This window comes from Peromyscus eremicus, chromosome 4 (genome assembly GCF_949786415.1).
Source record: "Peromyscus eremicus chromosome 4, PerEre_H2_v1, whole genome shotgun sequence".
NCBI classification, from domain to species: domain Eukaryota; kingdom Metazoa; phylum Chordata; class Mammalia; order Rodentia; family Cricetidae; genus Peromyscus; species Peromyscus eremicus.
Genome location: NC_081419.1, coordinates 96,473,592 through 96,545,680, shown reverse-complemented (window position 1 = coordinate 96,545,680; position 72,089 = coordinate 96,473,592). Strand labels below are relative to the sequence as shown.

Sequence of the window (72,089 nt, the reverse complement as noted above, 5' to 3'; positions counted from 1 at the left end):
AAGAGGGCATCAGATCCCCTAGAACTGGAGTTACAGACAGTTGTGAGCTGCCACATAGGTACTGACAATCAAACCTGGGTCCTCTGGAAGAGCAGCCAGTGCTGGTAACCACTCAGATATCTCTCCAGCCCCAAGATCCCTGAACTGTGTCCATTGCAATGGATGTGCAAGTAGGTGCATTGTTTTAATTTGTAGCTCTCCAATCAGAACATCTACATGGGCGTCATTTACCATCAATCTGTCCGTTTAGAACTTTTTCTCATTTTTAATCAGGTTGTGTCCTTTGATGTTGTTGTTGTTGTTGTTGTGTGTAATTTGTTTGTTTGTTTGTTTGTTGAGAAGGGGTTCTCTGTGTAGCCTGTCCTAGGAATCATTCTGTAAACCATGCTGGCCTCAAACTTAGAGATCCACCTGTGTCTGCCTTCTGAGTACTGGGATTAAAGGCATGCTCCACCACTGTCTGTCCAGGTTGTATTCTTGTTTTGATGGTTTTTTAAAGTGTTTTCTATATTTTTCACAATAGTCCTTTGTCTACAATGTGTCTTCAAATACTTTTCACTAATTCCCTTTCCCATCCCATTTATGTAACTTTTAAGGGAAAGTTTAAAGGGATCCTATGATTGTACCTTCGTGAAAACAGGGAAGATTCTCAAATCTGCCACAAAAGTTTGGGCATCATATTTAGGGGAAACATTTTGAAGTATGCAGCAGTGGAAACAACAAGGGACTTAATGTCAAAGACCTACTTCAAGCCTGGTTTAAATAATCTTGGTTATATCGAAATTGTAGCAGGGGTTGAAAATAGAGCAGTCCAAACTCACCTGCACAAAACTAGGAATTTGTTGATCCGCTGTACTTGATGTGGCTTCAAGGATTCGAGTCTAAGCATTCTCTCGCATAAAATCTGGAATCCCTTCCCATCTGTCTTTGCAGTCTCTAGTCTGCCCTCCATTCTGTGGGCTTCACTGAAGCAGCTCTCACAGTAAAGCAGGAAATTTTCCCACATTTTCATGTCCTTGCAGCTTCCAAGAAAAACCAACTCATTCTTAATGGTCAACTACATTTTAAAATATTACTCAAATTGGATCCAATACTTACCCCTATACCAATCTGATGCTTATCTCTATACCAACAAGGAGAATATATATACAAGACCCTAACAGGCCAATGTGGAACCATATAACAGGGGAAGGTTGAAATCTTTCATTGACATTTCTCCCAGGAGTTTATGAAAGAAGTTGCACTGTGGAGGGGAGTCATTGTTATTTGTTCCTTAAAGGAATGTCAGAGTCCTAATATCAAAAGGGAAGAATTGCTTTAAACAAAACAATAGGTTTCCATTTTATCAGTTGTGAGATCTTAATCAGGTCACTTATTCTCTATGAGCTCCTCCCCCATTTTTAAAGAGTTTATTTAATGTTTAATTATGAGGGAGCATGTGTACATGAGTACTGGCACCCAGGAGGCCAAGGTGTTACACTCCCCTGGAGCTGGAGTTCTAGGCAGTTGTGAGCCTGGATGTGAATGCTGGGAACTGAAATCAAATCCTCTAGAAAGAAGCACTCTTAAACACAGGGCCAAATTTAAAATCTCCAAGCTCCAGAGCCATTTTAAAAATCAGTAAATAACCCCCTCCCCTGGGCTCCATATTCTGGCCCAAAACTCTGGCTGCTTTACCAGAGGTCAGGCTGGTCCTATGGACATGCCCAGCTAACACTCACTAAAGCTGGCCCAACAGCCCCCAACTGCATTCTATCCCGAGCCCCATATCCCAGCCCACAACTATAGCAGAAAACTTCTGCTTTACTGGAAGCCACCCCATTCTAGAAATCCTAGCGATAAAGCAGGTACTCAGAACCCCAGAGGCCATACAGGTACTTGGAACTGCAGAGACAAAGTTGGCATCCAAAACTCCAGAGGTCTTGCAGGGCACAAAAATTCCAGTAGAAACATCTCACAGGACCTGAAGACTCAATAGTCACCAGAACCCTTGGCCACTTAGGCCAGAAGACCAGAGAGGAAACGGAAACTAAGGAACGAAACACCCACATAACAAAGATAAACACAGGAATCAACACCTAGACCTACAATCATCCCAAATTCAGATGCCTAAACCTTGATGTAAGAACACAATCAATAATAGACAGGGCAATATGGCACCACTAGAGCCCAGCTATCCTATGACAGCAAGATCTGAATATTCCAATGCAGCTGAAGCACAAGAAAACAACCTTAAAACCAACTTTGTGAAGATGATAAAGGTTCTTAAAAAGGCAATGAAAAATCCCTTAAAGAAATCGAGGGAAAGACAAACAAAATATTAGAGGAAATAAATAAATACTTAAAGAGAGCCAAGAAATCCAAGAAAAAAACAAGTGAAGGAAACTATTCAAGCCTGGAAAATGGAAAAGCAACAAAGAAAACACAAATGGAGGGAATTCTGGAGGTGAAAAATCTGGGTAAGAAAACAGGAATTACAGATGTAAGCATCATCAACAGAATACAAAAGATGGAAGAGAGAATCTTAGGCATTGAAGATACAACAGAAGAAATCGATTCATTGGTCAAAGAAAATGTTAAATCTAAAACATTCCTAACACAAAACATCCAGGAAATCGGGAACACTATGAAAAGAACAAACCTAAGAATAATGGGAGTATCCTAGGTCTCTGGGCCATGCAGCCTCTTGGTCCTAGCACTCCAGTGTCAGGAGTGGGCTCACTCTCTTGGCATGGGTCTCAGGCTGGACCAGTCATTGGTTGGCCACTCCCACAATCTCTGTGCTACCCTTACCCCAGCACTTCCCATAGACAGGACAGGCTGTAGGTCAAAGGTCATGTGACTAGTTGGGGTCCCAACCCCTACATTAGAAGTCTTGCATGGTCACAGTACATGGCCAGTTCAGGCTATGTATCCACTGTTGCTAGGAGTCTTAGCTGGGGTCATTCTTGTAGATTTCTGCACATTTCCCTTGCACCAGGTTTCTATCTGACCCCAAAATGCTCCCCCAGAACCAAACATTTCACACAACAACAACAAAATAACAGGAATTAACAGCCATCAGTTATTAATATCTCTCAATATCAATAGACTCAATTCCCCAATAAAAAGACACAGGCTAAAAAAAAATGGATATGAAAACAGGATCCATCCTTCTGCTGCATACAGGAAATACACCTCAATGCCATGATAGACATTACCTCAGAGTAAAAGGTTGGAAAAAGATTATCCAAGCAAATGGACCTAAGAAACAAGCTGGTGTAGCTATTCTGGTATCAAACAAAACAGACATCCAAACAAGATTAATCAAAAAAGATGGAGAAGGAAATTTCATACTCATCAAAGGAAAAATCCACCAAGAGGACATTGAAATTCTTAACATCTATGCCCCAAATGCAAGGGGACATACATTTGTAAAAGAAACCTTACTAAAATTTAAATCATACATCAAACTTCACACATTAGTTGTGGAAGATTTCAATACCCTACTCTCACCAATGGACAGTCCTCCAGATAAAAATTAAACATAGAAATAATGGAGCTAACAGAGAGTATGACTCAAATGAACCTAACAGTTATCTACAGAACATTTCACCCAAACACAAAAGAATATACCTTGTTCTCAGTACCTCACAGAACATCCTCCAAAACTGACCATATACTCAGTCACAAAGCAAGTCTCAATAGATACAAGAAAACTGAAATAAGCCCCTGTACCTTATCAGACCATCATGGATTAAAGCTGGACTTCAACAATGGAAACAACAGAAAGCCTACAAATTAATGAAATTTGAACAACTCTCTACCGAATTGCCGCTGGGTCAAAGAAGAAATAAAGAAATTAAAGACTTCCTGGGATTCAATGAAAATGAATGCACAGCAAATCTAAACTTATGGGGCACAGTGAAAGTGATGCTAAGAGGAAAGTTCATAGCACTAGGTGCCTTTGTAAAGAAATTAGAGAGATCTCATACTAGCAACTTAACAGCATACCTGAAAGCCCTAGAACAAAAAGAAGCAAACATACCCAAGAGGAGTAGAAGGCAGAAAATAATCAAACTGAGGGCTGAAATCAATAAAATAGATACAGAGAACAATACAAAGAATCAATGAAACATAGTTAGTTCTTTGAGAAAATCAACAAGATAGACAAACCTCTATCCAAATTAACTAAAAGGCAGAGGGAGAATATCCAAATTAGCAAAATCAGAAACAAAAAGGGGATATACCAAGAAACACTGAGGCAATCTAAAGAATCATTAGGTCATACTTCAAAAGCCTGCACTCCACAAAATTGGAAAACCTAAAAGAAATGAACAATTTTCTTGATAGATACCACTTATCAAAGTTAAAACAGGATCAGATAAACAACTTAAATAGACCTATAGTCCCTAAAGAAATAGAAGCAGTCATTAAAAGTTTTCCAACAAAAAAAAGCCCAGGGTCAGATAGTTTTAGCATAGAATTCTATTATACCTTCAAAGAAGAGCTATTACCAATACTCCTCAAATTATTCCACAAAATAGAAACAGGGTGGAACATTGACAAATTCATTTTATGAGGCCACAGTTACCCTGGTACCCAAAGCACACAAAGATTCAACAAAGAGAACTACAGACCAATTTCCCTCATGAGCATTGATGCAAAAATACTCCATAAAATATTTTAAAACCATATCCAAGAACACATCATAAAGACCATCCACCATGATCAAGGGGTCTTTATCCCAGAGTTGTAGGGATGGTTCAACATATGAAAATATGTCAATGTAATCCACCATATAAACAAATTGAAAGAAAAAAACCATATGATTATCTCATTAGATGCTGAAAAAGCCTTTACAAAAATCTAATACCCCTTCATGATAAAAAGTCTTGAAGTGATCAGGGATACAAGGAACATATCTAAACATAATAAAGGCAATATTCAGCAAGCCTACAGCCAACATCAAATTAAATGGAGAGAAACAAAGCAATTCCACTAAAATCAGAAACAAGACAAGGCTGCCCACTCTCTCCATATCTATTCAATATAGTACTTAAAGTTCTAGCTAGAGCAATAAGACAACAAAAGGAGATCAAGGGGATACAAACTGGAAAGGAAGAAGTCAAACTTTAACTATTTGCAGATGATGGTATACATAAGTGACCCCAAAAAATTCTACCAGGGAATTCCTACAGCTGACAAACACCTTCAGTAATATGGCAAGACACAAGATTATCTCAAAACTATCAGTAGCCCTCCTATATACAAGTGATAAATAGGCTGAGAAGGAAATCAGAGGAACACCACCCTTTACAATAGCCACAAACAACATAAAATGTCTTGGGATAACTCTAACCAAACCAGAGAAAGACCTGCATGACAAGAACTTTAAGTCTTTACAGAAAGAAATTAAAGAAGATATCAGAAAATGGAAAGATTCCCATGCTCTGGGATAGGTAGGAGCAACATAGTAAAAATGGCAATCTTACAAAAAGCAATCTACAGATTCAATGTAATTCCCATCAAAATCCCAACACCATTCTTCAGAGACCTGGAAAGAATAATATTCAACTTCATATGGAAAAACAAAAAATCCAGGGTAGCTAAAACAATCCTGTACAATAAAGTAATTTCCAGAGGCATCACCATCCCTGACCTCAAGCTCTACTATAGAGCTATAGTAAAGAAAACAGCTTGGTACTGGCATAAAAACGTACACATAGATCAATGGAATTGAATTGAAGTCCCTGACATTAATCCAAACACCTATGGTCAACTGATTTTTGACAAAGAAACTAAAGTTATACAATGGAAAAGAGAAAGCATCTTCAACAAATGGTGCTTGTATAACTGGATATCGACATGTAGAAGATTTCAAATAGATTCTTATCTATCACCCTGCACAAAACTCAAGTCCAAATGGATCAAAGACTGCAACATAAAACCAGATACACTGAACCTGATAGAAGAGAAAATGGGAAGTAGCCTTGAACGCATTGGCACAGGAGACCACTTCCTAAATATAATACCAGTAGCACAGACACTGAGAGCAACAATTAATAAGTGGAACCTCCTGAAACTGAGAAGCTTCTGTAAGGCAAAGGACACCGTAAATAAGACAAAACAGCAGCCTACAGAATGAGAAAAGATCTTCACCAACCCCACATCTGACAGAGGGCTGATCTCCAAAATATATAAAGAAGTCAAGAAACTCAAATAATCCAATTAAAAATGGGGTACAGAGATAAACAGAAGAATCTCAAATAACCAAAAGACATTTAAGGAATTGTTCAACATCCTTAGCCATCAGGAAAATGCAAATCAAAATAACTCTGAGATACCATCTTATACCTGTCAGAATGACTAAGATCAAAAACGCTGATGACAGCTTATGTTGAAGAGGATGTGGAGTAAGGGGAAAACTCCTCCACTGCTGGTGGGAGTACAAACTTTGGAAATCAGCATGGTGGTTTATCAGAAAATTGGGAATAAACCTACCTCAAGACCCAGCAATACCACTACTGGACATATGCCCAAAAGATGCTTAATTATACCAAAAGGTCACTTGCTCAACCATGTTCATAGCAGTATTATTCATAATAGCTAGAACCTGGAAACAACCTAGCTGCCCCTCAACAGAAGAATGGATAAGAAAAATGTGGTATGTTTCTTTACACAATGGAGTATTACTCAGTGGTAAAAAAAAACAATAACATCATGAAATTTTTAGGCAAATGAATGGAACTAGAAAGAACCATCCTGAGTGAGGTAACCCAGACCCAGAAAGACAAACATGGTATGTACTCACTCTTAAATGGATACTAGACACAAAGCAAAGGATAACCAGGCTACAGTCCACAACCCCAGAGAAGCTAGGTAAAAAGGGGGACCCTAAGAGGGACACACATGGAGGGCCCCAGGAAGAGAAAATAGTTAAAATCTTTTGGATACTGATACTTCTTAACCAAACTTATAAAAACTGAATTTTACATTTTCAGCATTGTATGTATTTTATGCAGTCATCTACCACCAAAATAAAAACAATCCATGACAGAATTAAAATCAGAAAGACAGCCGGGCGGTGGTGGCACACGCCTTTAATCCCAGCACTTGGGAGGCAGAGCCAGGCAGATCTCTGTGAGTTTGAGGCCAGCCTGGGCTACCAAGTGAATTCCAGGAAAAGGCGCAAAGCTACACAGAGAAACCCTGTCTTGAAAAACCAAAAAAAAAAAAAAATCAGAAAGACAGAGGGCAGGTAGAAGGGAAGGGATGGAGGATGGGAGCGGGGGGGGGGGGCGGTGCTGAGATTGTTGAGTGGAGGGAGGAACAGAGAGGGAAAGCAATGAAATAGTTATCTTGGTAGAGGGAACCATGGTGCTAGGGAAACCTGGTACTAGGGAAATCTCCAGGAATACTCCTAGCAATAATGGATAGGGTGCCTGAACTTACCTTCCCCTAAAATCAGATTAGTAATTACCTTAATTGTCGTCATAGAACCTACATCCAGTAAGTGATGAAAGCAGATGCAGTGATCCACAACCAAGCACTTGGCTGAACTCCTAGACTTCAGTTGAAGAAAGGGAGGAGAGATCACTAGAGCAAGTGAGGTCAAGATCATGATGGAGAAAACCACAGAGACAGCTGACCCAAGCTGGTGGGAGCTCATGGACTCCAGCCTGTCAGCTGGGGAACTTGCATGGGACTGAACAAGACCCTCTGAATATGGGTGACAGCTATGTAGCTACATCTGTTTGGGGAGGCCCTGGCAGTGGGACAAGGACTTATCCCAGGTGCATAAAATGGCTTTTTGGAACATATTCCCTAGGGTGGGATATCTTGCTCAGACTTGACACAGGGGAGAGGGTCTTGGTCCTGCCTCAAGTATTCAAGGAAATATATAAACTATTGGAAAGACTTATTTTTCACTGTGGAAAAATTGAACATTATTAATATCAAAATGGAAAGTTTGGATTTGGGGTGATTTGAGGAAGTATTTCCAGAAATCAAGGATAAGCATGGAAAGAAATAGAATCTTGACAACAATGGTCCCTAGATTATTGGTTTTGTTCTGTCTCAAACCAGTCAGCTCTTTGAACATGAGACAGAATCTCTTAATTTTTCTTTCAGCAATATGCTTGGGTTTAGAGAAGGAGAGAGACACATTCCAACTCCAAAGACAGCTTGATTTATAATTGAATCAGGACCACAACTATTCTAGAGTTAAAGAGATATTGATGTTAGGTAGTGAGATATTATCCTGTAAAGTATATTGGTACCAATATGTCCTTCCTTTATGCAGTAGACGTCTAGATGACCAAGGCCTTATGATTTCTTAAAGATGGATATTTCTATTATCCTGTAAAGACAAAAAACAGAACCCTGCCTGACCCTTGTTTGTTGAGTTTTTCTTACAACTTGTAGAGTTGTCACATTGGTGGATGAGCTATTACTTCTCCTCATCAAGGAGTTTCTCCTGTCTGCAGCAAATTCTTATTAATTTTGTTGGTATTCATAGCATTTCTTCTCCTGCAGAAACAAAAGCAAAACCCCTTCCCCAAAGTAAGACGTATCCTGGTTTCCATTCTGAGGTCAACACATCTTTGAAGTAAACTGGCTGGTTTAGCTCAGAAGTTTTTTCTGTTGTCCAGTGTCTCTCTGAGTCTGTTGTCCCTTTCTCACCAGCATTGGAAAAATTCAAGATTAATAAAGCATTATGCAATCTATTGCTAGGGGTCATTGTTACCTCTTTATGTTTGTTTAGCATATCCTTTAAAGTTCGATTGGATCATTCTATGGCTGCTTGGCCTGTGGGATTTTGTGGTAACATGCTTTATATTGTAATAAGCAAAAAATTGTCCCATTTTATTTGACAATTGCTGGAGCATTGTCAGTCTTAACTTGTACAGGCATTTTCATAATGGCCATAACTTCTAATAGGTGTGTAATCACAGAATTAGACTTTTCAGAACTCATAGAAGTTGCCCATTGAAATCCTGAATAGGTATCATTGGTATGGTGCATATATTTTATTCTTCCAAATTCTGTGAAATGAAACACATCCATCTGCCAAATTTCTTTGTATACCTTTTGGACTGCAGGTAATGGAGTTTGGTTATAGAAGACACAAGTAGGATTTTTTTTTTACAATTTCCTTGGCTTGTTACCAAGTGATGGAAAAGTCCTTTTTGAAACCCTTGCTGTTTACATGAAGTTTCTTATGAAATTCTGAGGCTTCTAGCACATTACCTATTAATAACTGACCAGTCTCATCATTACCTTGTGCTAGAGGACCTGGCAGACCTATATGGGATCTGATATGTGTTATATAGGATGTTCCCTGTTTCTGATGATTTCCTGTAATTGTATAAATAGTGAAGTTAATTCTGTGTTATCAGGAATAAATTCAGCAGTTTCAATATGTAAAACAACTCTCTCTGCATATTGAGAGTCAGTAACTATATTGAGAGTTTCTGTGAAGTCCATTAGTATCATAAGAATGGCATACAGTTATGCCTTTGTACAGAATTGTAGGGGCTTTGAACCACTTTACTTAAGTCTTCTGATTTATATCCTGCCTTTCATGATTTATTTGCATCAGTATAGAATGTGGGGACTCCAGAGATTGGTTTTTGCCATACAATGTGAGGAAGGATCCATTCAATTCTTTTTATGAATTCTATTCTCTTGCTTTTGGGATAACAATTGTTAATTTCTCCAAAAAAAGTTACTGCAGGCTCTTCACCAGTATTCATTTTTTTCCATAAAGAGTAAATTTCCTCATTAGCTAAAGGTACTATAATTTCTGCTGGGTCCATTCCTGTCAACTGATAAAGTCTTAATTTTCCTTTTAGAATCAAATCAGGGATCTTTTCTACATAAGTCTTTAGTTTCTTACTTGGTTTACATGGTAGAAATATCCATTCCAATATAATATCTTTCTTATGCATCAAAATCCCTGTGGGGGAGTGTCTAGAGGGATGTATGATCAGAATGCAGTTAAGTTCTAGATTCACATGATACACGTGTGCCTCTTGTATTTTCTTTTCTACTAGAGTCAATTCCTTCTCAGCTTCAGCTAATAATTCTCTTGTACTGTGTAAGTCTTTGTCCCCTTTTAGAGTATTGGCCTAATTTACTAGTCCATCTTTAGGTATTCCAATGATGGTCTGTAATGTTGGAAATGCTTCCTAACAATTTTTAAAAATCATTGAGAGTCTGCAATTGCTCTCTCCCAAGTTGTGCCTTTTAGGGTCTAATTTTTTGTAGCTCTATCTTATATACTAAGTAATTAATAGAATTTCCTCTTTGTATTTTTTCACAAGCAATTTGTAATCCCCAATGAGGCAAAACTTTCTTTACTTCTTCAAACATGTTTTCTAAGGTACCTAACTTTGGATGAACTAATAAGATATCATCCATATAATGGTAGATTACAGATTGTAGAAATTTTGCATGAATTATTTCCAATGGTTTTTGCACAAAATATTGGCACAGGGTAGGGCTATTTAATATTCCCTGTAGTCAGACCTTTCATTGACATCTCTTGACTAGCTGGGAATTACTATAATTAGGTACTGTGGAGGCGAATTTTTCTCTATCCTTTTCTTGTAAAGGTATGGTAAAGAAACAGTCTTTTACATCAACAACTATAATAGGTCATTCTTTAGGTAACAAAGAGGGCAAGAGCATCCCATTCTGTAGGGAGCCCATAGGCTAAATTACTTTATTTATGGCTCTCATATCTGTCAGCATTCTCCATTTACCAGATTTCTTTTTAATAACAAATACAGGAGAATTCCAAGAGCTGGTAGATACTTCAATGTGTTGAGCATTTAACTGCTCCTGAACTGGCTGTTCAAAAGCTTGTAGTTTCTCTTATGTCATAGACCATTGTCCAACCCAGACAGGTTTATCAGTTAGACATTTTAAAGGTAAGACCATTGATACTTCTGAGAGTTCCACAGCAGTTGTGCTCTGTTTATGTACAGCCTGAATGGTTGGTGGCTGTTTTTTATAGTATCTTATAATATTATTCCCAGAAACATGAATCAGTCTATATTCTACTTTTGAGATTGGAGGAGTTTTAATCTGGGTATTCCATTGCTCTAACAGATCTCGGCCCCAATGATTTACTGCTACAATTGCCACATATGGCTTCAGCCTTGCTCTTTGTCCTTCTGGCCCTATGCATTTAACCCATCTCAAACTTTGTTTTACCTGAGATGGAGTTCCAATCTCTAGAAATCGGACATTTACCTCTTGAAGAGGCCAATTTGGATGCCATGATTTTGGTGCAATTATAGTAACATCCACACCTGTGTCTACCAGTCCTTTCAGGACAATGTTGTTAATTCACACTCTAAGCTTTGATCTTTGTTCATTTATGGAAGTCTGCCAAAATATTCATTTTATGTTTTTGGAATTTTTGATCCATCTATCAAAGTTGTTCTATCATCCAGTGCAGTATCGTTCTTTACATTAGGCACTGGGTTATTTAATTGTCCTGGGGAGGAATTTCCTCTACAGTGACTGGAAACATTTGGACCACGTTCAATTTGGGGGCCTGCAAAAGGCCCCTGAGGTGTTTCCCACCAGTAAAGGGTTGCCTCGTATATCTATTGCTGATCTACATTCATTGGTGAAATGTTGACCTTTGCTACATATTCTGCATAATCCAGAAGGTTGGGGTCTCCTGTTTGGGTTATTTCTAGAAGAAGAATTGCTTCTAGGAGCACCCTGCATACAATTTCTTCTTATATGACCTGGTTACCACAGTTAAAACACTTGTTACCTTGATGCCTCCTTCCACCTTTGGAAATCGCCTCTCCTATCCAAGCCTCATTACCATGGCTAAGAGACTCAACACCATTTATATATTGAATCCATTCCTCCAAAGGTGCTGACTTGACTTTTAAAGGTATAAGTATTATTTTTTCATTCTGTATTAGCATTATCAAAAGCCAAAGATTGAGTTAATAATTGTCTTAATTCTTGGTCTGACATTGTTTTGTTTATACCCTTGGTCAGTCTTTGTAAAAAATCAGTAAACAGTTCTTTTGACCCTTGGAAAACTTCTTATATAGCTCAGTTTGTTTCCCTGGTTCTGGAAATTTTTTCCCAAGCATTTAAAGCTGCTATACAGCATAGGGATAATGTATGCTCATGAAAGGTAGCATACATTTTATATATATATATAAAATTGGGGGCCTGCAAAAGTCCCCTGAGGTGTTTTCCACCAAACGACCCTCACTAAGAATTTGATCTTGGGAGATCTCAAAAACTTCTGATCCTACTTTGTTGTTCAAGGACTTTAGCCTCTTCTCTCAATCAGCTTTTCCATTGTAACTGCTGGCTGTATCCTAATACAGCTGAGATTGACTGATTCCAGTCACCTGGTATAATTCTATTTCTAGAAGGCCATGTATTTAACATCTGTTTTACATATGTTGAATATATTCCATAGGTGACTACCGCTTCCTTTTTAAAATCTTTCATATGAATAGGTTGCCAGATATATTCTACATATTCTTCAGGATGTGTGTCATCTGTTGGCTTCTCATGGATGGTGACAGGATCAGCCATTTTATAACAGCCACCTGGCGATGTTATTACTTGTATGACTTTTCCCTTCTGCTTATTATTTTCTTTATTGTCCTTTCTGAGAGAATCCTCCAGAGCTTGAAATCAATTAACTACCACCTGTTACAGCATTTGAACCTCCTCTGTTGTAAAGGATTCTAGAGATTTCATGGACTCATACAATTTTTATCTTCATTAGAAACAGATGATTCCAAAGATTTTATTCTATCAATTAGCAATGATCATTCCTCCTTAGAAATTATCTGAATAGCATTAAGATTGCTCTGAAGATTTATTGTTTTGTCTATTAAGTATTCATATTTATTATCAATAGAATTAAATTTGGTTGTTCAGTTATTATTAGCAGACTGAAGTTCTTGTGGTAAATTAACAGATTCCAAAGAAAGAATCTGTCTTTTTAAGTTCTTATTACCATCTGCAAAGCCTGAAGTTCTTGTGGTAAATTAGTAGATTCCATAGAAAGAATCCTTCCATTTAAGTCCTCATTACCACTTTGTAAAGCCTGTATTTGTCCCATTAATGTGTCATTTTTGCTGTTATTATTAAGCCAATTTTTCCAATGATATAAGATGAATCACTATGCTAATTGCTATTCCGACAAACATTGTATATGTCCCAGGAAGGCTGTCTATGTCCTGTAAAATTTTGTTCATAGTACAAACAAAAGTTTTTAAACTCCTGAGTGGTGATATTGTCTGCCATTTTTGAGAAATATTCAAAATTTGTAAAGAAAAAATTTATTCATTTGTTTATTTATTAATCATTTTAGGGTGTAAAATTATTGAGTAATTTTACCTCAGATGAAATCCTTGAGAGGATTGTCCTAACAGTCCTAGGTGTTCCAGATGTTCCAGGTCTCGCGATGGTTTGGGGGAGTGTAGTAGCGATGTTTGACCAGCAGGTGTCGCAGGTGTACGTACAAGCCAGGTCTGGTGTGAGCGGACTCAGCTCCCCAATGAGCTCTGTGAATCAAACACTAACCCAGGCAACTCCTACCGGTGAGCACTGGGCAGAGCTGCCCGGATCACAAATGATGGAATACACCGAGCAATGATGGTGGCTGTGCATGGAATGGTGATGGCAGCAGCGGGGGTGGTGGCAGGGAGCCGGGCTGCTGGGCGGGCGGCCCGGGGTGTCCCGGAATTGGCAGCAGCTACACCGAACAGTTTTTAAAGTCTGCTAGTAGTCTCTAACCAGGCAGGGGGCTGTGACCTGATTCAGCCGCCAGAAGCACAACTAGAAAGGCGCCTAGCCAAGCTTTTGGGAGCCCGGTGACTGTGGTGTGACGCCTTGCACAGCCTTGGTACAGTGGGGAGGGGCTTGGACCTGCCTAGGCTCAGTGTGCCGGGCTCTGCTGACTCCCCATGGGAGACCTCGATTTGGGAGATGGGGGGTGGCTAGGGAGGGAGGGCTGAAGGGTGGGCGGAAGGAGGAGGCGGGAATCTGTGGGTGGTATGCGGAGTGAGTAGAAAACTTCTTAGTAAAGAAAAATGGAAAAAGAAAAAGAAAGGCGTCTAGCCCTAGCACCTTTCTCTCACAGAATGTGCGTAGTTACAAGAACTGCTACTGCTTGAGCCACCTGGCCTACAGGCTCCCCACACAGCCACTGTATGCAGGCGGTCACCTGAGCAGGGGTCAGGCAGGTCCTTGGGGATTTGGGCTTCACGTGGGCTCTACAGAGCAGAGAAATTCACCAGCAGCCACCCGCCCTGTACAGCCCACCACGTGCAGCCTCAGATCCACGTGGTGGGGCACCATATAAAGCGATAAATTCATGAGAGTCTGCTTAAGGAGTATTAGGGACATTTATTAGGGTAAATTGAGGAAATAAACTCATGAATACAGCCCGGAGTAGACAGCTGAAGTCATCCTCTGATCTGACCAGGAGCGAATTTACCTGGCAGTTTGATCACACCAGGAACCAGGGGCAGGGAAGAGGGGCTTGTGACCCTTCTCCCTTTCCTTTTAAGAGGTCACATACAACGGCAAGAAGCATCGCTACTTCGGGCCATATAGCCCAAGGCAGAGCAAATACACTACATAGCGTAGCATCAACCCTTTCACATGAGAGAACTTATCTTTTTTTTTTTCTTCTTTCCTTTTGGCAGAATAAGTCTAAGTGAAAAATGCTGTAGTGGTTAGGGGGGCCTTTACTGACCATTCCTCTTCAACCTTGTGCTGAGACAGTGTTGCCACTTAACAACACCATTTTTGTCGTGGAACTGTAGCTGTTTTCAGCCCACTTGTTCAAAATTAAACCCAGAGGGCTCTTGCTGGAGCCTGATGACATGTTTCCCATCATGCATCAACAGAAACAATGGCAGAGCAGAGACCAGCAACAAACAGAAACCGGAACAGGCCAAGCCCTCGCTCTATTCCTTTCCCACGAGGAAAAGAGAAAGAGAGCCCAGAAGGAGGTGAGGGGAGTCTTTGAGTATGCACATCCAGGTGACTGACCCAACTCCAGAGACAACCAGTTGGCTTTCCTGGGCCATTGCTTCACTCCATCACAGTGTGAAAGGCATCCAACTTCAAGGAGTGGAGGGTAAGACTAAGGAAACACAGCAGCCGTGGGGACTAATGGGCATGTTTTCCAGTCTAAGGCTGGCCAGACAAATTTGTAATCATGAGAAGTCTACTCTTTTGCCAACCAGTGACAACTCGAGACAAGGTGCTGGAGAAGAACCAGTTTTGTTGGCAACAAGCAAGTAGGTACAAAGTAGAAGATCTGCACCCCAACACCATCTTGCCAGTGATTTATAGGGCAAAAGCCTGATACCCAGGGGAGTCTAATTGTAGCAATAGCCACGTGGGTGTGGCAAAGGTCATTAAGTCTAGTAATAATTCTCTTGGCATGTTTCAGTATCTTCAGGTCACCAAGTTCCAGACCTTTCTGATCTAAAAGAAAATACTGATTGGGAGGCCCCACGGCTGGCATTCTGAGATTTGTTCTTTGATGTTTTCTCATATTCTTTTGGGGGAAAGGCTGACTGTATTGGTTAATTATTTAGAGAATGAGGCAAAACAAAAGGAAACTCAAACTTGCTAGTGCTGGGAACAAGATGAACTTATTCATGGTCTTCCAAAACTCAATGTCTTTTTTAGAGATTTATCTACATTTTATTTTACATGTAAGTGTGTGTGCCTGAGTGTGTTCACCACCTACATGCAGGTGCCCACAGAGGCCAGAAAGCACATCAGATTCACTGGAACTAGAGTTACAGATGGTGATGAGACCTTATGTGTCTGCAAGAGCAGCAAGTGCTCATAACCACTGAGCCATCTCTCCAGCCCCTCACTTTCTTTCTAACATGATGAGATCAGTAATCTTGAGAGTTCAGGGTCTCCAGTTCCTTTTTTGTTTAAAATAATTCAGTGAATCAAATAACTTGGAAATTATTGCCCTAGTCCTTGGCCTTCCTCTGAGTTTCTTGTCAGCATCTTTCGCTCTATTTTATGAAAGTGCTGTCTTTAAAATGAGCTATCCACCTCCCTTCATCTTAGAGTGCTTTTTCTAGACCACTTATTAAATTTGCTAAATGAAAGGGCATGGTCACAGGCATTAGCTTCATGACAGCTAAAGATTTCAGAATGTCATATTTCCTTGTAAGATTTCAGAAAAGTCGCTTACATGTGCCAAGGATGAGGGGGTGAACTGTATTGATTCACTGCAGGGCTGAGCACAGTCTGTCCTATCTCGTGAGGAACTTGGTAGAATCAACAACTACTGAAGGGTACTGTCAGTCCTGGCTGCCCTCTGTGCCGTCTTCACCTCCCCCTGCTCTGCTATCTCTGAGAACACAGGACCTGCTATCTCTGAGAACAGAGGACCTGCTATCTCCGGGAGCAGGAATGTTCTACATTCCCAGCGTTAACTGATTTCCAGAGGGATTTCGTCAGGGGAAAGACTGGTGGAGACAGAAGGATGGGAGATTGGAAAGAAGGCATAAATGGGAAACCAGGACATCTCTTCCGTTTGCCTCATGAGGTAGCTAGAGTGGTGAGTAGATTTGCATCCTGCCTCAAGCCCCCATGGAGAGTCCAATCATATTTCCGGCTATAAGTGCATCAGCCAGGTCCCAGTCAGGAGAGAAAACACCTACAGTTATTTGAAAGTAGAAAGTATAATATGAAGAATTACTTACTACACCAGACAAGGAGATAACACAGGATTATCCAGTTAGGAGTAAAGAGACCTCTCACTGCAAGTATTGCTGATATAAGAAACAGCCTCAACCACTGGCTGAGACACGACCTCCAACAAGATCCTGCACCATCCCACCAAGGCTAAGATGGAGGTCTTGTTGGAAATTAAATAACAATGGCTCACTGAACAAAAGTTTTCTGAGGTGCCATGCCAGAGGAGCTTCCAGGATACTAAGGAAAATCACCTACAAGGAAGTGCCACACCTCGTAGTGACTCATTAAAAAGCTTCGCTAAGGAAGGCATTGAGAAACTGCCCTCGAGGCGGTAGCATGTCCTACAGCCTAGGGAATATAGCTGTATGCATTCAGAAGCTGAATGCTGCAGAAGCCAGGCAAGTTACAGAGTTAAGCATCACAGATCTTCCCAAGCAAATCAGAGAGCCAGAGGAGAAAAAAAAAAAAACCTCTTCCTCCTGCAGTGTTTCTCCAGCGCCCTCTGCTGACAAGGTTTAGCATGCAGGTATTTTAAACAATTGCACTGGTAGAATGCTGCCTGCTACCAAAGAGATCCTTATAGCTAGTTTGCCCAAGAGCTGCTAATATAGCGTAAGACCAACTGTCCTAGATAGAATTCCCTTGGAAACAGATTCTGAGGCCAGGATTCCAAGCAGGTTCATTGACATGTTTCCAGGAAAATACCTGTAAGGGAGTGAAGGAATAGGGCTTGGTCATAGAGTTGAGTTGGTTAGGAGTTGTGTAAGAGACATTGGCTGGTCCGGAGGAAAGTCCTAGAGCTGTAAATATTCTTCACATTGTCTCAAATAAATGCAAAGATCCAGCCTGTGTAAGCCTGCACCCATTCAGAAAGGATCTCAGAATCTGGGTCAGCAGTAGGCAGGCGGGGCAGCTACAGAAGTCAGTACCTCTGTGCCAACGGATAGCTCCTAGCAGCACACCTCAGCACACGGTGGACGGTTGCTACTCATCCTGAGATTCTAGCTCCATCAGTAAACGGAGTCTCTGAGAGAGAGAAAAAAACACACCAAAACTATCCAAAAAGTGCCAAAGATCATAGATGCTTGGAGGATTTGCTTCTAAAACAAACCCTAGGAAAAGGGCCAGCGAGGCCTGAAAGAATAATCTTGGCATTAGCTGGAAGTAAACTGAGGTCATTTATGCCTTCCCTGGCTCCCCTTGGTCTCTCTCCACCTGTGTCATCAAGTCCAGGTATCCTTCAAACCCCTTTCCTGTGGGTGCCACCTCCTCACATCCCTGAAGAGGTCAGCAGTATCTCCTCCTTGGCCCTCGTTCACTCTGCACTTCCTTACTTACTTACTGCACTTTGGATCTGCATGATGCACAGACCTACATCTTCAGCTCTCACCTCCTTCCCGACTCAGAATCACTTCCTGCCATCTCCTGACAGTCTCTCCCATAAACACCCCAAATTCAACTTACCCAAAGCCAGGTTCCGTGGGCCAGATTCAAGGACCATCAGACTCTTACCCCTACTTAACAGGACTTGCCTTTCTCTGCACTCACATTCTGCCCTTTGTGCTGGTCGTTCTCTGGCTGTACCATGTCCTTCTATGGCTTTGTGCCTTCACATATTCTGTTCTGTCTGGAATGCATTTATTTATTCTCTTCTGATTATCAGAATCAATTCATTGTCTGAATCCCTTACCACCTTATTTAGACATTCTTTCCTAGAACCACAATCAAAATGAATTGCTTCCTTCTCCAATCTCTTTCTCCAGGCTTTGTTTTATCTGAAATAAAACCACTACCCAGATCCACTCTGAACCGTAATTACCGAGTGTGTATCAGTCTCTCCTAGTACATTATGAATTCCCTCAGGACTTTAACTAAGCTGTTTCGCCTATCACCCCTACCACCATCACCATATTTGTTATTATTATGATGGTGGTCGTGGTGGTGGTGGTGGTGGTGGTGGTGGTGTGATGATGTGGTGATGGTTATCTGAGCAAAGACCAAGTTAATAGCAGCTCAAACAAACTAGAAATCTTGGCCTCTACACAGAGACATGGGCTCCTCGTGACTTGTACTCTGTCATCCCTCAGGTGTTGGACTTGGGTGTTTGGGTCTGAGAGGGACCCAGCGTGTCCATATATCCAACATGATAGAAGAGAAGGGATGGAGGAGGGGACAACCGTCCATGCGGTAGCCTGGAGGTGCATAAGCACCACCACTCAAATCCTACTTCCCAGAACTTAGTCCCATGTCGCACACAGCTGCAGGAGAAGCCAGGAAATGCAGCCTTTCAAAGATGGTCATGCGCACAGGCCAAGCACTGGGAAGGAGGAAAGCAATTAGCAGTCTGGGGAAGTGGGGAGAAAAGGAAGAATTTAGGGAAGCCAACAGTCCTCCCTGCTTAGACTGTATTTTTGACACTGACTAAATTTTGAGGTTAGACTTCTTTCGTGGGACCAGGGGATACTCCAGTGTCACTTCCCATGACTTATTCTCTCTGTGTCTCTCTCTTCACTTTAGCTTTGGGGTAAATAAGTTGGCAGCCTAATTGTTATAAAAGTTAAATATATTTCATAAACAGACACACTTCAGAACAACTGAATTAGCAACCGAGAAGACAACAAAAAGACAAACTGAGTCTGCTCACACCGTATTGAGAGGGTCAATTACTGATACACAGAACACGGACCATTTTCAAATTTATGATAATTTGTTTTGTTATGCTTCCATTTACAAGACGGTCTGGACCTGGCAAGACCCATCTATAGCAATAGAAAGCAGGTCAGTTCTTACCTGGGCTAGGGAGGAAGTAGACTGACCTATCCAAGGTACATGGAAACATTTTAGTTTTATGTTTTTATTGTGCTGAAATACACATAAAATTTACCATGTTAGCCATTTTTAAGTGTAACCATTTGGTCCAGGCAAGGTACTGACCTGCTTTCTATCTATCTAATCTTTTACCATTTATATCCTACATCCATTCCACACACCATCTCTGAATTATTTCCTCATCTTCAAGAATGCTTGCATTTTTTACCTAGTTGATTTAACCCGAAACGTTCTTCCATCCACTAGGATCCTTCTGAACCTTCAGCTTCCAGCGGAAGAGCTCGGGACAGCTTTCTTTGTGGGAGCCCGTTTTTGGGTTCCTCGTGGCTTTACCCAGCAGGTCCGCATAGAGGATGATTAGGACCACGGGCCTGAGTGCAGGTGTCTGAGATGGTCTGCACTTGGCTGTGCTGGGGGAGGAGGTCATTTGCTCCACCCCTTGGCATCTCTATAAAAACCCTGGGGCAGAGACAGTTGGCCCGTTGGAAAAGGTTCCAGGCCCTCTTGAGGCTATCCTTTATTTTCTGTTTATCTCTGCAATATTCTCCGCAATAAATCCTTCTATCTAATATTTCCTGCTGCTCACACTCAAGAAAACTCTGGGGAACTGTGGGGTTGGTGGGTAAACACCCCACATTTCTTAACTCTGCCAATCTATATACACTGTTCCTGTCTGTGTTTTGTTCCACCCCCTTGTTACATTCTGTCCCCAGATCTAGAAGTCAAAGTCTTCAGATAAAGAATTTAATCTGTTTATCTGCAAGCACCGCCTGCCAATCCTCTACATAAATATTTGATGGATGAATAACTTGGTCTTCAGAAGAACCTTTGTAGAAAACAGAATAAGCCTTGGAGAAAAGTGTATCCCTTCAGTGAGTCTGTGCACAGGGCTGTAGCGGGTGGAGAAAGCCCAAGGAAGTCATGTTAGGTGCAGCTGCCCAGGTATGTCCGTGAAGAGAAACTGGGAGGCGCCAGTAGGACATGCATTAGTTCTAGGTTGTAGAGATAAAAGAATAAGAATGGTTGATATCCCAGGAGACTAAGGAGACACTGACAGGTATGACCACACAGTTTTGAACTTTGAATAGTGGTGGGTTTCAGTTCTACCCTCCCCTCCTCCAGCTCTCACATCCTTTACATGTTCTCAGTTTGTTATTGTTTCCATCTTAATTTTTTTTCTTCATCATACCGGTCAGCTTTTCTCATCGCTGTAACAAAATGCCCAACAGCAGAGTCAAAGGGCTGATTCTGGCTCATGGTTTCAGAAATGTTAGTCCATCACTATGGGGCAGACAAGGTAGAACGGCTCTGAAGCATTGCAAGTGTGTGCTGAAATAGAAGCAGAAAACAGAACGGGAAGTAGAGCCAGATCCTACTCCTCAAAGACCCACCCCTAAAAATCCATCCCTCCCAGCCACGCCTCACTTCCCCACCGGTTACATAACTTCCCATCACAATGCCACCAGCCGGGGTTCAAGCTCGTGTTCACACACATGATTCTGTGGGGTTGGGGTCGAGTATGCAGGTGGGAAGTCTCAGGGGGGAGAGCTCCACAATCCACAGCCATGGGGTATCATCATCCATGCTGAGAACAGACCTTCCAGAGCGGATGCTCTAAGGCTTCTAATGCTCCTGCTATAACCCCCGCAGCCTAGCAAACTCATCGGCTTCCCACCATGGGAAGAGGGAGCAGACATGCGTCTCCCTCTGTGGAGGAATTCTAGCAACAGAGCCATTTGCACGCAGTGTGTCTCCCAGGAACTTGCTTTTGTTTCTGATTCCCTGACTGAACTCTAGCATGATTGGGATTGGGCTTTGTGAGGTCTGCACAGAGCCGTAAAGAGCTTGGGGCCACAAAGGGAGTCTAGAACTTCCGGTTAATTCCACAGTTGCCCACGACAAGCATTATCTGGAGTGGGGAAAAGACAGAGAGTTCAGTGTAAAGGTGGGAAAACTGGTTGTACCACAAACTCGACTGTCCTTTGGCATCTGCAGGTATTGGCAGGGGTGGGGTGGGGTGGGGTGAGGAAGAGGCAGCCACTTCAGCTTCTGCAGATTGCATCACAGAAAGTTATTCTTCAGAAAGCCCAACTGTATTTTGGTTTCTTTCTGTATTTCTGTTCTTTCGTATAACCAGAGAAGTAAATGTGTATCTTCACAACCAGTGCTTCCAGATTCATCTGCAAAGTCAAACACAACAAATAAATAGCAGTGCAGAAAAGGAACAAACTTCCTTTTCTGTCAGGAATATTTCCCTAATACGAATAATTTTGGCAAGTTTTACAGAAACTCACAAGTATTCTATATATTTTAATTACTCAAAGCAAAAATAAAATTTGGAGATGGAATAAGTAGGATTTTTGCATGGATATACACAATTCAGATGTAAAATGATGACACTGTGTATGAGCATAGAAAGAAGAAAACAGAGAGATGGCTCTGTGGCTAAGGAGCATCTGCTGATCTTGCAGAGGATCCAGGTTCGATTCTCAGCACCTCCATGGTGGCTTACAACTGTCTGTACTTCCAGTTCTAGAGGATCTGACACCCTCTTCTGACCTCAGGGTACACTTACATATGTGAAGACAAAACACCCATACACACAAAATAGGGATTAAAATATTTTAGAAAAAAGATTGAAATGTTTGGGACAGGGCAAGTGTGTGAATGGTTACCTAGCTGCATGATATTTTTACTTTAAGTTCCTTAAAATAAAGGTTTTTTTTTTAAGTAAAGAAAGAAAGAAGAAAATGACCCTTGACTCTGGTATAGCCATCAAGGAATAATAAAAAGATAATTATATAGAAATGACAAAAACCAGAAGTAGACAGAAAAAAAATCTGATACCCATAACCACACAGGTTAATCAACTAGATAAGAAACATAAACAACAGGTTAGAATTTTCCACATGAAAACAGAAATTGAAATGTAAGAATGTTTTTTTGGTAATAATAATTCTGAAGAACTAGTACACAAAACGCATGGATGATTGTCAAAATATGCTGCGTGAAAGACCAAGTGAATGCTGTGCCATTACTTTTATGTAGAGTTCTAGAAGAATTAAGGCTAACCTACAGGGAAAACTCATCAAAATATGCTGGGGGATGGAGTGAGGGGCGGCTGGAATAGGCAGGAAGAAAGCTTCTAAATCAGCCATTACTCACCAGGAAAACACAAATCAGAGCCTCGGTGAATCACTCTATAAAAGCTGTGCTCAAGGATAGGTATACAGAGTAATGTGAAATGATGGAAAACCTAAAAATAAATCCATACTTTTTGTGGTCAGTTGATCTTCCACAAGATAATTGCAAAGATGATTCAGTGATGATACACCTTTCCAGCAGTGTTCAAACACTTAGACACCCCTGTGCAGAAAAATGAGTGTGGCTCATTACCTCACTCAGTACTCAAAATTAACTCAAAGGAGTTCATTGTCCAGAACCTAGAAACTGAAGTTATAAAACTCTGGAAAGAAAATATAGATATTTGTGACTATGATTAAGAAATGATTTCTAAGATACAATGCCCAGAACACAAGCAACAAAAGACAGACAGCAGATAAACAGAACTTCATCAAAATTAAACAGTTTTTCTGGAAGTAATATGCCTTCTCAGTGAGAAATCATTCCACATACTTAGAGATTAATAAAGTAAATATCCCTTTAATGTAGCACATGTTCATCTCTGGCTAATGCCCAAAGAAAAGCCAGTCACAAATAGAAGGTTTTATTAACTTAGACACACCTCAGGCATTTCACATTGTAATTGGACTTTCTTTTGGGACCACCAGCCCCTAAAGAATGACATAGAGACTTATTATTAATTATGAAAGCTTGGCCTTTAGCTTAGGCTTGTCCCATTAGCTCTCATAACTTAAATTAACCTGTTTGTATTAATCTACGTTCTGCCACATGTCTTGTTACCTATCCTCCATTCTGTATGTCTGACTTCCTCCATGTCTCACTGACATTTCCCCTGTGCCTAGCTAGATTCATCCTGCTGAGTTCCTTTTTCTGCTGGGAAGTCCCGCCTAACCTCTCCTGCCTAGCTATTGGCCATTCAGCTTTTTATTAAACCAATCACAATGACCTATCTTTACACAGTGTATAAATATCTCACAACATCACATACACTGCCATCCTTAAATCTCCTTCAAGTCCAGCCACTTGGGCAGATGGGAGATTTATACAGTGGAGACATTGCCAGAACTATTCCTTATGTACATCAATGTTGTTCTTTTCCACTAGTAGTTACCCAGTTGTCCATTTTCCCTACCCGACAGAAGTATGCTTTTCCTGATAGTTAATGGCAGGCCAGTACTCACTAGGGATTGTTAGTGTATGTATGTATGTGTGTATATATATATATATATATATATATATATATATGTATATGTATATGTATATGTATATGTATATAATTTTATTTTAATTTTTTTCATTTTTACATACCAAACACAGTTCTTCTCTCCCCTCCTCCCGCTCTCCTCCCACCTCTCCCCCCACCCTACATCCACTCCTCAGAGAGGGTAAGGTCTCCCAAGAGGAGTCAATAAGGTCTGGTACATCAAGTCAAGGCAGGCCCAAGTCCCTTACCCGCCGCATCAAGGCTGAACAGGGTATCCCACCATAGGCAGTGGGCACCAAAAAGCCAGTTTATGCACCAGGGATAAATCCAAGCCCCACAAGCAGACCAAGCCACGCAACTGTCACCCACATTCAGAGGGCCTCATTCGGTTCCCTGCAGGCTCCCCAGCTGACCATCCAGAGTCCATGAGCTCCCACTAGATCAGGTCAGCTGTCTGCGTGCATTTCCCCATCGTGGTCTTGACTCCCCTGCTTGTACAATCCCTCCTCCCTCTCTCTGGACTCGAGGTGCTCGGCCCCGTGTGGATCTCTACATCTGCTTCCACCAGTCACTGGATGAAGGCTCTATGATGACAATTGGGGTAGTCACCAATCTGAATACAGGGGAAGGTCCATTCAGGCACCCTCTCCACTATTTCTAGGGAGTCTTAGCTGGGATCATCCTTGTAGATCCCTGGGAATTTCCCTAGCACTGGGTTTCTCCCTAACTGCATAAGGGCTCTTTCTATCAAGATATCTTATAGATGAACGGTCTTGTTAAATAAGAAACACAGAGCCAATGCGGAGATGAAAGCCCAAGAGGTCAGAGCTAAGAGCCTTACCTTTCACTGCTGCAGCTAGCCTCTTCAGCAAGAGACCTACTTCCTGTCTGTCTTTTTTATAGACTTTCTATTCTGCCTTCTCATTGGTTGTAAACCCAACCACATGACCTCCTTGTCACTGCCTGTCTGTACAGACCTCCAGGTCTTCTATAGTTGGTATTGAGATTAAAGGTGTGTGTCTCCATGCTGGCTGTATCCTTGAACACACAGAGATCTGCCTAGCTCTGCCTACCAAGACATACACCACCACCACCCAGCTTCTGCTATAGCTTGCTATTAGCTCTGACCCCCAAACAACTTTATTAATATATGAATAAAATCACATTTCAGTACAAATAAAATATCACCATAATATCTCTTTCATTGCTCTCATTCTCCATCCCTCTCCCCACTCAACCATCCCATTCTCTCATGTTCTCACCCCCATCTCCTCCCCTCTCCCCTGCCCCCTCCCAATTTACCTAGGAGATCTCATCTATCTCCCCCCTCCCAGGGTGTTTCATGTGTGTTACTCTTAGGGTCCTCCTTGTTACCTAGTTTCTCTGGGGTTGTGGATTATAGCCTGGTTATTCTTTGTTTTACATCTAATATCCACTTATGAGTGAGTACATTCCATGTTTGTCTTTCTGAGTCTGGGTTACCTCACTCAAGATGATTTTTTCTAGTTCCATCCATTTGCCTGCAAATTTCATGATGTCATTTTTTTTAGCCACTAAGTAATACTCCATTGTGTATATGTACCACATTTTCTTTATCCAGTCTTCAGTTGAGGGGCATCTAGGTTGTTTGAAGGTTTTGGCTATTACAAACAATGCTGCTACGAACATAGTTGAACAAGTGTCCTTGCGGTATGATTGAGCATCCTTTGGGTATATGCCCAGGAGTGGTATAGCTGGATCTTGAGGTAAATGGATTCCCAATTTTCTGAGAAGTCACCATACTGATTTCCAAAGTAGCTGTACGAGTTTGCACTCCCACCAGCAGTGGGGGAATGCTCCCCTTACTCCACATCCTCTCCAACATCAGTAATCATCAGTGTTTTTAATCTTAGCCATTCTGACAGGTGTAAGATGGTATCTCAGAGTTGAACCCCTTGAGATGCTCTTTAGAGACCTGTTCTTTGATATGGAGATGACCAAACCGCACTTGAGTCAGGGTTGTCTCCTTTTGTTATGAGAATGGAGTTTAACTGGAGGTCAGTCATGGTGAGTAAACATTAGCAGAAACTTTCTCAGCAGCCTAAACTTCAATTTGCTACAAACTTTTCTTTCCTGCAGTTTCTGACAAGGGAGGTTAGTCCACTACTTATCATCCAGTCATATTGGAGGCTGTGCTCCTTCAGCTAGATTCTACCATGTGTAACTTAGTATATCCTAAGCAAGTTCATTAGTAAATTCTTTATCTCAACTTTATTATTTCAAGCTATGGTTTGGATGTTGTTTAGTGTCACCTAAAGTGCTGAAAGCGTGGCGTCTAGTGGGACAGTGTTTAAGTGGCAGAATCACTAACAGGTACAGCCCACTAGAAGATAACCAGATTCATGTAGTTATCATTTGATTCTTGAGAGGGCATTATTTTTTTGTCATGCAGAAAGAGAGAGAGAGAGAGAGAGAGAGAGAGAGAGAGAGAGAGAGAGAGAGAGAGAGAGAGAAAGCAGGCCTAGCACCCAGATCTCTCAAGCTTTCTGCCTTGATGTCATTAGCCACAGAAGCTGGACTGAATAGGCTACCCAATCTTAGACTTTCAGCCTCCGAACTGTCCACTAACAATGATCCTCTTTTCTTTATAAAGTACTGTGAGGGCTAAAGTTATGTTTTAATTACAGTGTTTAAGAGATCTACAAAACAAACACATCTCTAACCTTTAAGCCCCAGTTACCCAAGGACAAATAACTTCCTGGAATGCTAGGGACTGTTCATGTAAGAAAACAAACCCATGTTTTCACTTCTATAAACAAGGTTGGTTGCCCCAACTACATAGGATGTGCTTGATCACACCTAGGTAGGAGGTAAGTAAGCAGGAAGTACATCAATGCATGCTTGCCCCCTTTGGACAAAGGCAGGAAGTACATAGCCTTGGTGGTTTTGCCTTTATAAGCACCTGACTAACCTAATTCAGTGCCACTCTTTGGGAATCCTGGGTACAGACCTGGCCAGTGTCCATCATCCTGGCCAGTATTTAATAAAGCTTGCTTTAAATTTGGCTCAAAATTATGGTAGTGGTCTTATTCTTGCTTGGTGAGATTAACAATACTCAGCCTCAAGAATTTTGATTCAGCTGCAAAATAGACTAACACAACATCTGTTGTTCGAATCTTACATGGTCTTTTAATAAAAAACCCAGAGCCAGATATCAGGGTGAAAGCTGAAAGATCAGAGAAGCAGAGCAGCCAGTCACTAGTTCTTACCTCTACAAAATCCTCAGCATAAAGAGAGTGAGTTCCTGTTTCCTCATGCCTTATATACCTTTCTCTGCCCAGACATCACCTCCTGGGATTAAAGGCTTGTGTGCTCCACAGTAATAGGATTAAAGGCATGTACTCTGTTTCCAGTATGGCCTTGAACTCACAGAGATCCAGATGGATTTCTGTCTCCCAAGTGATAGGATTAACGGTGTGTGCCACCACTGTCTGGCCTCTCTGTCTAATCCAGTGGCTGGCTCTGTCCTCTGATCCTCAGGCAAGCTCTATTAGGGTACAAAATATATCACCACAACATCAGTTGGTGAGGTGAAGCATGGTCTCTCAACCTTTCCTAATGAGGGTCTGAAATGGCAGTTTCTTAACAAGTTTAGCATGTATCTGTCCCATAACACAGAAATTCCAGTCCTAGCTATTAACCCAAGAGAAGTGATAACTAGCTAAGAATATTTTTACAAAGTTATTGTTGAAGAGTGTAGCTAATCTAGTATCCTTAGTATGAGGGAAATAAGAGGAGGTAAGCCCAGATAGCCCTATTTAGAGACAGAGTTAGGTTTTCTCTTTGGAAACTGCTGTTTTCAACTATCAGAATGATTAGTGAGAGTTCTTAAAGACACATACTTATTAAGCAGTGTATAGCAAGCACTTTTTCACATGACTAAATCTCATTAATGTGGATGCTAGCAGCATTGCCCCTGTTTTTAAGTACAGTGACTTCACAGACATTAGCAACCTTTTCATGGTCACCCTGAGAATATATTATTGTATATTACTTACCTCCTGCCTAGGTGTGATCAAGTACATCCTATGCAGTTGGGGCAACCAACCTTGTTTATAGAAGTGAAACATGGGTTTGTTTTCTTACATGAACAGTCCCCAGCATTCCAGGAAGTTATTTGTTAAAAGTTAAGTCTGTCTCTTTGGTTTTCAGTGTCTACCACAGGTGGTATATATAAGTGAATGAATAAACTAATGAATGATGCAAAGATGTGACCATGCAGCCTCCTAGGACACATCAGTATCAACACACTATACTAACTTTATCTAATAAAGTCCTATGTTTATGGTACAAACATATAATTCAATATTTTTTTTATGTTTAATCATTAAAAAGTTTTTTAGCACTAAGAACCCAGAGATTTTTTTTTTCAAAATCTTAAAATGCCAGCAGAACCTCCTAGGTGATTCACTGAAATGAAACAATAAGAAGTGTGATGAACACTAGAATGAGTCAGTGATAATTACTGTCCCGCTCTCTTGTCTGAAGAACTGCACACAACAGGAGCAGAGGCATTCAAAATACCCTCCAGTGAAGGCAGACACTAGATGTTGCTGCAACAGGTGCACGCTACTATTTATTTCTGAGGCTCACCCAAATAAATACCTATCTCTCAACACATTCCCATGGAACTCAGAAAGTTCTGAAACCCAGTTCTGCCCAGCCAGTCAGGTCCCTGGGGTCAGCTATTGTATCTTCCATTCTTCATTCAACTGGTAGACTAGAGAAGAAAGGGATGATGTATTATGGGAAATCTGGAAGTGGGACTGTTAAGGTTTATGTAGGACTGTCCCCCATAGGTTCCTGGGTCCCAGATGGTGGTGCTGTTTTGGAACCTTTAGCAGGTGTGACCTAGCAAGCAAGAGTGGGTCTCTTGAGTCATGCTTTGAAAGTGATATCCACTCCTAAGTTCAACGCCAAGGTCTCTGGCACATTGTCTACAAAGATGTAAACAAACCACACCAGAAGTTCCCAGGGACTGACCCCCTTCAACACCATGCCTTCTGCGAAACTATGACCAAAAATGAGTTCCTTTTTCTTTAAAATTTTCTGTCAAGCTTCTGACACAGCAATAAGAAACGTGGCACCAAGAACAGGGTCATGTTGTGATTTGCCTGACCGTGTGGCTTAAAGGACTTCAGGGCTGATTCAGAGGAGGAACACAGAAGACTTTGGAGCTGTAAGCTATAAAGCCCTATAATGCATGGGCTGAAGCACGATCCTAATTAGTCTTAACAATAAAAACATGGAGTCAGATATCAAGGGTGAGAGCTGAAAGATCAGAGAAGCAGGACAGACAGCCACTAGAGACTTCTTACCTCTACGAATTCTCAGACCAAATAGGGGGCCGAGATCCTGTCTCCACCTCCCTAGTGTTGGGATTAAAGGCATGCACCACCACCTCCTGGCTCTGTTTCTCTTTTAGACTGGTTCAATCTTGTGTAGCCCAGGGTGGCCTTGAACTCCTCATCTTCCTGCTTCCTCCTCCCAAGTGCTGGGATTAAAGATGTGTGCCACTACTAGCTGGCCTCTATGGTTAACTAGTTACTAGTTCTACCCTCTGATCTCCAGGCAAGCTTTATTTGTCAGAACACAAACAAAATATCACACAACAATGGGCCATTCTGGTGGGAATATGACATGTCACTGGTGAGGGAACAGAGTCACACAGCTCCAGCTGTGAGATAGGCCCTCAGCAACCTAAGGAGTTCCCCTAGAGTTTTAGGGATCTTGACTGAGGCCAAACCAAGGTTCATGGAGTCAATAGAAAAAAAAAAAAAACTTTCAGGACTGGACAGTTTATGAAACAGAATCGGGGGTTTTATTAAACAGATTTTAATATAGACTTGAGCATGAGCATTAAGAGAAGAAGGTGCTCAGAAGAAAGCAAGAGCTGCCCAGATAAGGGTATGTGCTTCCCGATGGACAGTAGAGGGAAATAGGGTAAGCTAAACGAGGATGCAGGGATGCTCCTGAAGGGAGCAGTGAGCAGTTCATTTCTTTTTTTGTTTGTTTGTTTTGTTTTGTTTTGTTTTGTTTTTGTTTTTTCGAGACAGGGTTTCTCTGTGTAGCTATGTGCCTTTCCTGGGACTCACTTGGTAGCCCAGGCTGGCCTTGAACTCACAGAGATCCGCCTGCCTCTGCCTCCCGAGTGCTGGGATTAAAGGTGTGCGCCACCACCGCCCGGCGAGCAATTAATTTCTTAGCACTATCATATATACCTTTTTGGTGGCTCTCGGGCTACAGCTACAAAAGTTGCCACAAAATCTCCTCCTCCAACAGCTGACCTGGGTTATGGGAGCTCACAGACTCTAGACTGAGCACTAGGGAGCCTGCATGGGACCCACCTAAGCCCTCTGCATGTGGATGACAGTTGTGTAGCTTGGTTTGTTTGTGACCCCTAGCAGTGGGACCAAGATCCGTTCCTGGAGCAGGAGCTGACTTTTTGGAACCTATTCCCTATGATGGGATGCTTCACTCAGCCTTGATGCAGAGGGGAGAAACTTGGTCCTGCCTCAACTTGGTATGCTGTGCTTTGTTGACCCCTAGAAAGGAGGTGGAGGGAGGGAATGGAGGGAACAGGGTTAGACTCACCCCAACAACAAGGACAGGTCTGGCAAATTACTGTTTCCAGGAAATAGCAGGTCGATTGAAGGCAATAATACAGTATCTTAATTTTCACGTGATTCACACTGGAAGGAATAAAACACACCTGTGAGACATAAAAAACAAATCTCCTCTTCCTCCTTTTTCCTCTCCTTTGATCAAAGAGATGCATGTGTTGGCTCCACAGATGCCTTGGATGGATTGTGATCTGATCAGATAAAACTAAAAGCCACCAGGGCAGCACAAGGGTTTAGTACAGGTCCTTTCCCTATAATGGAGTTTCTGGCAAGAATCCTAGAAAATTACAGGTTTACATCTGGGAAGACTTTAAGCAGCTGATAATTGTAGCAGAATTTTTGCTTCTCGGCTGACAAAAAGCTTCAACAGAATTCTAGGAGTCTTTCTTCTCAGGCCCTGCTTCGCTACACTGTCTCGTAGCAGACAGAACACCAACAGAAATGTGGACAACAAAGACTGAACTCACATTTCAGAGAGACACAAACAAGGACTCCATCCGGAATTAAACCAGAGGCCATTCGTGCTATTCTGGCTGAGAATCTGCTTATGATCTGCCTGCATCCTAAAAATTTGAGTGAGGCAGAATTCAAAAATAAGAGGCTAAAAAACATGGCAAGAAAAGTTAAAATAGTGTAATAACACTCAGGCTGTAGTGCAGCTGTTGCATGAAGCTTTTCATTAGTTATGGTGATAATTCAAACCAAATCAGGATCAAAAAGACGTGTAAATAAAGTTAGGTGACAAAATAAATGGGAACACATCTACAGTCGTGACATGATGAGTACAGACAAAGCCCCTGACTCAAGAGAAACCTCACGTTTTACTCAGGAGCAACAAGAAAAATGGCTTTAGTGAAGATCCCTATACCCATTTAAGGCCCCAGAGTACCAAAAATGCAAACCTGTAGCATGAGTCTTAAAAGTTCTTATTAATAAAATCAAACCTGAGCCAGGTATTGGGGTGAACTGGAAGATCAGAGAGACAAAACAAGCCACAGCTACCTCACTTCGCCGGATCCTCAGCTGGTCTTGTTTCCTCAGACTGGAAGCCTCTGAGTCCTCATCCAGAATGAATCTCAGCTGAACTGCTGCTCAAAAGCCTGAAGCTTAACCAGCTAAAAGCTTAACCAGCCAAATGCTTCTAGTTTCTGGTCCTCTCACCTTATATACTTTTCTGCTTTCTACCATCACTCCCTGGGATTAAAGGCTCACTTTCTGGGATTAAAGGCGTGTGTCACCATGCTTGGCTGTATCCTTGAACTCATGGATTTCTGCCTCTGGAATGCTAGGATTAAAGGCGCGTGCTGCCACTGCCTATCCTTTATGTTTAATATTGTGGCTGCTCTGTCTCTGACCCCAGATAAGTTTATTAGCATGCACAATATTTGGGGGAATACAATACCACACAAACCCAAATAAAATTAAATTAGAAAGAAGAAAATACTAAGTATGAATGAACCAGACTCATAATACATGTGGATGCAATTAAAAGAACCAGAATTATATATCCAAAGTTCAGTGCAAAGGCCAGTGAGATGGCTTAGGGTCTGATAACCTGAAATTGATTCTCGGAACCTAGATGGTGGAACAACTCCCATAAGCTGTCTTCTGACCCCTGTACACACATGCCCACACCCATACATATAAGCAAATATGTAAAAATTCAGTACAAATGGAAAAGGCAGATGTCTTAGGGTTTCTATTGCTGTGAAGAGACACCATGACCACCTCGACTCTTACAAAGAAAATGTTTAATTGTGGTGGCTCATTTACAGTTCAGAGGTTCAGTCCATTATCATCATGATGGGGAGCATGGCAGCATGCAGGCAGACATGGTGCTGGCTACATCTTGATCAAAAGGCAACAGGAAGTGGACTGTGACACTGGGCAGTATCTTGAGCATATATAAGACCTCAAAGCCCTTCTCCACAGTGACACACTTCTGTAACAAGACCACACCTACTCCAACAAGTCTATACCTCCTAATAGTGCCACTCCCTATGAGATTATGGGGGCCAATTACATTCAAACTACCACAGAAGATAAACTGATTCCATAATTTTATTTAATCTGCCCCAAAAATTAAGTTAAAATGATGACGGAGTAGATGCCTCCTGTTCTGTTTTCCAATTACTATGTAACAAACTAACCCCAAACGACTTTGCAGGTCATTGGCTTGAGAATTCTGTTCAAGCACATTTTGGTGAAGGACACACCAAAAGTGATGTTAAGGCACAAGTGTGTTGAATCCATGAACCTTGGTTTGGCCTCAGTCAAGGTCTCTAAAACAAAATATGGGTCAGAGAGCCAGAGAATGTCCTTGGTCCATGGGGAATTTCAATGTAAGCTTCTGAGTGAATCCTCAGAGTAATTTTATTATAGAGATACCTGCACACCTACATTGATTGTTTGATTTGTTGATGGTCAAGTTATGGGATTAGTCTAGGTGCCCATCAAAGGATGAATTGATAGTAAAAATGTGGAATATATGCACAATGGAGTTTTATTCAGTCATAAATAAGAAATGAATGCCACTTGCAAGAATATAAGTAGAATTGATTTCACTTTAAGTAAAATAATCCAGGATCACAAAAGGCAGATACTACATGCTTTTTCTTGTATGTAAAAGGGGAACTATTAGGGATATGGAAGGAGAAAGAGGGAAGAGATAATGAGAAAGGATAACAGGTGAATGAATATGATCAAAGTATATTATATCCATGCAGAAAAATGTCATGAAACCCATTGCTTTATACAACCAATATATGGTAATTAAGTGCAAACTCTTTTGGTTATCATGCAATGGATAGATTAGCCAAAAGAAAAAGTGTCAACGTAAGGTTCTGACTCTCATGTAATATAATGAAATAACACTTGGGCTCTTTCACAGTAAAAACAAACAAGAAAGTAAGACTTAGAATGGTAAGTGTGGTGACCCAGATCCCGGAGGTTGAAGAGAGCTCCACTCATATTTCCGGCTTCTTGGCTAGAAGCCTAGACTAAAGGAGGACAGTTGACCAGAGCATCTACCCAGGGCCACTCTCGCACAATGGCTCTGTGTAGCTGCTATTCCTGCATGGAAGCAGGGTGTCAAAGTAGAAGTTCTCAGGAACTGCAATAAGGCTCCAGTATTCTGAGACTTAGCAGCAGCACATCTGCTGTACTCCACCAACCAGAGCAGGAAAGAGTTCACCCCAGACTCGAAGGGAATACAGATGTGACTCTTATAAGGGGAGTGATGAGGAATTTGTGATCATCATTAAAATCATTAAAGCCCCATCAGAAGACCTGGTAATAAGCACCAGATGGACCATAAGACTCCGTTCTAGTGAAAACCAAACATGAAAGGAGAAGGGATACAAAAGACCTACCTAAGGCTGCCAGGGACCAATCCAGGCTGATGGTAAAAAGGGAAACGCTCTGCTACAAGTTCATGGGCATGCACTATTCTGAAGACACTTACTCATCAAATCTAACAAGAAAATCCTTTTGTGTGTGGAGGGGGGTTAGATTAGTGGGGGTGGTTTCCCAGGGATAGGAAGAGGAAGTAAAAACGGTAGCTGTGGTTGGTGGACATTAAGTATCTTTTTGTTACTTGGCCTAGTAATAATCCTCTATCTTTCCAGCATTTATAGTTTTCATATGTGTTCATTAGTTCATCACAACGGATCTAGGTAATATGCTGAGGATCACTGGGAGACTCCTAACAGGCAGATGAATATACAGAGCCTCAGAGTCAGTGGCTTTATCACTAAGATCATTAAAGGATTCTAGTGAGTATCAGGGTTAGTCAAAACACCAAATCCAAGACTCCAAAGGTGTGGTGGATCTTACAACAGTTATCAAAGACTGAGTGTGGAGGTTTTAAACCCATTTTCTCTTGGTGACGTCTATTCTAAAAATAAAAAAGGAAATATGACTCAGACTTCTGGTGAAATTGTGCTGATGTTAAAGAGAGATAGGACAGTAGGGAGGGACTCATCAGTTCACAGATTCCCCGTTTGTAACACTTTGGGACAGAGACACTTAACTACAAGCCAGTGTGGAGATCCTGACACCACCGTAAAGCAATAGAGTCACCCTATTTCATGAAAACAAAAAAAAAGGAAAGAAAGAAAAGGAAGGAAGAAAGGAAGGAAGGAAGGGAAAGAAAGAAAGAAAGAAAGAAAGAAAGAAAGAAAGAAAGAAAGAAAGAAAGAAAGAAAGAAAGAAAGAAAGAAGGAAAGAAAGAAGGAAAGAAAGAAAGGGTTCTCAGAAATTTTCACTGGATCCACACAACATTCTATATTCTTTTATGGTTTGTAAATGGTCCTTGAAAATGATTAATATATGGAGGCATAGAGAGTCAAAGTGTCCCCAGCTGTCATCCCTACACTTTCATATATATCTCCTTCCAGTTTTGGATACATGTTTACACACAGCTACACCACTACCACCACCCCCAAAAAAACTGTTTGAAATGCTATCATAGTCATATAATTCTGCCACTTGTTTTTCTTAAAATTCACATAAAACTACTTCATTTTTTCATTGAATATCCAGCATTACATATACCTAAGCAATGATTCACTGGTGAGTATTTTTTATTTAGTGTCACTCTATATTTAACTTTGTAGCTTATAGAAGCAATGGTTGCATGTTTTTAAATTTCAAACTGTACAGAGCTATTTTAAAGGGAAAGATAAAAATCTCCCACCCTCATCATTTCCAGTCTATTGCCCAGAAGTTTTTATTGTTGAAAAGAACCTGGGTCTTGTGTAGCCCAGTCTGACCCCTCAGAAAGCCACCTGCCTCTGTCTCCCAAGTGCTGTGATTAAAGGCATGTGCCACCACTGCTTTATAATGACTATTATATATTATACATAGAATAAAATATAAAATCCTTAAAATTCTGCCAGTTTTAGAAGTCAATCCCTAAATCATTTGAAAAGAAAATCCCACACCTAAATCATTTCATCCCCTCTGCTACGACCTGACTGTGTGCTCCCAAAGTTCATAACTGAAACCTTAAACTCTAAAGCAATGTTTTAGGAAGTGGAGCCTTTGAGAAATAATCAGGTTTCACAGATGTGGAGACCTCACACAATTAATGCCCTCCCAGCAAAGATTGTTAAGAGTTCCCTGGTCTCTTCTCACTGTGAGGACATGGAAAGATGGTTGGTTACCCATAACCAGAAAGAAGATCCTTACCAGACAGTGAATGCACCAGCAGCTTGTTCTCGATTATGGACTTACTTCTCCAGAACTATCAGAAATAAAGTCTATGTTGTTCTGAAATCACAGCCCACACTGACCAAGATACTTAGTTCCCTATAGATCCCCAAGACATGCACACACACACACACACACACACACACACACACACACACACACCTTTAGATATATAGATGATAGGTAGATAGATGATAGATAGATAGATAGATAGATAGATAGATAGATAGATAGATAGATAGATAGAGATAGATAGATTAGATAGATAGATAGATCCATCCATCCATGCACTCATCCATCCATCCATCCTTACATTATTCTGCTTTGTATTTGTTGGTTCTTGCAAGCAGGTTAAAGGGAATTAAATGTACTCTGAGAATGTCAACAAAATCAAGTGCTTTGATCCACAACAAACTCATTAAATTAAAGTCCCCACAAAGAACTCTAAGTCACCAAGATTCCTGGCTGAACACGTTTTAATGGTTGAACAACAACAATCCAGGTTCCTTTCTTACAGGTCCACGCACACTCAAGGGCACAATGCACCCACTGTGCACATACAAACAAATGCATAACACAAAACCGCAGCAGAAAATGAAGCAAACCACTTCTGCACAGCTTCTTTTCAAGGTAATGAGAGGCTGGGACAACGGCTCAGTCAGTGAGGTGCCTGCCACACACACATGAGCACTTGAGTTTGGAACTCCAACACCCATGTGAAAACTGGGCCACTGCAGTAGCCCCAACATTGAGGTGGGGGTTGGAAGCAGAAATAGGCAGATCCCTGGAACTCAGCGGCCAGCCAACCTAGCTGAATTATGAGCTTAAAGTTCAGAGAACTACTACGACTCAAAACATATGAAGACACCTAAAATAGGGTGCTACTTATACGGAGACCACAAAATTCAAAGGTAATATCTACATCAGAAATTTTCAAAAACTGACTTTGAAAATGAGAGCACTGAGAACCAGGAAAGCACCCGCTTATGGGGAAGGGAACTGAGAACCACAGTAAACCACACACAGAGCCACGTCAGACCAGGACAGAAGGCCGTTTCCACCCACCACTCACATCTTGGAGCACATGAATCTGAGGGACAGTGCCCTGAATTCTCTACCAAACTAGTAAACCCAGGACATATCTTCACAGGAAGACCTTCCTTTATCTCTGAGATCTTTCCTATTCCATCTTTGCACCCACTGCCAAAAGTCTCTTCTTCTAACTCTCTGTGTCCTTTCAGAAACTAGAGATTTAAGCTTTGGCCTATGTTTAGTACATAGCACATATCTGGTATACAAAACTGTACAGGATATTGGATGGGTGGATGGACAGATGGATGATGATCTTACATACAAGGACAATACCTGAGTCTTTTAGAAGTCCAATATGACATTTAAGACCCTTAGTCAAAATGTGTAGCTACTCATTTAAATTTGAAAAGAGAAAAAAAAGGCACACACATACCATTTCCACTGCCATCACTAACCACCAAACCTAATATAAAAGGAAAATATAGGAGTGGCACCATGATGGACCCTAGGCTCAGACAAACCTCATACAAATCCTTATTTAACAGGTTTCCAATTCTGTGACTTTGAACAAATCAAGTATAAAATTTCTTCTAGTCATTGAACAAAATGGCAACATTAGTGTTTTTACCAGAGAAGCTGATGTGCCCTTTAGGGGTTCTTAGTCTTAATTATTTTTTATTAAGTAGTAAATTCATTAAGTGGTAAAGAAAAATTAGAAATGGACTCAGAAGGGAGCTTGAGAACAATTTTATTTGACTATAAGAGAAAAACACAGTACAGTTTAGGCAAAAATTCCAGTAGTCACCATGGGGGGGCGGAGAGAAAGAGAGAGAGAGAGAGAGAGAGAGAGAGAGAGAGAGAGAGAGAGAGAGAGAGCGCCTTGCCTTTTAAGTTAGGCATAGAAGAAAGACAGTTTTATTAAGAAAGTAAAAGCATTCTCACAAACAGAAATGGGATGGTGAGCTGAAGGAAGAGCCTTGTGATAGGTGTGCGTGAGTGAGAGTGTGTGTGTGTGTGTGTGTGTGTGTGTGTGTGTGTACATGTGTGTACTTGACACTAAAGTCATCTGGGAAGTGGGAAACTTAATTGTGGGATTTACTCCATAAAACTGGCCTATAGGCAAGTCTGTGGGACAGTTTCTTGTTTAATGGTCAATGTAGGAGATCCTAGTCCACTATGGACAGTGCCATCGCTGGGCTGTAAAAGAAAGGGAGCTGAGCAAGCCAGAAAGCAATGTCCCTGTATGGTCTCTGCTTCAGTTCCTGCCTCCAGGTTCCTGCTCTGCTTGAGTTTCTGCCTGGACTTCCCTCAGTGACAGAATGTGATCAGGACATGCAAACCAAATCAACCCGTGTGCCCCCACATTGCTGTTGGCCATGGTCTTTATGACAGCGCTGGAAAGTGAGCTGGAACAAGTCCCAAAGGTGTCCAGCCACGCAATGTGTGGTCTTCTCTAGTATCCCCACTTCCTGTTTGTATTTCTTGTATTTTGTTTTGCTGATTATGCTCTGTTCCTTAGATGACAGCAGGATGAGGAAGGGCTTTCTGTCTTCCTCTGCAAACTGGCTTCTTTCACATGGTAACTCTGATGTCACTTTTTCCAGTTCCTACTCTCACAGTGTCTCATCTGCAAATTATTACAAGGATTAAATTAAATAAATTATATAAGGTTTTCTAGCATAGTGAGCTTAAAGCTGTGAAATCGTTACTGCGCGATGATGTTATTGTTTTAAAACTTCTAATGTGAACAGGGGAGGTCACGATGGACTTGTGACATAGGCAGACTAACTACGTAGAAAAAAAAACTATCAGGAAAGGATGTCAAGATGATACATCTAAGGAGCAAACTGGACAGCTTAATTCTTGAGGAAGTAACAGTAGGTAGATTTAAAAAACCTGTTTAGCACAATCAAGCTAGCGACCTCATAAAACCTTTGACACATTTCCAAGGGACAGGCTGACATAAGTTGCCCAGAATTGGAATGTTTTGTGAAACAATAAGGAAATAGCTCAACTTGAAAACAATGGGTGGGGCCTCCTGAGTCCAGTGGGTAGAGCTGCAGGAACCAGGTGACTGATTCTGACAGTGGGTAGATGATGGCATGCTAATCAAACCACGATTCTCCATGGAAACAGGGTAGCTCACCGGGAGGGTGGAGCACCACACACTTAACAATCTGGGAAAATGGTACTTGGGAGTCAAGCGACCATGAATTTGACATCAGTGACAAGTGGGGAAGAGAGTTAACAGTAACCTAGCAGTGGCTAAGTCAGAGGTGTGTGTGTGTGTGTGTGTGTGTGTGTGTGTGTGTGTGTGTGTGTGTGTGTGATGCGTGTGTGTGTGATGCACATCATCTCAATTAAATCATAACAATCCAACAATACTAGTCACCAGAACTATTTTAAAAGAGGGAAACAGAAAAGATCTTATAATTCACCCAAGGCCATTCAGTCTACTGGTATGGGGGAGACTGTGACAAGAGGTGTCAATGTCCCAGCCAGCAGGCTGAGGCCCTACTGGGTGCTTACTGAGCACTGGCTCTGTGCCAGATCTAGTGCTAGGTTTCAAGTATGTAGTGGTGAGCAAAGACAGTCCCTGCTTTCTTGGAGCTTAGAGACTGCTAACAAGGAGTTAGAGGCAGCCATGGGCCAGACAGTGCCACTAACACTTAGGAAGGGATCGAGGAGTGCAGCAGACCTCTAACTAGTGGGCTCATCTGGACTTGAGGTATAACGGATGGCTCCCAGGGGGCAGAGGCACTCTAACGCTTACCCGAGTTAAACAGATAAAGAAGTGGTGACAAAGAGCATCGAAAACGAACTACACCTGCCAAGGCCCATGGTAAGTATCCTAACACACAAATGCAGTGTGATGTGACTTCAGCCCAGGGGCACCGGAAGAGTCCCTGAGCTGAGGATGAAGGGTAGACACAGTCATCTCTGATTTGAAAGCTTCCAGGTATTTTAACAGGAGCATCTTGGACAGCCAGAAGCAGAGAGGGACCTCGGCTATACCTCACCTAAACAAGGACTGTTGAGCAATTTAAACACGGAGGCCTTAATAATATCCAGGGAAGACAGGATTAACAGAACTGTGTAAAAGCCTGACCCCTCCCACATCAGTGCCGGTTGGGGCCCACTGGTACAGGTGTGATGCTGTGGAGGGCAGAGTGGGTAAATGGTCTCTAACAACACTTCTAGATAGTGATGCCCTTGATCAGGCCTTGGACACAAAGCCAGCCTCTGCCTATTTTTGTACAACCTGCAGACTAAGAATAGTTTCTACTTTTTTTAATGGTTGGAGGAAATGGAAAAAAAATCCTATTCTATGACAAGTAAAAATTACACGAACTGTTTCTCTAAGTAAGGTTTACCGGAGCACAGCCATTGTCCTTGACTTTCTGTCTTCCATGCATGCTTTCTTACTTGTTTCAACAAAAAAAGACACTTCAATCCCTCCACACAGCGGAAATTATTCATTATCTGGCCTTTTACAGGAAAAGCCCAGAAATCTGACCATGTGATCAGACAACTGATAAATGAGCTTTTGTGGAAGCAAATACAAAGTAATACACTTTGAGATAAAAATATCCAAATTATGAACAAAGTGAAGACAGGACTTTGAGATGGCAGCTCAGGACTAGAGGCAGCTGTGGCAGAATTAAGCAAGCTTCCTGCACCAGATCATAACACAATGGATGGATGAGGCTGCCTATCTGCAGATTTCATCTGGTGAGAGCGTACAAAGACCTTTCCCAGAATGCAAGACTGAAAATCGCCTAGGAATAACGAATCCATTATTTTGCGATTTCCTTTTAAAACTACGCATAGATAACCAGGTATAATGATGAGCATCTCCAGTCTCAACTACCCAGAAGACTGAGGCAGGAGAATGACTTGAACCTCAGGGTTCAAGGCCAGCCAGGCAATATTAGAAAAAGAGTAAAAAAATCAGGTCTAGAGCAATGGCTCAGTGGTTGTAAGTGCTGACTGCTCTTCCAGAGGACCGGGGTTCAGTTCCCAATACATACATGGCAGCTCACAACTCTCTGTATCTCCAGTCCTAGGAGGATTTGTTGCCCTTCTAGCTTCCAAGGCAACCAGGCACATACATGGTGCCCATACACACACGCAGGCAAAACACCAACACACATAAAATAAAAAGAAATAAATCTTTTTTTTTTTAAATCACACATACATATAGATAGTAACAATCTGCATTTGTTCTAGATTTAGAAGTTGCAATTATGAATGCAGGACTGAGGAATGAACTATCATCTGGGCTTTCTCTTTCCCTAGAGTGTAAGTGTCACAGTTAATGATTGGCATCTGTTAGGCATTCAAATAATATTTATTGGAGAAGGAAGGAAGATAAGAGGAGGAGAGACAGAAGAGGGAGGAGGAAGAACAGGAGGGGAAATGGGGAGAGGAGGGATGAAGAACGAAAGGTGGCCAGGGAGAAGATCCACGGAGGTTTGGACTGGACCTAAGCAAGTGAGCTGGCTGAGGAGGGTGACTCGGAGGAGGGAAGCTGGCATACTGGGAAACAATGTTCTTTAAATCTCCTGGATACCCTTGCTTTAGCTCTAAGGCAGCTAGGCGTGTAGGGTCACTAGTTCCTGGAAAAGAGCCTCTAGAGAACATGATCACCATGTCCCCAGGATATGTGACATAATTCAGTGTCTAGGCTGTTTAGCAGGAGCTGTTTCCTACCACGCTGACCCACCCACCAGGTGCTGGCTCCCCACCTGCAAAGCTGCAGAACTGGTTGACCTAAGGACTGACATTATTGGCTCCAGAGCCCTGATGCCATGGAAGTCCTGCCTGAGTAAGACTGCGCTGATTCTTAGACAGACACCTCTGACATCTTTCAGTGCCACAAGAGTCCTGCCCAGAGTTCCCTGAGAACACTCAGCGCAATGCGCTGCAGGATCCAAAAGGCACCAAGTGTCTTTCCCAGGGTTAGTTTCTCTCCCCACCCAGCAAATCTGCCAGTGTCAGGGTTCTAGAATCTATGTTCACTGCCAGGCAAACAGGTAAGAGTAAATCAAAGTCCCAAGTCCCAGGAACCCTTGCAGCCCCAAGCAAACCTGGTTGGCTACCTGCCAGGCAGGCGTCATTGTAAATACAATGAGGCTCTTATCCACCCTCTTCCAGGATCTGGCCTGCTCCAGAGTTCTGCAGCCAGAAGCCTACAGTTTAGAATATTCAGAGCTCTTCCTTCTGGTTGAGGGTGGGGATAGCCTACCTGAGGTGGGCAAGTCACTAGGGACAGGATTCCAACCAGAGGACAGCGGGTAGCTAAGGAGCAGGGGTTCCCAAGGAAGTCAGCCAGCCTTTGGATCTCACTTCTGAGCGCTGGCTTCTGCATACAATGAAGATTGAACAGTATTTGGTGCCGGAGAAAGTTTTTTTAGCATTTACATTGTATGAAGAAGCCTACTAAAGGGAAGGCTGCCTTTCATCCTATTTGTAAGTGAATAGAATGTAAATTATTAAAATATAAATAACAAAGAGGATAGTAAATCTTTGCTCCTCTGCGTAGAATAGCTACAGTAATTATAGAGTTTATATATAATTACCATCTGGCATGATGGCTATGAGGTACTGTTGTGTAGTATAAATTATACACCAAACTCTTTGTGATTAAGGTAGTAATTCCTGCTCAGTCAAGTGTGCTCCTGTAGTCAGCTTATAGCCATTAAAGGTAATTTACGCTTGGTTTTAATCTTGGGTTTTGTTTTGTTTTTCTTTAGGGAACACAAGCAATTCAGCAGCAGGTGAGCTTGTTATATTTCATTCTGGCAGGACCAGAATACACATACTTTTTGAGATTAAAAAAATATTAATGCCATTTTTATTTATAAAAGAATTCTGAGAAAAGCTTGAAGCACTTGGCAGATTTTAATCTAAATCATCCTCACAATAAGCTCTGGAGTGACTTTATACAAAGGCCTATTGTTTAAAGTCACCAATGGTTAGAGGCCACAACGAGTTACTTTGTATAAAGTTGCTTCTTGTCCAGGTTTAATTCATGAGCTTTATAATAGAGCTAGAATAACCGTAGTGAGTAGTAATCACTAGTCATTATGAGGAACATTGAGCTCACCCCTAAAACTGGCCTTTTTGTTTTTTCTTTTACTTTTTTTTTTTTTTTTTTTTTTTGAGTCAGGATCCTGGTTCACAACCCAGGATGGGATGGCCTCAAACTCCTGGCAATCCTCCTGCCTCAATCTTCCCTGTGCTACGATTACAGGAATGAGATGTAGCCATACCTGGCTTTGAGAATTTTCTTAGGAATGGCTTTCTGTGCTTGCTTTTAAACAACTAGTTAGACATTTATGTTAGAGGGAAATGTAAAGCGGTGGGTGGATGCCCTATGATTAAAATATTTTTCAGGAATAAGTCTGTAAGTATTTCCAGGGCTCCCACCATATGTGATGTTAGGTACTGTGGATACAAAAACAGTTTAGACTGGATTCCTGACCAACAGCATTGTACATACCCTGGCCCTGTGATTTAATTCAGGCACCATGATCTCTAATCTCCCTTAGTAAAGTCAGCAAGGGATCTGTTTTGATCTTACAGTGTCACTATAAAGTGGGCAGGACAAATACCATTTCCTACCTTTCTCAGACAAGAAACTAATGCAGCAATAGTGTGCAACAAGGGAGTCACAGGGAATGGGGGACAAAATTAGAAGTTGTGCCCGGTTCTCCAAGTTCCCAGGTAGCTCTGTGAGGAAGCACCCCTCTTCCACCTTCATCTTCAAACTTCCAGCCCAGCGCTGCCTTCCAGACCCCCATCTTATATTTATTCCCCTAAACACCACTGCAGCATGAACAGAGAAATACTTAGCAGTATTTGCTTTTAAAACTATAGGAAAACAAAACCAAAGGTATTAAACAATGAACTCAGTTGCCCACAGATCTGGTTTACAGGTAGATTTGTCTGACTAGGCAGATGCCCTTCAGCTAGGGGTCCTTCTGTATCCCCCTCCATCCTAGGAGGGGCCTTTCCTATATTTGGACAATTCTCTTGTCTATCTTGGGACCTTCCTGTTTCCTCCCTCGGGGGGATGTTTCAAATTGAAACTGTCCATTTTGTTAGCAGAATACTCCCAAAGAATGCATGTATTATATTACTAGCTGTGTATCACATAGTTATCACTGTTCTTCCAACAGTATCCATGTCCTAAAAAGGAGAACACATCCCATGGGAACCTCCTAAGGCCACACACTTCAAAAAGAGAAAAAGCATTCTAATGTGTGCAGTACTGAACTCAGGTGACTAAGTGGCCTCTTTGCCTGTTTCAATGTTTAAAACACTTCCCCGCTACTTATTTCCAAGGAGAAATTTTCCCGGGATGTACAGAGGCCTCATAGCCCTTGGTATTCTATGAAATAAAGGTCTCTGTATACTTCTAAGCCCCTCGATGCTTTTCTTAAGGTGGTTCTATTCGTTCACGGGAAAAAAATTAACAACAAGGAAGATGGTGCAGAAATGATTGAGTCTGAGCACTGAAACCATGTGCAATTGAGTTCCTGCTCTTTTTCCTAGCTGTATGATCTTGACCAAGACACTTGCCAATCTGAAGCTCTATCTCTGTCTATGTAGAAATAACAGCTGTCAGTGTCTGAGCACTTACCACATTCCAGGAAAGTGTGTGTCTTGTTTGACATGTGTTTTTAGTCTTTACCACGGCCCTATGAAGCAGGCACTGTTATCATCTACATTTGATAGGCAAGCAAAGGGAGGGTGGTTTGCCAGAGACTATTAGGTGGAGAACGGTGGAGCCAGGATTCAAAGATAAGCAACAGGACTCCGAAAGCCATGTTATTATCACTACCTTCTTCCTTACACTGTTTAATAGCTAACTGAATTAACATAAGTCACTCCCTGAGTAGTGCCTGGCACATAAGCAAGTCGTAAGTAAATGTTAGCTGTTTTATAATGTTTGGCTTTGTTACTAAGAGACATCTGGGCCAGAAAATAGGTTTTGCCATAGATTTATGTCTATCTCAGCTATGTTTCTTTCAGCGAGGCCTCTGGAGTTACCTAAACAACCTACATATTATGGGTCACCTGGCTGAAAGGTAGGCTAAATGGTTGGTGAAATTTCTTATGTGTTACAAAAAAAAAAAGAAGTCCCCAGCCTGGAAAAAAGCATAAAGCCCCATATAAAAGAATGCATACTGAGTGTCCACTAGCAGAACTGCAGGTCTTGCTGCTGAGTCATGTTTCAACAGTCTATTGTAAACACCAAACACAGAGACATAAGGCTGTAAATGTGGTTATGTTCCATACCTATTGACTTAAGTCCATTTGGCCCATTTGAAAGCATGATGATATAAGTCATGCTATTAATACCAGGGAAGATGTAGAAACAAGACCCCATGTGATGTAAGAAGAAGAAAAAAAAGAAAGAATAAAAGAGTATTTCCATGTTCTGGAGAAATTTGAAATATAGTGTATTCTCTATCTATTACTGTAAAAAAATTATCCCAAAATGTATCCTAAAATAGCAGGCATCCATATCTCATGCAGTCTCTGCATCATCTGCAAGTGGCCTAGCTGGGTAGTGCTGGCCCAGGATGCCTCATGATGCTTCAGTTGTCCAGGGTGAAGTCATCCAAAGGATTTCCTAGGGCGTGAGGGTCCACGGCTAATGGTTCACTCACATGACAGTTGATGAGGCTAAGCTCCCTCCCTCACAGGTCTTTATGGTGCTGGGTAAGTTCCTCATGATGTGGTAGCTGTCTCCTCACAGTGCAAGAGATCCAAGAGGGAGAATAAGGAAGCAGCTGCGATGCCTTTTATGACCTAGTCTGTAAGTCACAGTCACTTCTGCCATGTTCTATTCATTACAGGTCATATGCCATTACTAGGTGCTGTCCACAGCAGTAGGAAGGGGATTTAACTCTATCCCCTGAGGAGTGGAGTTAGCACAGAATTTATGGACGCACAATTTTTGGTGTCATCTCATCCGTTTCTCCAGAATCCAGGGAGACAAGAGCAAAAACAAAACAGAAGGGATAACTGCAGCCCTCCTCAACACGGCAGTAAATGTTCCCAAACAACCACGCTTTTATTTCAACTACTCAAACATCTACACTCCTCCTTCCTTGAGGTTGTGTGTCAAGAGACTCTGATGATACTCCTGAAACATTGCAGGCAGTAAAACGGGACATTAAAAACAGCAGAAGAACCTGCACCTGAGGTTTTTGGAGCAGAAGTAATCCCCAGTAAGCTCTCTCCTTTGGCTATGACCAGTGTCCTGATTGATGGAATTCTAGGTAGTCGTCTTCCCTTCCTGATGTAGGGAACAGAGAGTGTCTAATTCTGGTTCCCTAACTTGCTGTCATGATGGCTGCTCTGGGGGAAATGTATGGAGACTGAGAAATGAGGGATCACCCTGGAATAAAAAAGCAGCCAGTGAGCTCACCCATGACTCTAAGGTGTCAACCGTCTTCAGAACCAAATGCTTCATGTGATTTTTATTGTACTTTTGTGACTTGCAATTTGGTAAAATATAAACTGTTTTAAAACTACAGTCTTTGTAAACACCGGGAAACTAGGGGCTTGCAGGACACTACAGGCCGGCTGGAGGTGTTGCTCAGTAGGTAGAGCACTTACCTAAGGGGCATGAGGCCCTGGATTCGATTCCCGAAATCTCAAAGAGGGTGTGGGGAGGAATAGAAGCCAGGATACACTTTAAAATGAACTTTTCTGACTGTGGTGTTTAATCTTGTGTCTTGAGGACATTTGAGAATGTGATGAAAGATAAGGAAAATAAGCTCACAACCATTTTGCACAAGGAGCGTAGTAGTAGCACAGTGAACAACACAGAGGGAAGACACACGTTGCTGAGAAAGAGTAAACATAAGGCAAGCCATAGAACTACTGACCGTCATAACCTTCTCCTAGCCAGCCATCTGACCAAGCTAAGCAGCTAATTTTGCCCAATTTGGCCAAAGGAACGCTACCAAGATTCCCCACTTAGTAAGAGAGCACTAAGTGACGTTTTCCACCGGTCCATCCATAACCAAGATCGGACCCGAGATTCCCGAGACCCATCTCCAGTGGAGGGAATTTCCGAGCCGTGACACCTAGCCCGGGGAGGGACCCTTTCCGCGGCACACCCTGGGGGCTCGGAGCGCACGGGACTGCGGCGGCGAAGGGGCGGGGCTGGGAGGAGCGGGGTCGGGGGAGGGGGGGCCGACGCGCGGCCACGCCCCCTCGGCGCGCCCCCGAGCCGCGCCGGCCCGCGTGTCCGCGGCGACCCCTCCCTCGCGCCTCGCGGGCGGGCGGGCGGGCGCACGCGCCGCCTCGCGCAGGGGCCGGAGGAGGCCGGGCCTGTCAGACCCCGCGGCCGGCCTCCGAGCGAGCGGCGCGGGGCGCAGCAGCAGCAGCAGCAGCAGCTGGCGCTTGGCCTCGATCCCTGGCCCCGGGACGCAGCAGCAGCAGCAGCAGCAGCAGCGCGAGCCGCCCGGGAAGGGGATGCGCGGCGGCGGCGGCGGCGGCGGCGGCGGCGGCGGCAGCCCGCGGGGAGCTGAGCGCCGCGCGGTGCTGCGCCGCCCCGGAGCTGGCGCGCGGTCGGGGCGCGGCGGCGATCGTAGCGGGTCTCGTTCTCCTCACGATGGGCAGGGACGCGAGGTGCTGCTGCCCTGAGGAGCCCGAGCGCCGGTGAAGGCGGAGCCGCCGCCGCCGCCGCCGCCGCCGCCGCCGCCGCCGCCGGCGGCCCTCCGCGGCCATGGCCGGCCCCGGCGCGTGGAAGCGCCTCAAATCCCTGCTGAGAAAGGACGACGCGCCGCTCTTCCTAAATGACACCAGCGCCTTTGACTTCTCGGACGAGGTGAGCGACGAGGGCCTTTCGCGCTTTAATAAACTTCGGGTCGTGGTGGCCGACGACGACTCGGAAGCCCCGGACAGGCCTGTGAACGGGGCGCACCCGGCCCTCCAGGCCGACGATGACTCCCTGTTGGACCAGGACTTACCTTTGACCAACAGTCAGCTGAGTTTGAAGATGGACCCCTGCGACAACTGCAGCAAACGGCGCGAGCTGCTGAAGCAGAGGAAGGTGAAGACCAGGCTGACCATTGCTGCCGTCCTGTACCTGCTTTTCATGATCGGAGAGCTTGTAGGTGAGTGCTGTCGCCGCCTCGCCTTCCCTGGGCTCGGTCGGGCCGGTAGCTACCTACGCCTCAGTTGAGGTTGAAACTTTGTTTTCAGGAAGTGTGTCAGGTATGGAGAGACATTTCGCAGGATGTGAAAAGGGCCACCGGATTCCAAAGTGCGGTTCCGCGAGCGTCCACAGACAGCTTGCCCGTACAGCTGGCTTGTAATTCCTCAAACAGTGTGCCATTTACTGTAGGGTTTAGGGTGTTATCCTGATTGTGTATCACGTAACTTCCCCTTTTACAGATGCTGATAAGTCACCAGGTTGATCTCGGAACAGCTATAATAATTCTAACATGACTTAGAATCAGAACTTTATACTATTCAGGGACGTTGCTGAACCCCAGTCTGTTTTCACACATAGAGGTTCTGAAGGGGTTAACGTATGAGGCCACCTTACTGGGCAATGGAAGAGCCATCTACAGTACTAGACTTTTCTTTCGCTCTACATTTGGCTTGTTTGGATCCTTTTATGCCATTCCTTTTGAGATTATAACCAAGGGCTTTACAAAATTTAATTCCGTCAACTGACTTAAAGTTTATTATTATAAGGAGAATCTGTGTGAGCCAGAGGGCTCCTCCACAGCTGCGAGAGCTTGTTTTCTTTCTCCTTTAGTTATTTCAGCTAATAATTTCTCACTCTAAGGTTCTCAGTTTAGACCTTATTTTTACTGTCACATTAGTTTATAGTCGCCCCCCCCCTTCATATTCAAGGTGGATTGGTTCCAGGAGTCCTCTTTGCAAACCTGAATCTCAGGATGCCTCCTCCAAAGATGCCTTATGTAAAGGTCCCTTACATAAAACGAGGCAGTTATTTGCATATAACCTACATATACGGCCTTGTGTACTCTAAGTCATTTGGAAATTACTTTGACTACAAAATACAAACTAAGTGATGTGTAAGTAGTTGTTATTCCATATTGTTTAGAGGACAAGTCTGTGCAGGGAGAGTCCTGAGGCACTGTTGTTTTTCCAGATGTTTTCCATCTATGATTGATGGGATCCACGAATGCAGTACTTGCAAAGAGAGAGGACTAACAACTTCTTAGTGACAGATTATGAAGTGACAGCAACAGGGGGGATGGTTGTCTCTTACAGTGAACTATGACAGGATGAGACCTGGCAACCCACATTTCAAATGCTTGGGTGGAAGCTCTGGAAGCTGTGTGTAGAAGAATCATGTCCCTTCCCTACCTCATGCCATAGCATTCTTCCTCAGAGTGAACTCACCTGTGATGATTCTTTCTTTTCTGGGGGGTGGGGGGCGGGCTGGGCTTCTCCTGCCCTGATGGCTTTTGCACAAATTGATCCCCCCAATGGTTTTCAAGCTGTTGTTGGCTTCACTGTAATAAGAAATACACGCTAATAAAAAATACTGCACATGCAAACTTAGGTATGTACGTATCCACAGATACAAGTATAAATATGTGCAGAGCAAACACAAATTTTCCATGCTATATTCTAATGTCTTCAGTTATCACTCAGCCCACTCTACGAAATCCATGGCCCACCAGTAGGCCAGATGTGGCACATCACCCATCTTCCAGCTTTTTCAAAAATGTTTACTTAATTTTAATTACGTGTATGCGTGGGGAGGATGAGTGTGTGCACGTGAGTGTGTGCAGGTGCCTAAAGGCATCAGATCCCCTGGAGCTGAGTTACAGGTGGTTGTGAACTTCCTGCTGTGGGTGCTGGGAGCCACCACCAGAGTGGCAAGCGCTCCTAACCACTGAGCTGTCTGCAGCCTCTGAGCTCACCTTTTAGATCCTGCCTTTTCCCAGATCATCCCTTGGCTAGTGTGTCAGTCATGTCTCATCTCATTTCCAAAGACCCCTCTGAAAGGCTTGGCTTTGACTGTCTGGAGTAAACCTGTCGTTTTCCCGCTTTAACTATCTACATGCCTTTTATTTGTTGAAATATAAGCTGACTGCCTAACACCTCCAACGGCGAGCAATACAAATTAGACATATTAAATGAGCTTTTGTTGAATTTTTAATTGTATTTTTTTAAATTCTTGGATTTTTTTTTTACTGTTGATAATGAATTTTAATCATTATACACAGCCATTCTCTCTCCTACCCTTTCCCTTTCCCACTGGAAACCTTCTTCCCGACTTTCATGCCTTTGGGGATATGTGATGCACTCACTGACTTTAACTGGGGCTGTCTGTGTGAGCATTGGAGAAAAGTTACTTCTGAAGCATGGGCTGCAGCTGTCAGTAGTCCCTCAGGGAGGTGAAATCCTATACATTCCTCTCTCCCAGATGAAGTATTGACAGGCCCAGTCTTGTTGCAGTTCTTGTTAAGGAATCACAGTGGCACCGTGAGTGCAACAGCTGTGCCGTATACAGAAGACATCTTTTCATGGCACATCTCCCCATCCTCCAGCTCCAAACTAATTTCCACCCCCTCTTCCACGTGTTCCCTGAGCCTCAGAGGAGGCCGTATAGATGTTCCATTTAGGGCTGAGCACTCTGAATTATTTTTTCTATTAGAGAATTATAAATGTGTAAATTCTAAAATGCAGAGATGGTAAGCTGTGGTCAGAGCATGATCTCATGACTTCAGCAGACTAAGTTTCAGGGACTTTCTCAAACTCATGCAGCTAAAATACTCACCGTTCAGACTTAGTGATTTTTGAAGCTGATATTGAGTATTTGAAGTTAGTCATGTTAATCATAATTTTCTCCCTTAAAATTAATTTAGATGTAATTTAACTTAAGTAAAAATTAATATTTAATTGTCCTGACTTCTCATTTCCAGTCTCTTGGTAAATACTTTGCAAATGCCACAATAAGTGTTTCGTTTCAAATACTGACTCAATATCCAAATATAGACTCTTTTGTTAATAATGCAGAAATGATAGGAACCATAGTGCTCAGAATGTTATCTAGACTTAGATCTAGTGGAGTGGTTATTAAAATGTGTCCAGAGAACCTGGAAATAAATCATCTTATGTAGGAAGTATGAGCCAATAAAAAATCATTAAAAGATTTGAGAGTGGAGACTTATTTTGAATCTAAGTTTGCCTCTGAAGACATTGGACAGGGTTCGTTCTTTCCTCTCTTCCATTCAGCAGATCCTTCTGAGCACCTACATGTTAGTTTGCATGCATTGTCCTGCGTGTTCTGGCTATCTAATGGAGAGCAAAACTGTTGTTATCATCTGAAGTTCTAGACCTAATATAGGAGACAAACATTGAATGAATAGCCAAGTGATTAAATTGTAAATTCAAATATTAAGTTCTACAAAGAAAAAAATAGACATATTACCCAGTGGGATATAGTTTTTGCATGGGATAGGAGCGTTTAAAACCAACAACAAAAAGGATATCAAGAATCACCCAAGCAAAGAAAACAGCATGTGCAGAGGTCCCCAAACTTTCAGTTCTTTTAAGAAACTGAAAGAAGACTCGTGTGCCTGGAGTGTAGTGGGCAGAAAGGAAGGAACAGGAAAACCAGATAAACAAGTCCTGATAGACCACACCGAATGAGTGCAGTTTTTGTTCAAGTACAGTGGGAAGCCAGTGACGGGCTTTACGTAGGAGAGCAACTTTTTAAAAGTTCACCATGGATGTTCTGTGAAGAAAGGAATGTGAGTGCAAAAGTGGGAGCAGACTTAGAGAGCTCCTGGCTAGAAACAAACCCGAGTGGATGCAGAGAGATGTGCTGCTGGAGAGACAGACTTGAGGGAAGATGACCAGACTGACTGGTCTGGACATGGGGTTGAGGAGAGCACAGGCCAGGAATGACCCTGAGCTGCTCACTCACCTGTTGGATACATGGGGAACGTCATTTATGAAGTGGAAAGGGTGCAGAGCAAGGCTGGGGCATGGACTCAGAGGCTGTTGAAACATGTTTATTTGCATGCTTATGCAGACAAGTGGAAATGTCTGGTGGGCTATTAAATATAAGCCTGTGCTTTAAAAGACAGACCAGCACAGTAGACAATGTCCCTAGAACAGACAGGATTCCCTGAGAACTCATGTCTTGAGGAACTTCAACTTTAGAAAGTCAAACAGAGGCAAACAGGTGTCCCAAAATCCAAGGAACCAAACTACAGTCCCCTCCCTTATCGCTGATGTCACTTTCTACAGTTTTAATTGATTACAGCAGCTATATCCAAAATTATTAAATGGAAAATTCGAGAACTAAATAATCCATGTTTTCAGTTGTTCACTGCTGTAGGTATTAATATGGAATCTTGCAGTCCTGCTCCATCCTGCCCTGCATGTGAACCATCCCTTTGTCTGAATGTACCCACATGTAGCTTTTATTACGGTGTATTGTTACAACTATCCTGTTTTATGATTAGCTATTGTCTTAGTTAACTTTATCTTAGGTTCGTATGTGTATGAGAAATACACGTACAGTATTTGGTACTAGCTGAGATTTCAGGTGTCCAGTGACCATCTTGGAATACATGCCTCAGGATAGGATGAGGAGGACTACTGTATTTCAAAGAGGAAACAAGAACTTCTTCAATGAAAACTAAGATAGCCTTTGGACTTGGTAACAGAAAAAGCAGTATTTTACGTTTTTATTGCGCCTAAAAACACATAAAGATATACACACTGACTTTTGGATAAAGAACTGTTGTATTTAATTTTGCCCTGTCTCAAAGTATCTCTCCAACCGAATTAAAGGGATTTGGCTTGCTGGGGGAAGGGATAAATCCACACAGATGAGAAAAACTAAAAAAAGAGAAAAATAGCAAAAATCTTGGAAACTGGAAAAGAAACAGGTAGAGTTAACTGTCTTACTACACTCAAAAAAGCCAACACCTCAGCTGAGGACCAACCCAGGTTACACTACAGTAGTGGTTCTCAAGCTTTGCTATACATCACAGTCATGAGGAGAACTCGTTAAAACCCAAAGTACTGATCCCCACCCTCAAAAGTTCTAATAAGAGAGGCTTTGGATAAGGCCAGAGCATGTATGCATGTATGTATTTTGAGACAGTCTTGCTACTGTGTAGCAGGAACTCACGATGTAAACCAGGCTGGCTTCACACTCATAACGATGCACCTGCCTCTACCTCCTGAATGCTGCTACTAAAGGTGTGCTTCACTATACCTGGCGAGCATTTGCATTTTTGTTGGAACCCAGGGAGTGCTGATGCTACCCCCACAGGACCTACATATAAGACTATTGCACTAGATCATCCTAAGCAGGCCAGACTGGGCCATGCCAGGTGCCTCTGTATATGTACAAAGAAGGCTAAAATGAGGAAAGCTAATGAAAAACCTGTTTTAAGAACCAGTTATAATCATATAATTAGTATACTCAGAGATAAGATCGTGTATCTAGAAAAGAACAGGTTGTTCTACAAAAGAAATTCGGGGTAAAGAAAGAAAAAAAACCTGTTGAACAATAAAAGCCTAAAAGAAACTTGAAAACAAACAAAAACTCATAGAAAATGAGGGACAGGCATGGTGGTGCATGTCTTATATCAGTGCTTGGGAGGCAGAGGCAGGCAGATCTCAGTTCAAGGTCACCTTGATCTACATAGTGAGTTCTAGACCAGCCAGGGCTACATAGTGAGACTGTATCTCCAAAAAAGAAAAGAAAATGAGTCATTATTCTACTTTTCCAGAATAGAATAAAATTAATAATAGGAGAGAAATGAAAAGGTATGTGTGTTAATGTACATACATACATACACTTGTGTTGTTGTCCCCACTTATCCATGGGGATATATTCCAAAATTCTTAGTGGATACTGAAATCACATATTTCAAACCCTAATTATATTGTCTTATGTTGCCATAACTGAATACCGCAGACTAAGTAATTTATAAAGCAGAAAATTTTATTCAGCCTGTGTGTCTGAAGACTAGGAAATTCAAGATCTAGAGGCCACATTTGTTGAGATCCTTTTCATAGTCTCAAAGCAGTATTGAGGGGTCACATGATAAGGAAGATGTTCCTCTTTCCGATCTCTTCTTCCTATAAAGCCACAGTCCTGTTGAATTGAGGCCTTCCCCTTAGGGTCTCATTTAACATTACCTCCCAATGATCAGTTTAAATTTCCAACCTCTTAATACCTCGTGGAGATGAAACATCAGTATGAGTTGTGGTGGAGACATTCAAGCTCTAACACACACACACACACACACACACACACACACACACACACAACTATTCCTGTGCCATCGATTACAAAATATTTTCTAAATATCACTTTTTGTTCCTCTCTTCAGAGATTGTTATCTGTATTCAGAATTATAAGCTAAGTTAGTTTTACCCTTTGGATTGAACTAGTATGCACTTTATTGAATTTTTCAATGTCATTCCATGTTCAGCTCTTCCTGAATAAAAGAAAACATGTTTTCCTGCTTTGTTGTGGTATTCAGATAATGTAGTTATTAACTCACTGTATTCATAGAATTAGTAAGTTGAGCAAAAATTTCCATCCCTCTTTTGTTTTTACTGCCAATTTAATGGTTAACCGTATGAAGTAATTAACACTTTGGAGACCCCGTTGATAAAAACGGGGTGTTTTTTTGCCAGAAATTTGTGCAGTGGGTCCTCCATACCCACAAGTTGCATATCCACAGCTGCCATATCCATAGTTTCAGCTATTCATGGATGGAAAATATTTGAAAAAATATGTCTGTATAGAATATGTCTTCTTATAGTATAGTATATATAACTTGTCTTCTTATAGTATTTCCCTAAATAGTACAGTATAATAATTACATTGTATTAGATGGTATTGGTAACCTAGAAATAAGATAAACTGTGTAGGTTTATATGTAAGGCTGTATGCAAATACACCATTTTATATAAGATACTTGAACACACACAGATTTTGATACCCAAAGGGTATAAAAAGGTTTCTGGAACCATCCCCATATAAATTGAAGGTTATGACATGACATATATAGTATTTTGCATTAAATTTTAGAATACTTTGATTTAGCTATATCAGGATAGAAATTTAGCTCACAGCTACATTTTGTAGGATGTTGTACTTTTCAGGTTTGATTGTTGACATTTTTCAGTTAATCTTTCTTCCCTTTCTACCAGGTGGATACATTGCAAATAGCTTAGCAATTATGACAGATGCACTCCATATGCTGACTGACCTCAGTGCCATCATACTCACTTTGCTTGCTTTGTGGCTGTCCTCAAAGTCACCAACCAGAAGATTCACCTTTGGATTTCATCGCCTAGGTAGGTAACGTAAGTTTCTTTTGGCTTATAATATTTTAATGTAAAACTACAATGAACTATGACCCTAATTAACTGAAATCTTTAAGGTGATAATAGTGGATTTGAACCAAGCAAATGAAAATAAACAGTGATACTTATCCACAAAACTGTCTTCCATGGAATGTCCCACTCAGACCTCCCTAAATAGTACCAGAATTATGTGGTTACAGTTACTCATGTCTTCCTGTGTCTGAAAATGCCACTGTAAGGAGGCTTATTTCCAGTTTATTGAACCTAGCAAACCCATCTGGGTAACTCTAATAAGCATTTGCTGCTTCTTCGTATTCTAAGAATTTCAACTGAAGCCATATTTTAAGCATTTTCATCATATGTACAAAATATGGTATGTGACTGACCTTGCATTATATCAATGTAATTCTGCAAATACATTCATAATATTTAATTCAGAAGGGTTTAAATCTGTATCATTACCTACATAGCTCTGGTTCTTACTGTTGATGTGGTTTTAAACTTGTTACTTATTCTGAAAATACATAAAATAACTATGTGAACTGTTATATGAAGGGCCATATCAGTAGATACTTGCACAGAACCCCCAAATTAAGAATTTCTTGGTTTAAAAAGCTTAGCACTTGATAATGCACATTAAAGAATTGAGATAAAAATAAACATTAAGGAATTGAGATAAAAATGATGTTCTTTGGCTTTTTTGAATAAAAACTAAACACTGGCTATTGCATTGAGATTCTACATAAGGAATCAGAAAATAGGACTAGAGTTATTAGAAATTAGCACTGTATTAATGAACCAAATCAAACATCTGACAGTAGTAAATATCAACATGGTTTAATGTAGTTGTTTTTTTTTAAACTCTTTGGGGGGCCTGCTACCCAGCTCCCAAATAATCACACAGAGACTTATTTTTTCTTATGAATGCCCGGCATTAGCTTGGCTTGTTTCTAGCCAGCTTTTCTTAACTTAAATTATCCCATCTACCTAAACTCTGGGCTTTTACCTTTCTCTATTTCTGTATATCTTTTCTTTCCTTCTTATTCTGTGTCTGGCTGGGTGGCTGGCCCCCAGCATCCTTTCCTTCTCCCTTTCTCACTCCTCCCTCTTCTCTTTTTCTCCTCCTATTTATTCTCTCTGCCTGCCAGCCCCACCTATCCCTCTCCTGCCTCACTATTGGCCGTTCAGCTCTTTATTAGACCAATCAGGTGTTTCAGACAGGCACAGTAACACAGCTTCACAGAGTTAAAAGAATGCAACACATCTTTGCATCATTAAACAAATGTTCCACAGCATAAGCAGATATAACACATCTTTAACTAATAGTCTACAACAGTTTAATTGTAGTTGTCATTTTAGTTCTATTGTGTAAATGTTCTCTACTCTCAGAGATCACATTTTCTGGAGCTGGAGAGATGTCTCTGTTAAGAGCACATACTGCTCTTTTTAAATTTTGTTTTATTTTTAAATAAAGATATACTTTGATTTTTAGACTTACTTATTTTTATTTTATATTTATGGGTGTTTTACCTGCATGTATGTCTGTGCACCACTTGCATGCCTGGTACTCAGAGTGGCCAGAGAGGGCATCAGATCCCCTAGAACTGGATTTACAGCCTGTTGTGGGCCACGATGTGGGTACTGGGAATTGAACCCAGTCCCCTGGAAGAGCAGCCAGTGCTAGTGCTCTTAATGCTGTGCTGTTGCCCCAGTCCTGCATGTACTGCTCTTGAAGAAGATTCGGTTCTCAGCTAACTGCTGCCTATAACTTCAGCCCCAGTGATCAGCTGCCTTTGGTCTTAGCAGTCCTCTGCTGTCATGTGTGTGTATACCCACGTACAGACACACACAATTATGATCTATTGAATATAGCCTTTGGGTGGGGGTGCTTTTCCAGACAGGGTTTCTCTGTGTAGTCCTAGATGTCTTGGAACTCAGAGATCCACCTGCCTCTGCCTCCTGAGTGCTGGATTAAAGGCATGTACACCACTGCCCAGCTGATTATAGCCTTTTAATTGGTGTTTTCAAACACCTATGAGAGGCAGCAAAGAAACCAATAGCTTGGTTCAAATCCTGGCTGTCTCACTTCCTACCAATCTGACCTTAGCAAGTTCTGTAACATCTTTGTGCCTCCATTTTCTGTTTGTAAAGGATGTTAATAATAGTGCCTTCCACATAGAGTTATTAAGGGCAGTAAGTGCATTACTCTTTGAAAAGCACTCAGGACAGTACCCAGCACTTAAAGGAATCATCATTATTCATTTAATCAGCTTCATTTCTTCTCTGAAAAACAATTAAAATGAATTCAAGGCTTCTGTGTAGCAGGTATGCATGTGTTCAGAAAAGCCAGTATAACTCCTTGGAATATCCAGTCTTGAAAATGTTTGCTAATTTTTTATCATAATTTGTTAAGAATCCACATTGTGAGATAGAACAGAATTTGTGCTTCTTAGCAGAAAAGAAATGCCGAGGGCCGGTGGAAATGAGCAGGAGAGCTTGTCACCCTCTTCTCTTAGAGCTGTCACCAGTCTCTTAAATCGCTGCAGTTTTTCTTTTCCTTTGTGTAAGGCTGTGGGTGCTATGAAATCATTCTGGGTTTTCTTTATTTACAGTGAGCTACAGCAGCAGGTTTATGTGGGGAGAGGGAGGGAGGACCGAAGCCTTGTGTGTTGTTTTTAAATGTCTGGATTTATTTGATGTGGGCATGTCTCTTTACTCTGAGAACTAATAAAACTCAGGATTTAATGAAACCACACTGAAAGAAATCTCAAATCCTCAGGAGGAAAAAGATTCTCTTACAAGGGGGCCATTCTGAAGACAGCTGCCCACATCTCCATGCTTCCTTTCTGCCTCTCTGTGAATTACCTTAGTAATTGTCTTTGTTTATATGGCATTTCTTCCAGATCTTCAGGGATTCCACTGGTAGAAAGTCTGCAGTAAGCAGAGCTGTTTGTGTGTGGGGTAGGGAGCAATGTGTGATGTGATGCGTGTATGGCTTAACTCCTCAGCCAGTGTCAATGATGATAGGACAGGTATTGTTCAAAATGTTTGCTGAGCAGAGATCACGGTCAGAGCCAGCTAGTTGTGTCTTGGGCAGCATTTGGCTACAGATATATGCTATATAGTTATGTAGATAGTGTTATGTAGATAGTATATGTATAATGGCTTCCCTTCATATGCAAGGAGCATACTCCAAGACTCCAAGTGAACACCTGAGGCCATGGATATTACTGAACACTATGTGTACACTTTCTCTTACACATGCACAACTCTTATGATAAAGAGCTTTGTGTATTTGTGTGTCTGTAGTATATGTGGTTGATGTGCACATGTGTAGGGGATTGCATTCGCCCATGAGTGCACACAGAGAACAAAGATGTCCTGCTCTGTCACTCTCCACCTGCTCCCTTGAGATAAGTGTCTTCACTGAACCTAGAGCTAGATTGGTCACCAGGAAACCCTGGTGATCTTCCAGCCTGCCCCTGCAGCAATGAGCCTACAAGTATACCCAATACCATGTTTGGTTTTTTCCTCAGGTTCTGGGGATTTGAACGCAGGTCCCCAAGTTTGCTGAGCAAGTGCTCTTACATGCTGAGCCATCTCCCTAGTTAGATAAGGTTTAATCTGTAACTCTGTAACTAATTCTGTATAGTTTATTGCTTTATCCCCTGATGCTAGAGGATCAGAAAGCATTCATTAAAATTTTCCTTCATGCAAGCATCCAAAAAAAAAAAGCCCTTCTACCTAGTTGTGATTCATTCTTAACAGCTTCCCCCTACCCACGACAAAATTCATGCCTCTTATTATTCACATCTTGTTGCAAATAATTAATCATGTCACATGAACTCTTACAGGAAAAGAATTGAGTTCTAGAACTTGGTAGAAATGGGAGTTTAAATTGAGGCATAAGGAAGACATGAATGAAATGGTCAACATTGGATAACCATAAGTCAGCCTGACCATAGCTGGCACTGTAGATGTGATGTAGGGAATGATAAGCTTATTGTAAGCTGTGTGACCAGAGACCAACCCAAAACAAGAATGAGACATCTGGAGTGGACCATAGTGTCATCATCACATGGATGATTGAACTCTTCCTTTTCTCTGGGAGACAAACTTAACCTGTCATTTTTTGTGTCTTAGTTAGGGTTTCTATTGCTGTGAAGAGACACCATGGCCATGGAAACTCTTAGAAAATCATTTAATTGGGGTGGCTTACATTTTCAGAGGTTTAGTCCATTATCATCATGATACAACATGGTTATATGCAGGCAGACATGGTGCTGGAAAAGTAGCTGAGTGTTCTATATCTTGACTTGCAGGCAACAGGAAGTAGTCTGAGACACTGGGTGTGGCTTGAGCATATTTGAGACCTCAAAGCCTGCCTCCACAGTGACACATTTCCTCCAACAAAGCCACACCCACTCCAACAAAGCCACACCCCCTAATAGTACTATTCCCTGTGGGGCCATTTTCTTTCAAACCACTACAGTTTGCATCCTGTCACCTTAAGTAAAAAGAGATATTTAAGCATTAATTATCACTATTCCTGGCATTTCTCCAAATCTTTATTTATCCATAGTAAAATAGCTCTTTTGTTTAATCAGAATAATCAATCATATTACTTGATTAGCATTTTAAGCCATTTAGTATAATCTGTGTCTTATGCTTCTTAATTATAAATCATCAGGTTTTCATCAGTATAATTTTAATATTTGTGGTAAAAAAATTAAATTTCAAACATTACCAAAAAAAAAAAAATGAAAAAATCCTTTCAGCCCCTGGTTCATTCCACTTCCCAGATACATGCTTTCTTCTCTTCCTGTCTTGTAATCATTAATTTGCCTGATTTTTGATTTTCTTGTTATCCTCTTTTCTTTTAAAGTAGATAAGTAGGTGTCTGGTATCTCCACTGTATATGTAATATTTAACCTTTTAAGTCGTATAAGTAGGTGTCTGGTATCCTCACTGTGTATGTAATGCTTAACCCTTTAAGTTCCTGTTGGATGTACATTTAACATGTCTTCAGATATGTGTTACAGTACAAAGCCCTCTAGATGTCTTTGTACACATGTTCTTTTCTACTAGTAAAATTGCTAGATCAAGAAAATATGCATTTTAAATTTTGATTAGTTTTACTAATTGGCTTTCAAAAACAAGTTAAACCATTTAATATTTCTGTTAGTATCCCTGCTAACTTTAGAAATTATCAGTCTTGAATTTTTTTGCCACTTAACAAGGATATAAAAATTTTGAGGGGCTAGAGGTTAAGAGCACTGGCTGCTCTTCCAGAGAACCCAGGCACCCACATGGCAGCTCACAGCTGTCTGTAACTCCAATCACAGGATCCCATTTCCTCTTCTGTTCCCTGTGGGCACCAGGCATGCACATGATACACAGACATCCATGCAGGCAAAACACCCATTAAAATACAATTTTCTTTATTACATTTGTTATTGAAAATTTGTCTATTTCTTTCTATGACAAATTACTCTTTATTTTTTTACCTCTTTTTAGAAATTATTTTTTTTATAGGTTATTTATTTTGTTGTTGTGCTCTTAAGACCAGCTTCTCCTATATCCCAGTCTGGCCTCAAACTCAATATGAAGCTGGGGAAGATGACTTTGAATTTCCAATCCATTTGACCTTACCTCATGAGTGATAGGATTACAGATGCACCACCAGACCTGAATTAAGCTAGAGATCAACCCAGGGCTTTCTGCATGCTGAACTACATCACACGCCTGTTGTTACGCTTTTAAGTGTACTTGTTTTGTTAGAAAGGCAGTCTGTGGTCACGTTTCCATTTTTTTCTTTATCGGTTTTACCTTGTGAATAGCCTGTAAATATACTTAATTGGAGGTATGAATAGAGGATGGGGATGAATTAGTTAAGGGTCTAGATAATTCAAGCTATGAAATACATTTTAAAAAAATGTTGTATGACAAAAATAACATAGTGCTTTTACCTCCTTCGAGGAAAGAAAATGTGAGTAAAATGTGAACAGTGTTTAGTTGGTCTGAAGTATAATGGCTGTGCTGAAGATCCATGTGTTCTCCATCTTCCCTTCTAGAGGTTTTATCAGCTATGATCAGTGTGATGTTGGTGTATGTACTTATGGGATTCCTCTTATATGAAGCTGTGCAGAGAACAATCCATATGAACTATGAAATAAATGGTGATATCATGCTCATCACCGCAGCTGTTGGAGTTGCAGTTAATGTAATGTAAGCACAAATTTTTTTCACATACTATAAGCTAAAAGACTATTGCACATGTATATATTCAGACCATTAAATATTTTCATATTTAAAAATACAGCACATAAATTTTACTTAAAAGTATAATAAAATTGAGCATTATAAACTCATTAACTTGCCCACGTGTTGAACACTAAGGAATTTAAGTAGAACCAAGTATGTTGTTTAATAGTTAATACTTTTACATTAATTGTATTTTAAAGTTTTTTTACATTTATTTTATTTGTGTGTGTGGACATGCACATGCTATTGTGCACACATGGAGGTCAGAGGACACCTTACAGGAGTCATTTCTCTCTTTTGATTATGTGGGTTCCAGGAATCAATCTCAGGCTGTCAGACTTAGCAGCAAGCACCTTTACCTGCTGAGCTATATCACCAGTCTCTTAGCTAGTTTTGAAAATCATTCTTTCCTCCTCAAATCTACTGAAATATGTTATCAACCTAACCATTTAGTGCAGAACTAAGCAGACTTTCTTTAAAGAATAGATGAGGCTTATGGGTGAAGCTTAGTGATAGAGCATTCCCTAGCATGCTTGAGGCCTTGGGTTGATTCCTGCACTTCCAAAACAACTAAAAGGCTAGTGAGTGAGTCTCTGGGAGTTTTCATGTGAAGTGATGGAACCCTGATGTTAACAAAAACAGCCATATTCACTGTGTGAAGAAATATATATGCCTGTATTAAAACTTTACCTTAAAAAAAAATAGCCAGATCTGGTCTAGTGGCCAATGGCTTCTACTGAAGTTCGAATAACAATCAGCTTTAAAATAAAACCCTGTGTAGCCCTCCTCTTTGCCTCTTAGCACTTCTTACCATCCTTATTTTGGCCACAATGTCATCCTTCTTCAAGTGCACCGAGCACATTTCATTTTAAGCCTTTGCCTGCTGTTCTTCCTAGAATACGCATCCACCATCTGCTCTTGACTTCTGTAAGTCTCTGCTCCTCCCATGGAGTCTGAGAGCTCTTCTGTGCCCACCCCACCCACCTACGCCACCACCCCGCCTCTCGTCTTCATGCTCCTACAAAGCCGTATGCATTTCCAAGGCATTTCGCATTAACTGGCTGTGTGTCGATGAGTGTTTGCTTACGCTTCTGATGTCCCATCCAGATCATAAGCTTCATGAACCTAAAACAATATTTGCTGTGTAACAGTTGCTTTCATCCTTATTAAATGACTGTTCTGCATTGCTCCATTACTGTCTGGGTAGTAATAAATGTTTTAGCAGTAGTTTAGAGAAATAATGTGTTTTCTTTCATTTTGAACAGAATGGGGTTTCTGTTGAACCAGTCCGGCCACCACCATTCCCACTCCCATTCCCACTCCCTGGCTTCAAATTCTCCAAGCATGGTATCTAGTGGACACAGCCATGGGCAGGACAGCCTGGCAGTGAGAGCTGCATTTGTACATGCCCTGGGGGATTTGGTCCAGAGTGTTGGTGTGCTTATAGCTGCATACATCATACGATTCAAGGTAAAATGATGCACTTCCTACTTCAAAAGTATTGAATGCTTATTAAAAAAGCTAGTTGTCTTGTGTCAATGTACTGGACACTAATGCCTTTCTATTCATTTTTCACTGATGTAAGATTAATTGGCCATCGGTATAGTTACTTATTATCAGTAAGCACAGTGTTGTCGCCTTACCAGCTGATTTCTCTGTAGTTGGCTTTGGTAGCACCTTCACTGTAAAACTCAGGGTTAAGTCTTGTCTCAGAAGCACTGGATGACAGGCTGTGTGCTGCGGTTCTCACCTCTGCAGCAGCTCTAAATTTTAATTCGGTCCTCTTCATGAGTGTTTTAATCCAGATTGCTGATACAGTTCTTTCCAGCTTCAGTGTCTTATGCTTCTGAGTAAAGGATTCAGAGAAGGCACAGAAGAGAATAGACATAATGATCCCTCTTCCAGAAAAGACGCACGAGGAAGTCATTTGAACAATCTTAAGAGAGATGATGTTTCTCATTATAGTATCCGAGTTTTAGAAGTGGTTTCCAATCCTGTTAAAGAAAGATAAAGAGCGGGGACGTGCACCTTGCTTGCTTTATAGTGTGTTTTAATGTCGCTCTCTGTTTAGTCACACAACTTTCATCTGTTTGCCTTTCAGCCAGAATACAAGATTGCTGATCCCATCTGTACGTATATATTTTCATTACTTGTGGCTTTCACAACGTTTCGCATCATATGGGACACAGTAGTGATAATACTGGAAGGTAAGCGCTCATTAACACTCTACTGTGGATTTAGCCCTCCCTAGTGGAGATAAGTCACAGGATTGCTCTGGACAGGAGCCATGTCTTTCCTTTTCCTGATACTCTCTTGTACATAGCAAACAAGAAGCAGTGCCGTCTGTGGGTCATGCACTTGACCCTTACAGTAGGTAAAGCAGCAGTTGAGTGAATTGACATTTACAAAAAAGAAAATGTTTGACGGGCAGTGTCATGTCACTGATAAACTGTAGTTAGGATAACAGTGCACCTTTTGATTCTTAATGCAATTGTGGGTTATTGAATTCCTTCATCTCATTTCATTTGTGACTTTGTTGTATTTTGGACATCCTTGTCTTACTGAAAGCATGTCTAGGCATGAAGACAAAAGTTCTCAGCAATAACTTGTCATTATCAAATGTTTCTAAGCTGGGCATAGTGGCACATGCCTGTAATCCCAGCACTCACAACCCAGAGGAAAGTGGATCTCTGTGAGTTCAAGGTCAACCTGATCTACACAGGGGGAAGTCCAGGCCAGCCAGGGCTACGTAGTGAAACCATGTGGAAAAAATTTTTATATCCTAACCTATTAAGGTTAAGCCAATGTTCCAACTTTACTGCCACTCCATTTAGTGAGGAGTAAAAGTGTGTTAAAAGTATGTATTCATCTCATGTATATTTCCTATGTTTTTATAGAATGGCTATAATTATATCAAAGTACAAACAGAGCTTGACCAATTCATAAAAACTGAATTTGGCAAAAACCATTTGTTTTCTTTAAATGTAATATAAAACTTTTCCTACCAAAGTAAACTTACAAACTTTGTCTTCCAAACTAATAGGTGTACCAAGTCATTTGAATATAGATTATATCAAAGAGTCATTGATGAAAATAGAAGATGTATATTCTGTGGAAGATTTGAATATCTGGTCTCTCACTTCGGGAAAATCCACTGCCATAGTTCACATGCAGCTAAGTATGTTGCTGATGGGGTTCACAGGGGTCTGGTTTTGGAGCCAACATCTGAGTTGATCATCTGTATGAAGACTTTTCTGATAAAAAGACTTAAGGGAGGGATGAGGCTCTTCAAAGATAAATTGCAGGTCCAGAGGATAACAGGGCTGGGACGATAGCTCAGTGTACAGCATTTGCCCTACCATGCATGAGGCCCCATGTTCAATTCCCAGAACGCCAAATAAACAAATAATAACATTTAATTTTTTGTACTTCTTTGAGAGGAAATATTACAAATTGATATCTACCTGCATTTTAAAGACATTACATACTTCTGCTGTGCTGTCTATTAGATAATAAAAACAAGACTCTTGTTTAAATCATTCCAGAGATCGATGGCTTTTTAAAATCAAAATAATATATGCATTTGATTCTTTTCTTAAGGAGCCTAAGGTCCTTAAACAAGAGGCTTGTATCCAGCATTCTCTCTACTGAGTGTGGAAAGACTGAGGTCATGAGAAGCCATTCTGGGCTTATGAACTGCCTTCTGCAGAGGAAGGGCTTAGCGAGGGGCATCAGACTGATGAGCATGTGATCTCAGTGTACTGTTGGTTCTCTCTGTATCTCCTCTACTAATGTGTAGCAGTGTACAATAGATAATGCGATATTTTCTTGATATTGCAGTTCCTGGAAGTTCATCTAAATGGGAAGAAGTACAGTCCAAAGCTAAGCATTTATTACTGAACACATTTGGCATGTATAAATGCACTATTCAGCTCCAGAGTTACAGACAAGAAGTGAACAGAACTTGTGCAAATTGTCAGAGTTCCAGTACCTGAGTCTGTGTAGTTGGGGTCGACAGCCTTATTTATCCTGAAGTCACAGACTTGAGAGCAATAAATGCAAACCTAATGGAGTCCCCAACAGCTGTGCCCATGTCAAATACCAGTCTCTCAAAAACAGTCACTCGGGTCTGCCTGATAAGTGCATGATTTTCAGATGAAGTCTCCAAAGCACTGTTTACAGAGTGAGCTGTAACTCTGCAGATACCTCATAGAAGACAATCCAAGACCATACTTCACTAATTCGACAGAATACACAAGACGTACAGGAAGACTCGGAATTCAGTATTTGCATCTAAAACTACTTTTTACAGGCCTTTTATATGAAGTCAGTGCTAGCAAACGCAGTGTTGAATCATTTGGGATTTTTGTCTCTGTGTAATCTTGGCATCTAGTTTCTGGAATTGTGTTCTCTTTTTATAAAAATCAGCCCTCAACAGATTTCAGAAAGTAATAATATCCAGAAAATGGAATAAGCATGTATTCCTAAGTATTTCAGAACTGTTTTATTTCACAGATAACTCTTAATATTATTATTAGAGTCATACTTTATAAGCAAATTTTCCAGATGTTACTGGGTTTTGAATCTCAATGTTTTGATTATTTGTAATCTTATCAGAAATAATGTGGTCACTGTCATTAAATTATTTAGGAAATTTTTACTATAACTCTGAATGGCAGAGATTAGATTTAACCTCAGTTACTTTGCCATGTGGTGATCTAAAACAGAGGAGCAAGCAGTGGGGTGTGAGGTTTGGATTTCTGTCCTCCCTAAAAGTCACTTCTGTGCTTTCTATACAGTTGTCTAAGGACAGTAAGAGACAACAAAGCTTCAACAGTTCTCCACATCCTTTGAAGAAGTGCCAACAGTTGTTAGTCATCATTTGCTTGGTACCCTGTTCTCATGTGTACACTATGATCCCTATGCATCTTTCAGTGACCTAGAGAGTACCTGAGTTTATTAATGCCTGCCATGCAGAGTACCCTGCTACTCCAGAGAGAATTCCTGTTTATGATATGAGTTGGGGGTTCTCCATGCGTTATAGAAACCCCCAAAGTAAAATCTTGAAGTTTTGCAATAATGCTATAGCAGAAAGATAGAGAGAGGTTGGCGGAGAAAGTGCTTTGAGAAAACAAAGGGTAAAGGGTTTTGTTTTTTAACCATGTATGTGTGCAAAAGAACCGAAGTAAGGATGGATGTTCAAGCTGTCTAGGGGAGCAGCATAAATATTTCCAAGCTTAAGGGAACATAATTGGCAGAAGAGACAGTCATGAATATTCATATTTCATTTCCAACAGTTGTTTTGAGATAATCTCTTTTCAGCATAGACCCTTTGTATGGCTCTTGGCTCCTCAGAGAATCAGAGTGGAATAACAATGTCCCAACACGTGAATTGAAATCCTAGAAACCCAAATGATGTGTAAATGAAGAGAGGGAATAGGTGTTATCTTCTTACTACAGACTTTCCCTATGTGTAAAGCTAAAATAAGGAAATCTGGATTTACCCATAAGGTTGTTGGTTAATCAAAAAAACAGCTGATGTTACCTATTAAAACCCAGTAGTATTTGTTGAATTCAAAGTTTGCTTTGGAAAAAAAGAATTAAATTTACTTTGTTGACTTATTATTGTGAGTCCATTTAAAATTATAAATGTTTGGATTCAAAATTTTTAGAATATAAACTACAACAATGATAACCATATGAGTAAGTGACAGGCATTTAAGTGGCTGCCTGGGCATTTGTGGCCTTTAGGTATCTAGGAAAGAAAGGGAAAATGTACATTTTATACTTAACATTTTCCCATGTCAGTTGAGTTTATTTCTTAAAGTAAGCATCCTTTATCACAATGTGGGCATATCTAGATTTTCTTTTTTCCTTTGGTTTTTCAAGACAGGGTTTCTCTGTGTAGCTTTGCGCCTTTCCTGGAACTCACTCTGTAGTCCATATCTAGATTTTCTTATTGACTTATTCTTTAAGTTATTTGATAAAACAGCCTAAAAGTCAATTTGAACATTGAAAGGGGTTTTATAAAATACAGAAACACTGAAAACTTTTGCAAATCTTAACTGTCATATTCTGCTTAAAGTGGGGTGTACCTGCAGTTTCTGGGCTTTACTTTGCAGCAAGAGCTAGACTTTGTCCTTGACTGGACCCTCCAGACGGAGAACTGAGAGATTTTACTTTTTCACTTGTCAGCACCTGCAGAGGAGGACATACTCAGCAGTTGTTCCGGGGACTACCCAGCCTTGGGGTCTGGTCTGTCCTTCACCTGCTGAGCCCAGTGTACAGGGGCACAGCTCCTCAGCTGAGCTGGCCGAGCTCTGTGCTCTGTGAAAAGCAGGTCTGAGTCGGAGGGCTGCAATGCTAGTTTTTCACTGGGAAACATCACAACATAAAAACTTGGCAGTTCTCCCCTGCAGTCCGTTCTAACGGATATTTGCAGATAACCAGTTACTGCAGAAATTAACCTGTGTTTCACAACTCTGGCCCACTGCAGTCTCTTGTTTTAGGAAGACTTTATCTGACTACTGACCTTGCTACCTTAACAAGCGTAACAAGAATGCAGTGAATGAAACATACTTGATAGTCAGAACCCGAAGCTATTGTAATTCTTACATACAGCTGTGTTACAGGTCTTGATGTGATCAGAGATTTTCACAGCTCCCATCGGTACTTTTTGCCAGATCACTGGATTTCTTAGTTTATTGTGTTCCTTTTCAGTTTGGGGTAGGGGTTTTATTTCTTCTCTCTGAAATGTTTCCTGATTATACAACTCTCAATGACCTGTTTCTTAAGCCCAGGTGGCCCACCTGTCAGGATTTGTCTTTAGGCAATCCTTCCCAGAGTGGACACAGTCAAGATCAGATGGATACACAGCTTCTCTCTCATTTTTCAGAGAGAACTTTCAGGCAATACTTAGAAATATCTTTCCAGGTGAGAAAGGTTTTTAAAACAGCAGATCATCCCCTGCCCAGGTTTCTGCACACTGAACTTAGTAGGGCATATTGACAGAAATAGAATGAGCAGCCACTGTGAAGGACTTTGGGTTTCTCAAGATGCCAGTCAGCCCTGTTGGAGATTTTGATCCTAAAGCACATACTTCAGCTACATTTGGCTTTATGTATTTATGATCATTGGTTCATCATCATAAGATGTTCTTACAGAATCTGAACCCATTTAAAGTACAGTTATAGGCATTTTTTGCTGTTGACTACCTTGTATGTAGTTACAGAATGTATCCCTACATACAAGATCGGTTCATCCGGTTCAGTTCATCTTTGGACCATGCTTAGTTATAAATGAACAGTAACATCTCACTAGATACTGTGCTGAGGGGAAGCAAGTCTGACTTCCGAGTGGTTGGCCTAACATCTCTGTAGCCAGAGCATCATTTGCAAATTGTAACTCCAACTCCAGGGCTGTCTGATGGATCCTGCAGGCCAGGGTTTTAGATTTTATTTTACAGTTAGATGTGTTGTTTGTGATGTTAGTGGGAGCATGCAAACTGGAAAGAAGAAATTGTGGGAAATCCTCAGTATGTGTCTCCATTTAGGCAAGCCAGTCATTGAGTTCTTGGTTACAAAAGGTTTGTTGGGAACCAACAGTCATTTTCTGATTTTTGTTAAGATTGGTAAATGTTTTTAGAGACTTTGACAGCTAAATCCATGACAGTGTCAATTTAAATAGTGCCATTAAGAATATCCTGCAATAAATGCAGCACAAAGTTGAAATGTGCCAGTATGTCCCTTTTCTACCTGGAAGATACCTTGTATTTGGAAAGTACCTGCCTCTCTAAACAAATATGTGATTAAATAAGCCATATCACGGTTTAAGAAATTGTATATACTTTACTTAACCCTCCTCCAAAAACCAAGTATTTTGCATATGACTGATTTTAGAAAGATTTTGAAGCTGGGGTTTACTGTGTAATGAAGATCAGATTCTTTGTATATGTACTGTATTTGCCATTTTCAAATGAAATTTCCTATATGATTATTAAATAAAGTGTTGTTTTGCCTTGTGGTTTATTAAAAACAAAATGTACAGTGTCCTAAATTTTTGCTGTTTTCATTGATTAATAGTAGAAGACTTTAAAACATAACTGTCTAACTTTGTAGTCTCAAACTGCAATGCCTTCTTAAGTGTTTAAGAAATAAACCTTCTTTTAAAAATTGCCTAGACAGGATGAGATATTAAAAGAACATTTTTCTCTTGGTGTCAGTCACTTGTAATGCTCCTCCATTAACAGAAACCTGCAAAAGGGACAGACGCTAGCATGAAAATCAGACTGAGGAGAACAGCCTAGCCACTCCAGTGTTCTGGGCCAGTGATAAAACCCCTCCCTGGCCAGGTCTTGCCTGCGGCCATTTTTGTTTGACCCAAGAGCTAAAAGTGGGTTTTGCGTCTCTAAATGGTTTTAATCAGTGGAATATTTCATGATGTGAAGCTTATGTGAACTCTAAGTTCCAGTGGCCATCGTGTGCCTGGGAAAATGTGTACGATCCAGCTTCATAGCCACGGCTCGGCTGCTCTCATGCTGTGGCCACGGAGGCGGTGTTGAGTAGCTGTGATTAACACGAAGCTTTTACTGTGGGGACTTTGTAGCATGTTTGCCATGCCCTGGTGTCGATTGCTGTACTTTTGCAAGGCTGCAACAGCATGTATGATTTGAGACTCCCACTTGGAAGTTTATGTATCTGGTAAAGGTGAAGCATCTTTGACCACCGGGTCATGCTTGGCTTTTTTCTTTATCCCTTTTTGGGTCTGGGGCAGAAATAATCCAAATAGCAAGATTTCCCATCTCTAGTGTTCCAGATCTCCACGAGAGCAGTCTGCACAGCACATGCCCGCCGCCGCCGCCGCCATGGAAGTGTGCCTTCAACTAAAAGATGACACTTTCAGTTCTCACTTGTTATAACAAAAACTGAGGAAAATGTAGTAAGACGACAGTAATGGGAAGTCTACAGCCTTGTGACTATAACCCACAGGCATCATATTTAAGATTATGAGATTTAGAAATCTACAAAAGATACAATCTTTTGAGCAGCATCCTGGTTTAACAGACTTCATGTGACGTTTATAGAAAATTACAAAGTGCAGTGTTTGGTCTGTGGGTATTGCACAAGAAACACCAAGATGATACTTCTGGGTTACCAAATAGCTCCATGTGTCCTGTCCTGGCAGACATGGTTTTCAAACATTGGTTCTGGCTTCGTTTTCAAATTCCTTTGGTTTTGCTTGCCAGTTTCTGCACATTGGTTTGGGGGGAGGGTTGATTTGATCTTTGTAATTTTTCATTTTAACAAACCTGACAAGGTAGAGAAAATGAAGGCGGGGAAAGCGCTCAGTGGCAAAGCACTTGCCTACCTTCCCCAAAGCGTGGGTTCAAATCCCAGTACCACAAGACAAAAAAATAAAAATGTAGGTGGGTTGCTTTTTCCCAAAATATATTGAGCTATTTCTTTGTAAGAGTAGGTTTCTTTTTAAACTAGAAAAATGCTAAAGACCTCATGAGAGTAAGGTCTAGCTAGCTTTAAAGGAAAACCACCTTGTCCCCTCAATTTCCCCGGGGGGGGGGTCCACCCTTTCCTACCACTTACTTCCATTTCTACCCAGAGGAAACCTACTAACTACTTAAAAGATGGCAGGGATGCTTGTCTCCAAACAGTAATGGTAACTATAACCTCATTCAGGGTATGAAGAAGAACCTGGGGGAAGACACAGTGTATTTCCTGGCCATCTACTCACTTATCTGTTGTAGGTAGGCACCTGTGCCAGCTAAAGGGACAATTCTTGTTCCTTTGGGCTCTTAATCAGTTACAGCCTGCATTCATTATTATCAGAACACAAGTCCTTTCCATTCTCCCTTTGCTTCTTTGCTGTGGGATGGTCTTTCTGTATGCTGTGAATACGTGTTGCTACCATTGGTTAATAAAGAAGCTGCTTTGGCCTATGGCAAGACAAGTTATAGCCAGGTGGAAAATTCAAGCAAAGATACAGGGAGAAGAAAGAAGGAGTCAGGGGAGACGCTGTGGGCCACTGGAGGAGCAAGATGTAATGCAACATAGGTGAAGCCACGAGACATGGTGATACATAGAATAATAGAAATGGGTTAATTTTTAATTTAAGAAAAAAGTGCTAGTTAGCAATAAGCCTGAGCCATAGATCAAACAGTTTGTAATTAATATAAGCCTCTGTGTGTTCATTTGGGACTGAGCAGCTGCAGGACACAGGAAAACTTCCAACTATACCTCTTTGTGTGAATATATTTTAAAAGGACTAAGATAACTTTAAAATCCTAACACAAAGTATTACATAACTTCCAGTGTGTTGGCATGGATGTATATTTGGCTCTAGAAGCACTTCTCATCTCTAAGATGCCATGATACTGGAATTAAGGCATCTCAAAGGGTTAGCACACTAGTATATGGGAACTATTTGCAAATGTCTTCCATTTCAAGATCCTTTAAAGACCACCTTCCTGCCACCACGCATGGTGTGGGATAAGGCACAGAATTGCTATGGGCTGTTAAGTTAAACAGGAAATAGTGTTATTCATGGGGACATCTTGGACCATAATCTACCTCCCAACAGATAGAAGGTTATACTTGTCTTCCATTGAAGAATGACTTCAGAACCTGACCCACAGGATAAAG

General features: G+C 41.4%; 1 protein-coding gene and 2 long non-coding RNA genes across 3 annotated transcripts in view; 2 read left to right on the top strand and 1 right to left on the bottom strand.

The window, feature by feature from the left end:
• LOC131909577 (uncharacterized) overlaps window positions 1-8,708 on the top strand; it is a 14,570-nt gene extending 5,862 nt beyond the window's left edge. Inside the window, exon 3 of the long non-coding RNA XR_009378879.1 lies at window positions 7,480-8,708. This is a non-coding gene — a long non-coding RNA (uncharacterized LOC131909577). The remainder of the gene's footprint in view (window positions 1-7,479) is intronic.
• A 10,940-nt stretch (window positions 8,709-19,648) lies between these two features.
• On the bottom strand, window positions 19,649-45,611 carry LOC131909575 (uncharacterized). The gene is made up of 3 exons (XR_009378878.1): window positions 45,489-45,611; window positions 21,519-21,734; window positions 19,649-20,883 (listed from the first exon to the last, which is right to left on the bottom strand). It is a non-coding gene; the product is annotated as an uncharacterized LOC131909575 (long non-coding RNA).
• Window positions 45,612-47,534: 1,923 nt separating this feature from the next.
• Window positions 47,535-69,489, top strand: Slc30a4 (solute carrier family 30 member 4). The gene is made up of 7 exons (XM_059261284.1): window positions 47,535-47,951; window positions 55,015-55,161; window positions 61,245-61,398; window positions 62,700-62,904; window positions 63,536-63,641; window positions 64,478-64,612; window positions 65,275-69,489. The coding sequence occupies exons 1-7, from the start codon at window positions 47,561-47,563 to the stop codon at window positions 65,427-65,429; spliced, it is 1,293 nt and encodes a 430-aa protein (XP_059117267.1). The 5' UTR covers window positions 47,535-47,560; the 3' UTR covers window positions 65,430-69,489.
• Window positions 69,490-72,089: the final 2,600 nt, after the last annotated feature.

Coding starts and splice junctions, on each gene's coding strand:
- Slc30a4 (XM_059261284.1), top strand. CDS start 47,561: ATGGCCGGCCCCGGCGCGTGGAAGCGCCTCAAATCCCTGCTGAGAAAG. Junction 47,952..55,014: donor CATGATCGGAGAGCTTGTAG/GTGAGTGCTGTC, acceptor CCTTTCTACCAG/GTGGATACATTGCAAATAGC. Junction 63,642..64,477: donor AGTAGTGATAATACTGGAAG/GTAAGCGCTCAT, acceptor CCAAACTAATAG/GTGTACCAAGTCATTTGAAT.